The following is a 72,089-nucleotide window of genomic DNA, read 5'->3' as shown; positions in this document are numbered from 1 at the left end:
TTTTCTAAGGCCTTAAGGTTGTTTAGTTCACTAGACTTGAAGTGAACTAAATAAAAATCATTAGAAATCCCGTTGCGCGAATCGCCAGGACGGGCTTTCATTTTCATTTTGATTACTTGGAGTGGCACAACTCCAAGTAATTTTGCCAGTTCATCTTTGATCTGATCCAGGGATTCACCACTGGGCAGTCCTTTCATGACAACCTTGAACACACGTTCAGTTTTGGTGTCGTAAGTAAAAAAATTGTGCTTCTTCTCAGTAAGATACTTGAGAAGACATTTAAATCCGTCCAAGGTTTCAGCCAATACACGGCATTCACCCCGACGTCCAATTTGTAGTGAAAACTTAACTTTCACGAAATTTAAAAGTTCCATGCGAAGAGCATGGAAATCGGTAGTGGTTATCACAATAGGGGGAATCTTTTCCTTCTTGGCATTTAGCCGGGAAAGTTTACTAGAATTTTTCTTGGATGATGGATCATTCTCATCATCCGTGAGCAAATCAAATTGATTACTCAAATTAATTTCATCAGAAGGGGGGTCAAGAGTTTGCCCCTTTCTTTTGCGTTTAGGCGCCATGGCGGCAGTAAATTTTTATCCAAATCGACTTCCAAGCAGATTACTATAAGAATCTGAAGGATCGAAGAGGAATTTTCCAAATCGATATCCAAGAAGGATTACCTCGGGTAGGGTCCAAACAAGGATCGAAGAGGAATAAGAGTTGAACAAGGTAGAAAATTTTTTACAGGTTGAGCACTGAAAAGTGCTGTTTAAATTTGTTGTAGCTTTAGGTAGTAGTAACACTTCCTTCAGCAAAAAGTAAATAGATCCGCACGGCAAGAGAGCACGATGCGGATTAACAATTACATTGCATTTCGTAGCGCACTGTAAGGGTACCTGTTAAACAAATTCAAAGAGAGCGCCGTTTAAAAGCAATGTTAGTTGTTCAACGGAGTTCTACGGAAGTTTTTCCCTAGAAAATCGAGATAAATGTTCACTCATTAACTAAATAACGCCTTTTTGTAAATTTTTTGAGTCAAATTCGAGTCGGTTTTCACATAATCTCATTGACCGTGTACTAATGTACTCATAGACTTAAAAGACGTATTTTTTGCAAGCAGATTTTTAAGGAAAATTCTACTCACTTTCTACTATTTTGAGAGAAATCCTACTCAATTTTGAGCTGGTCTCATCAGCCGTGTACGGCGTCTAACGATGTGACAACCGTCACATCCCCAGACGATCTGAAGCAAAATTTACAGGTAACCTTTTTTTATAAGCTCGCAACCGGTCATCTCTCTCTGTTCTCTCGATAGTCATAGCAAGCAAGCACGTTATTGGTTGATTGCGGCCTAAAAGTTTGATCAATTTTCAATAGTTTACCATTGTTAAATTTCTATAATCTTTATACCAAACAAACCTTACATCAATTCTGAATCAAAGGGAGTAAAAAGAATTTAAATCCACCAATGAATGGCCAAGTAATAAGCGTTTAAAACCTAACACTATTTCGTTACACCATTTTTTGATTTGCACCCCAGTATAGTCTTCAAAGACGCAGAATTACAACATAAATTATTCTAAGGACCTTATTACATGATCAGTTCATGCAGTATTACATTGCAAATTCTGTATACTTTGTACTGCGTACTTACCTGATCGAATCAATATAGAAAAAATGTGAAATCTTAGACAAGTGTTTTCAACAAACATCATATGAACATCTCTATCTGCCAAACTGAGATGCAAATATTGTTCAAGTAGACTAAAAAAGAGCGACAGCGGGACCAAAGCAGACAGAACATTGCATGCACTCTGACCACGCTGTTCGTGTCCTTCATCTTCGGCCAAAGCTGCTGTAAAGAGTTTCTTCACATTTACGGCACATCACGTTCGAACAACTTTCTGCAGCGCTCGAGATTCGTTCTCTCGCAGCGATCGTTAGCAGTGCAATAAAATACTTACGACGGAAGGCAGAACCGTCTCCCGTCTCCGCTGGGAGCATACACCGGAAGGATGTGGGATAGTGTAACAATTGAAGAGTTAAACTACATACATACCTAAGCTACAAGGAGCCGAGGATACATGGGATGCAAAAATGTTCAGTTTAAAAGATAGACCATCCGGACGGAAGCAACGGACGATAATGGTTTCAAGCTTCAAAAGCCGCTTGAGTGAAAAAAAAAGTTGTACATATTTAGCTGGCTGTTGTTGTCCAGTAAAAAGGGAATTAAAATTTTATTTTTGTGAGCCAGCTAAATAATGTTGCTCGAAAGGTATAACTGTTTACTGCTTCGAATATGCGTATCTCTTGTTTTATGTAGCGTGTCATATTTCGTGGATCATAATTATGACATTATTAGACCGTACGACTTCACCCATCGTCGACGTTTATGATTTTGCTGCGTTTTATTGGCCATTTCAGCTTTTCATTGTTTGTCATATACGTAAGATGTATGTATGTTTTATGTGTTGCGTAGAAATGATTCCAGACAAGAATATATGTATGGTGCTCCGAATTTCGACGAAACTTTTCGTGTTTCGTGCCATGCGTGCTACTTTTCAAACGACACATCCTTGGAAGCATTGGCGTGAAAAGGTGCAGAATCATCAAATAATTGGGAAAATTATTTGTGCTCTGAACTACTGCTCGAAAATGTGTAGCGTAATGGATAGTTCGAACCCGTCTATATTGTTCGTGGAACGTGATTAAATTGAAATGCATGGCTGCCTGATTTGTGCAACAGATGCCGCTAGTAAACTAAACTAAAAATTTTTACTAAACGAAACTAAAAATGTTTACTAGTGCTATTCAGTCTAGTATTTTGTGTTAACAAGTTAATTTTGACAGGTATGCGACATTTTTCAGCTAGCAATAGGCATACAAAATAAAAGCCTGATATTCTTCCGAACACTTTTCAGCTAGTCAGTTAAGGCACGGTGGAGGAAGCGGGTTCCAGGCCTGTTTCGGTTTAGAATATCTTTTGTGTTGGAAAACATTATTCAAATTGTGCCCCGATTAGCGTCCCAAAACATGAATTAATTTAGTAAGAAACTGAGATAGTTACTCCCATACTTTGTTCGGAAAAGTTGTACTTTCAGATGTTAACTTTACAGTAAAAATATAAAAAGAGAATTTTGCAGCCAAAGTTGATGGCTTAGATATCCAAAACCTTATGTTTGAGAACATGGACTTAAACATGGACAGGGACCATACCCTTAGCAAAGAAACATGCCTTGCCACGTTCATTTAGCTTGAATTCATAATTCAGCATAAGTTTCCTTGACCGCAATATATTATAGAGTCTCAAAATTAATCATGTTACCATGCTTCTACTCTAATTTTTGTTCAGATATCACTACTGTTCTAAATGGTGACATCTATCAGAAATTACGCATACACTTAGTTCCATTAATTCTTAACAGACGACAGTGGGGTCGAAACAGTTTAGTTTAAATGATCTTTATTTTAGTTTAACTTGGACGATTACCATATAAATTTTTACTAAGTGATTTAATTGCTTTCTTCATCTTTAGGTATGGGCAAAATTCAAAATTTGTTTTACAGAATTAGTCCTAGACTTAGTACACGGTCGACCACCTTGGTGGGATTGGTTTGTTTTGTTTTTAGAATTTGAAGAGAAACTACTTAATACTACTATTTACAGCTTAAAACTAACCTACTCTACTATATACACTTAACCTACTATGTACAAATTGCTTATTAAAGCATGTTCAGAAAGATTGCATTTTTGAATAAATTTAGTTGTCATATCATCAATTTTGGAATCTACTTTGGGAATTTCTGCCTCTTGATGGAGGTCTGCTATTCTTGTGTCGAATGGACGATCTAGGATCATCCTCAACACTCTATTCTGTGCAACCTGGATTTTGTTCCTGTGGGTCTGAGCGCACGATTCCCACACCGGGGCGGCATAGAAGATCGCGGGGGCTATGATCTGTTTGTAAACAGCCAGTTTGTTTTGTCTTGAGAGGCGGGATCTGCGGCAAATGAGCGGATACAAACACCTAACCAAGGCGGAGCACTTAACTAGGGTTTTCTCTATGTGCGAGCGGAACAGGAGCTTCTCATCGAACAGCATCCCGAGATAAGTAACATCAGTGGACCACTCGACCCTTGTACCATCCATTATTACGGTACAGGAGGGAGACGGTTTAAGTTTTAATGATTGTCTGTGAAGGAACATGATCGCTTGGGTTTTCGAGGCGTTGATTTTGATTTTCCACGTGGTGGCATAATCAGTAAAGGTGTCAAGGCATCGTTGGAGCTTGTTCGTAATTTCACGAGGCATCCTACCCTTGACAGCTATCGCGGTGTCATCTGCAAACAGAAAGAACACGCAACCGTCTCCTAGAGGAGGGATGTCCGACGTGTAGATGCTGTAAAGCAGTGGTCCCAGCAGACTCCCTTGCGGAACACCTGCTGGGATCGGAAATTGTCCCGAAAGGGAACTATTCAACGACACCCTGAACGACCTTTGCTGGAGATAGTTACGGGTGATTTTCACAAGGTATGGTGGAAAGTTGGAGTTACAAAGCTTGTATATAAGTCCGTCGTGCCAGACATTGTCAAACGCCTTTTCGACGTCTAACAAGGCCATGGCTGTGGACTTGGATACAGCTTTGTTACTCCGGATGTTATTCATCACTAGCTGATGATTGGTGGAATGCCCCTTGCGGAACCCGAACTGTTCCGGAAGAAGAATGTCATGTTCCTCCACAAACTTGTTTAGTCGGCTGAGGATCAATTTTTCGAACAGCTTGCTCAGCGCTGAGAGCAGGCTAATCGGTCTGTAGCTTGACGGTAGTGAAGGGTCTTTCCCAGGTTTGCGGATCGGGATGATTTTTGCCACCTTCCAGATGCTTGGAAAGTAGTGCAGCTCCAAGCATCTGTTGAGGATGGCAGCCAGCAGCGAGTGCACCCTCGGGCTGAGATTTTTCAACGCTAGGTTGAATATTCCGTCAAACCCGGGAGCCTTCATGTTTTTACTATATTTCAGCGCTGAGCAAATTTGTTCCTCTATAATCCGTTCTTCTGGAGGTACGGCACAAGGGGAGGTATCTAACGTCTGGACGCACTGCACAACCTGGTTCTCGAGTGGACTTGGAATTGTAGAGCCAAGCAAATGCGACTGGGCAATGTGCTCCCCAATTGCATTGGCCTTCTCTTCGTTGGTGATAAGCCGTTCGTCATTGACTCTAAGTGGTGGAATGGGCTTGGGGTGAGACTTCAGCACCTTGGCAACCTTCCAGAATGGTCTGGAACGGTCGTCCAGGTTCTGAACGAGCCGCCCGAAACTCTCGTTCCGGATTGAGATCATTCTGGAAGCGATCTGCCGATTCAGATCGACCATTTCGCATTTACACTGCAGATCCCCAGTCCGCTAAAACTGGCGTCTACGAACATTTCTGAGCCGAATCAAGAGTTTGGTGTGGGAATCAATTGCTTGAAACTTACCCAGTGGGGTCGAAACATGTATGGTTCCTCAATATATGCAGTTAGATTAATATCTGAAGTCCCTCCTTTTATACATATTCTGCACAAAAAATACATTCTAAGCCCCGCCCCTGACAGGATTTTCCGCATTTTTTTTATGAATGAGGCGAAGCAGAAAGTATATTTTGGGCAGAATATGTAAAAAGGAGGGACTTCGGATGTTAATCTAAATGCATATATAGAGGTACCAGACATGTTTTGCAGTGTCGGTCACTCTATTTTGTTGTATGTGAGAGCGAAATCACAAATAGAGTATCATCAAAATACATGGCATGTAGAGAGATTCAGTTCGTGAGCAGCGTTGCCAGTATTATTTATCTGGATTTTCCAGATTTTCAGTCGTCTTGCCAGATTCACAGGAGCAACCCTACAAATTCGCAAATCGGTTTATTTTTGTATTTTTTAATTAGGTTGAACTTTTGTAGAAACGTTCCTTATGACCAACAGTGCCATTTTACATCTTCATATCACCATTTTGAATCCAGCCTTATTTTTGTAAAGGGCATATAGAAAAATATCAAACTTATCTTCAGAAAAATTTTACTCGAAAACTGTTTGCCCGATCGGTTTGGTGTCTTCGACAATATTGCAGATAATGGATGAGACTATTTGAAAAAAATGGGCACTCTAAAAAAATACCCAACTTTTTTCTTCATTTCAAATAAAATCCTGGAAACAATTTTTCTCAAAAAAGGATTTTTTGTTTTTTTTTTTCTATTTGTTGATGTGTTTTAGAGGACAAAATTGCCATCTATTGCACTATAGATCAAGATGGATAAATGATGGACAAAAAAGTTATAATTTAAAAAAAAACTCAAGTTATTGGGAAAATATCAAAACTTAGTCCAATTACTGTTTTGACTTTATATAATGAAAGTAAACTAAATTTACAATAAAAAAGAACCCAGGTAAAATTTTGCTAATTCGCACCGTTTTCAAGATGTAGTAGTTTGAAAATAGATATTTTTAAAATGTAAAATTTGCATTTGTAATGTATAATTTTCTGATCTTTCCGAAAAAAAAAATTTAGTCGGAACTTGAGAACCGCGAAATACATTAAAAAATGGCCAAAAACTACCAACATTTTTAAAATATCTACTTTCAACCGCTACATCTCGAAAACGGTGCAACTTAGCAAAATTTTACCCGAGTGCTCTTTTATTGTAAATTTATTGTTCTTTCATTATATAAAGTCGAAAAAATTAATTGAACTAAGTTTTGGATATTTTTCCAAAAACGAGATTTTTTTAATCATAACTTTTTTGTAAATCATTTCTCCTTCTTGACCTATAGTGCAAGATGGAATTTTTGTCCCCTAAAACATATCAACATTTTTGTTTAGAGTGCATATTTTTTTTCAAATAGTTTCATCTATTATCTGCAGTATTGCCCAAAACACCAAACCGATCAGGCAAACAGTTTTCGAGTAAAATTTTTCTGAAGATAAGCTTGATATTTTTCTATATGTCCTTTTTAAAAATAAGGCTGGATTCAAAATGGTGATATGAAGATGTAAAATGCCATTGTCGGTCTTAAGGAACGTTTCTACAAAATTTCAACCTAATCAAAAAATACAAAAATAAACCGATTTGCGAATTCGTAGCGAATTGCTCACAGACAGATCCAGGCATCAAAATTATCCGGATAGGCATGGATAATATAATTATCCGGATAGACCTATCCAGTGGATAGAAATAAACGGAGTCTATCCCTATCCACATTTCTTTCGCTCCGGATAATAGTTAAAATAATTTTAACTTGGATATTATCCATTATTTTTCCCTCCGGATAGTATCCGGTGTACTCCGAGCAGTTTATGTTTAGAATAGGGATGTTTGATATCAAATATGAACTCCTAAAAATGGTTATTTTTAGAACCGGGATGATGTCCAGAGGCCGGAAATCGATATCTGACGCCATTTTGAAATCCAATATGGCGGCTTCCGGTTTCAATAAAGTTTCATACTGTCAAATACCCATCAATATGGGTATTTTTGGAGTCGTGGTGATGTCCAGAGGCCGAAAATTTATATCCGACGACATTTTGAAATCCAATATGGCGGCTTCCGGTTTCATAGAAGGTGGAAAATACTGTCAAATACCCATCAATATGGATATTTTAGGATTAGAGGTGATGTCCAGAGACCGGAAATCGATATCTGACGCCATTTTGAAATCCAATATGGCGGCTTCCGGTTTCATAAAAGTGGGAAATACTGTCAAATACCCATCAATATGGGTATTTTTAATCGGGGTGATGTCCAGAGGCCGAAAATTTATATCCGACGCCATTTTGAAATCCAATATGGCGGCTTCCGGTTTGATAGAAGGTGGAAAATACTGTCAAATACCCATCAATATGGGTATTTTTGGAATCGTGGTGATGTCCAGAGGTCGAAAATTTATATCCGACGACATTTTGAAATCCAATATGGCGGCTTCCGGTTTGATAGAAGGTTGAAAATACTGTCAAATACCCATCAATATGGATATTTTAGGAGTAGAGGTGATGTCCAGAGGCCGGAAATCGATATCTGACGCCATTTTGAAATCCAATATGGCGGCTTCCGGTTTCATAAAAGTGGGAAATACTGTCAAATACCCATCAATATGGGTATTTTTGGAATCGTGGTGATGTTCAGAGGCCGAAAATTTATATCCGACGACATTTTGAAATCCAATATGGCGGCTTCCGGTTTGATAGAAGGTGGAAAATACTGTCAAATACCCATCAATATGGGTATTTTTGGAATCGTGGTGATGTCCAGAGGTCGAAAATTTATATCCGACGACATTTTGAAATCCAATATGGCGGCTTCCGGTTTGATAGAAGGTTGAAAATACTGTCAAATACCCATCAATATGGATATTTTAGGAGTAGGAGTGATGTCCAGAGGTTGGAAATCGATATCTGACGCCATTTTGAAATCCAAGATATCCCGGTTCCCATTTTTAGGAGTTCATATTTGATATCAAAAATCCCTATTCTAAACATAAACTGTTCGGAGTACTCCGGATACTATCCGGAGGGAAAAATAATGGATATTATCCCTATCCACTTTTTCTTTCCTCCGGATAATTTTAAAACTTTTCTATCCGGATAATTTTAACTTGGATATTATCCGTTTTAAAATTATCCGGATAGGGATAGGGATAATATCCAATGATAGATTGGATAATGGATAATGGATAGGGATAATTTTGATGCCTGGACAGATCACGTATAATTCCACATTTTTTAAATATGTTCCAGATTTTCCCAGATTTTTTAAAAATGTTGCTTTAAAAATATCACTGCAATTGATGGTCACTCTAATTAAAAAATAAAAAGCCAAACTTACTAATTTAATTATTAAAGGACATCAACGTTGGACATTATTGCAACATCATACATGGAATTGTTACAACATGTTTGCAATGGGTTGCAAAAACATGAAAATTGAGGCACTTTCTAAAGATTATTGGATGAAAAAAAATCTTCAAATTTAAAAAAAAAATCTGGCCAGGATTTTTGTTTTAATTTGGAGTTTTGTTTAGATTTCGCCTATAATTTTTTCAATCCTGGATTTATAAAAAAAAAACTGAATTTCAATATGGAGGATTTTTTTTTCTAATTTCGGGATTTAGAGAAATCTAAAACTGTTCAGGATTGAAAACAATAAATTGAGCTTTAGAAAATTAGCAAGGCTTTTGAATCTAGACAACCATCAGGGCTTTGAAGTATGTTCGTGAGATTTTTGAAGATAATTCATATGATTTTAAAGGAGAATTTTTACAGCGAAGTGTGAGGAGAATTCCTTGTGAAACCAAAGGAGAATTTCAAATTATTTCTGAATAGAGTTCCATCCATATTTGTGGGCTTCGCGATCTGGTGGCGTCACCCGCCGTTCAAGGGGTATTGCACGTGCCACGAAGTGAGGGTTCGATTCCCGCTCCAGCCGGTGTAATTTTTCGCAACCTGAAAATTTCCCTGCTGGTGTTGCGTGTTGTCAGTTACCTCTGGTTGAATACGGTGTCAATTGTCTATTTAAAACACGGATGATAATTCCGGAGAACTTTGAGATTTGTAAACAAACACGTCAATCGCCGATTTATAGCGAATATAAGCTCAATCTCGCGAACAAACTATACCAAATGATAGAGCAATAATCCATATTCTGGATTGTGCTTTAAGTTTTCGAGATTGTGCTTTTATTCGCGAGAAATTGGCGATTAACGAGTTTGTTTACAAAACGAATTACGTCCTAATCTCGAAGTTCTCTGGAATTGCATGAAGATTTTGTGAAGAAAGGAAATAGTTAGAATCAAGCTTGCAAATACTCATTACAGCTAAAATGCTATTTTTCGGATTTATGAAGCTATAAAATATTTAAATGGTAATTCTTATTGACAAGATGCAAGAAGAAAAGGTAAAGTATTTGTATGATACATAAAACATGTTAGTTTAGCTTTCAGAGGGTCACAATAGCGATTAGCTGTAACGATGAGCAACGTGATGAGCGAGCAATCAGAGATCATAAAATCGCTAGTTGTGACCTTCTGAAAGCAAAATTGATAAATTGTATATGTCATACACAAACTTTACCACCCATTCTTGCTTCTTACAAATACAAATTATCTTTATAGTATCTCATAGTTTCATAATTCCAAAAGTTAGCAGTTTAGCTGTAATGAGCAATTGCAAGCCTGGTTAGAAATTCTTAAGATCAAACTTAAGGAGTATATATTCAATGGAATTCTGTCCAATGTTGCTATGGAGATTCAGTTTTATCAAATTCTATGAATTCAAACCGGAGCAAATGCGAAAAGAACATCTGGAAATTTTTGGGAGACTTTCAAGGCCAGTTTGGCAAAGTACTTGAGTACTTAGGAAATACTGAAGAGGATTTCAAAACAATTCTGTACCAAGGAAATTATTAAGAATATTCTAAGGGAATTTCATAAAGAAAAGTTGAGGCAAAATTATGCCAATTCTTGGGAATCATAACCAGTTTGAGGGTATTGTGATTAATAAGAGATTACAAGAGATAATGCCAAGAACATATTATCAAAATTATTTTAGGGGAATCCAGAAAAGAAGTATGGTGGAATTCTAGGAAGACTCAAATGGAACTCTTAAAAAAGAACGAAGATATCCTATGAAGAGTTCCTAGTCAATTCAGACTAACAAAAAAATTAATGTCTGGGCTCAGAAAAAAATATAAATTCCAGAATTTAGAATCATTTCAAGATCCCGAGACATCATGTGACAACGATGGTGAGTTCACCAGGTTATATCTTCATTTTATTTCAGCAACCTTATCTTTCAGCAGACGCTCTGGACATCAATTTCAACATCTATAAAAAAAAAATCTACATTTTCCAGCAACACTGCTTGGGTGTATCCTATGGCTTACCTTCCCTACTAACATAATTCCTAAATTCCCGAGACATTTATGAGGGGTCGTAGAGTTCTCTGTATCTCTCTTATGTAAATGTTGGACTAACATACCTTTCCTATCCCTACCAGTTGTAAGGACGTGGCCAGGACAATCCTTAACAGTTGGAGCGGGATATGTCTTTATCTGGGAGATAGTAATTATTTCCTACCTACTATCGGTCCAGTAATAGATATCCGTCTTGCTCTTAATAGTTTTGAATTCGTACTACCTACGATATTGTGGAACTTGTTCGATGCTAATGGTAATGCTAATTTCAAGATCCCGAGACTTCAAAAATGACGTTTTCAGACTTTCATTTTAGTTATATAATAAAATTATTCTTTGGCATAAAATTATTCGTAGTGAAATTGCGAATATTGGAGCAACCCCTAGTTTATGTAAACTGTGTGTGATTAAAACGATGTTAGGCTTTGATTCCCACTTCATCCATGTGAATTTTACTTAAAAATATAATTGCTTCTTGGTCTACTGGGTGTTGTGTGTTGTATGATGTCAAGAATTAAATTTTAAGTCTGATCAACTTACTTACTTACTTAAGGGTCCTGTGCACCACCAGCGGTGCAAAGGGCCAACGTGAAAGACTTCCATCCTGGGCGGCTGCTCGCTTTTGCCTTGACCTGGGCCCAGGTCAGATTTCTATCGACTTGCTTAATTTCCTTATTGAGGCTCCGCCGCCATGAGCCCCTGGGTCTGCCTCTGCTGCGATGTCCTGCCGAATTCCAATCCAGCGCTTGCTTGCAGATTTCGTTTCCACCCCATCGAAGTGTGTGGCCGACCCACCTCCGCTTTCGCTCTCGAATTTCTGTTGCTATCGGCTTCTGATGACATCGACGATGGAGCTCGGTATTCGAGATCCAGTTGTGAGGCCACCAGGCACGAATTATATACCGCAGGCATCGGTTGATGAAGACCTGCAGCTTTTGAGTGTTCTCCGTTGATACACACCACGTCTCGCTGGCGTATAACGACACAGATTTCACGTTCGAGTTGAAAATTCGGATTTTGGCGCGTTGACTTATCTAGTTTGATTCAACAGCAAAAAAAAAAGGTTATCTTCCATTTAATTCCACTTAATTAATTTTGGTATCCATGACAGATACGTATTTCGACTACAATGTGCAGTCTTCATCAGTGTCATTCCCACTAAAGAACTTATCAAAATCTAACCCCCTTAAGTACTCATCCCCTAGGTATAAAAGTCAAGATCACAGGTATATAAATGAAACTACAATGTGTTGAATCGGAACCTACCTAACTAATTAAAACCAAAGATTTAAGTAAGCTAAAGGAGAAAAATCTATTCAACTCTCTAATAAGGAAAATCCCAAAGGCTTGGTAGCCATCATAATGAAGTAATGAAATTGGGTTGTTAGCGGAATGCTTTAATAAAACAGCAAAAAAAGGTTATCTTCCATTTAATTCCACTTAATTAATTGTTGAATAGATTTTTCTCCTTTAGCTTACTTAAATCTTTGGTTTTAATTAGTTAGGTAGGTTCCGATTCAACACATTGTAGTTTCATTTATATACCTGTGATCTTGACTTTTATACCTAGGGGATGAGTACTTAAGGGGGTTAGATTTTGATAAGTTCTTTAGTGGGAATGACACTGATGAAGACTGCACATTGTAGTCGAAATACGTATCTGTCATGGATACCAAAATTAATTAAGTGGAATTAAATGGAAGATAACCTTTTTTTTGCTGTTTTATTAAAGCATTCCGCTAACAACCCAATTTCATTACTTCATAGTTTGATTCTCCATACGTTTCGTAAACTCGCAAAGGCAGCCCTAGCCTTCTTGATTCGTGCACCTATGTCGCTCTTGGTCCCGCCGTCAGACGCTACCAAGATATTGGAAACTTTCGACCTTCTCCACTGCTTGCCCCGTGGATGCAAGAGTCGTTGAGATGCTTCATGGTGATAGGCTGCCAAAGCAGCCCACGGTTCGGTACACGGTCAATTGCACCTACCATGATCTCGTCGATTACGATGAGAAATAGTAGCGGTGATAGTATACATCCTTGTCTCACACCAGCAACTACCCGGATAGGGTCGGACAAGGCTCCGTTATGCAGAACTCTGCACGTGAAAGCCTCATACTGCGCTTCGATGAGGTTGACGATTTTATCCGGGACTCCCTTGCGTCTCAGGGCGCCCCACAGATTCTCGTGATTGAGACGGTCGAAAGCTTTTTCGTAGTCAATGAATACCAAATAAAGGGACTCTAGGAATTCATTGACCTGCTCCAGGATGATGCTGAGCGTGACAATATGGTCCACACAACATTTTCCGGCACGGAATCCTGCCTGCTGCCGTCGGAGAGTCGCGTTGAACTTCTCCTGTATCCGATTCAGGATAACTTTGCACAGAACTTTGAGAACAATACACAGTAACATGATGCCTCGCCAATTGTCGCACACAGTCAGATCCCCCTTCTTTGGGACCATCACTAAGATGCCCTGCATCCAGTCGGCCGGAAAAGTCGCGGTGTCCCAGATATTACAGAATAGTTGATGCAACATTTGTGCGGATAGCATGGGGTCAGCTTTGAGCATCTCTGCTGATATGCGATCGACCCCTGGAGCCTTGTTGGATTTCATGCTTCGGATAGCTGCTTCAATCTCCTGCAGTGATGGGACCTCGGAATTGACGCGAGTGATGCGCCGCACCCTAGGCGGATCATGCCGAGATGTTGATGGCTGGTTGGCCGTCAAAACTTGAAGAAGTTGTTCGAAGTGCTCAAACCAGCGTTTCAGCTGGTCAGTGGGGTCGGTAAGCAATTGTCCAGTCGTGTCCTTCACCGGTATCCTTGGGTTCATCCTTGCTCCACTCAGGCGTCGTGAGATATCGTAGAGGAGGCGTATATCGCCAGTGTTTGCGGCTTTCTCCCCTTCGTCGGCCAGGAAGTTCACGCTCGCTTGTCCCGTCTGCAAGAGCGCTTGACTTCCTTCTCTAGAGCCGAGTACCATTGACGGGCTTCGTTCTTGGCTCCTCTGGTTCTCACCCGCTCTATCGCGGCTTTTGCTTCTCTACGCTCCTTAATCTTCCGCCAGGTTTCATCTGTGATCCACTCTTTCCTCTGGGTGCGCAGCTAACCCAAGTTGTTCTCGCTTGTTTCTATAAAGGCATTCTTGATAGCCGTCCATTGTTCTTCTACGCTGCCACCTCCTGGAACGTCCGCAGCTCGAGTCTCAAGTTCTTCAACAAAAGACCTTTTTACCGCTGGATCTTCAAGTCGGCATGTGTTGAACCGCCGCCAGAGTCTCTCCTCCCGTCGCTGGATCCGCGCCATGCGTAGGCGGATTTCACCGATTAGAAGGTGATGGTCAGACGCGATGTCGGCGCTGCGTTTATTCCGGACATCAAGAAGGCTCCGTCTCCATTTTCGGCTGGTGCAGATGTGGTCGATCTGATTTTCGGTATGTCCATCACGGGAAACCCACGTGACTTTGTGCACTGGCCGATGGGGGAAGAGCGAGCCCCCGATCACCATGTCGTTATGGCCACAAAATTCTGCAAACAGCTCACCGTTCTCGCTCATTTCGCCGAGACCATGGCGTCCCATGACACGCTCATAGTCCGTGTTGTCGGAGCCGATCTTCGCATTGAAGTCGCCAGTGTAGATCTTGATGTCACCCTTTGGAACCTTATCCACGACGGCATTCAGTTGACTGTAAAAATTCTCCTTGTCCTGTAGCTCGGCAGCATCGGTTGGCGCATAACATTGGATTATGGTAAGGTTACGAACCCGTGTTCTAAATCTGGCAACGATTATCCTCTCATTAACAGGCTCCCACTTGATGAGCGCAGCACTTGCCTGGACGCTAAGTAGGAGACCAACTCCACGATGGCGGGGAGCGTTTTCACCTCGAATACCAGAGTATAGTAGTACCTGTCCCGACGGCAGTTTGTGTTCTCCAAAGTTTGGCCAACGAACTTCACTCAGTCCCAGGATTTCTAGCTTCATGCGTCGCGCCTCGTTGGCGAGTTGTGCCAGTTTACCCTGCTGGGCTAACGTCAATACATTCCATGATCCAATTCGAGTCCGTTGCTTTGCGCTAAAAGTCGTTGCCGTTATATCAGTTCGATGTCTTTCTCTGTTGGTTTCTGTAACAATTGTAAAGGTTTCAGAGACAGTAGGTGGTTGGCCTAAGGTCTCCTATCCGCCGTGATGGGGCTGCCATCTTAGGTGCAGCTTCCGGCGAAGAGCATTTCTTATTCAGCCGCTGGATGCCAGTCAGACGCTGTTTGAGCCGCACCTCCATGGTGAACAGACGCTCGGGTTGGCGAAGCATTTCCTCTATCACCGTGCTATGGTTACCGCGCCAATGTTCGCGTCGCACCTCCTCACTTTGCTATTGTCGGATTGACAACATTGCCCAGGCTACGCCAACCAGCTGTGTCCATGTTTCAGCTGGCAGTCTTTTGTGATCATATGACTCGTGGAGGCGTGAGGTAGGAACTTGTGAGGACCGTAGCTAGGTATATCGCTCCTTCCAGATTGTCACTCACCATTTTGTAGTCTGATCAACCTTAGGGTAATATTAGAATTATTTAGAACTAATAAAATCTTTAAGACATGATCTGGTACTGCATCAAATAGTAAGGACTAAATCGACTATTAGTTAAAAAAATCCATCCCATCAAAGTTGCTTGATTCTTTGCTTGTTCATTCTTTTTAAAAAAGTTACAGTTTAAAAATCAGTTAGAACATTTTTTTTCTGCTGTATTTTATCAACCATTTAACTCAATTTTGGAAATGCTGCGTAATGTATATTTAAATTTGTTGGGCACACTGTGTCAATACTTTTTTTTTATCTTTTCGGTGACAAGTTATTTGCTTTATATAATTTGTTTAAACATGAAATTCATAAACATTCTGGTACTTTGAATAAATTCCAGATGATCATAATGACCGATTATTACGAGCGATTGGCACTTTGCTTTCAATAGCATTAAGTTAAAAACAGGACATTTTGGAGAATTCCAGATTTCATATTTTAACTGGTCCAGATTTTTCCGAAAATGATCTGGCAATGCTGTTCGTGAGTGTGAATTTTCTCCCTCAAATTTAATTTTTTTAGCTCTCTGGAGATTGGTAGTAAAGCGGGTAAAACTGTATGGGTAAAAATAATTTCTATTTAATTGTAGCTTGTTCAACAATAATCTTCGGGAAATAAGTGAACGACAAAGTCCACGAATGATTTCTTTAGGCTATCGTTATCTTTTTTGACCTGAATATGCATGGAAAGCGAATTATTGCCACTTCTCTCAATTTCTATATGGAGAGTTTTATTACTTCCGGAACAGCGCCATCTCTGTGGAAAATGGCCTGTTTTTAAATATGTTGCAGACTGTATCATCTTAATCATGGTTGGTATAGTTAATCAAATGATCAGAATTCATGCATAATTTAAAGAGCTTAGAACATCTTTTATCCACGAAAGTGGAACCAAAATGATGAGGATAAACTCTATAAAATTTCGTAGATAATTGCTGCTCGTCGGTTTGTCGGGAAAGTTCTGGTTGATCTTGAAGATCCCATGATATGATCTCCATGAGATTTGCCAAACCTAGAACATCTTAATTACACGAAAATCCATCGTAAGAGATGCGCTTCGTCTCCATGAAGTTGTTTGGATATGTTTCGTTTCTAAGTACATTGTCTCAGTCGATGTTGATCTAATAGATCTTGTTCTAAGCTCCTGTAAGATTTGGAGGTCCTAAAACTTCTAATATGTATAGAAATTGTTCGTAACTGATGCGTATAGATTTCAGGAAACTGTTTGGACATGTTTAGTTGCTATTTACGTTGTCTTAGTCGTGATTGGTATCAGTAGATCATTTGATCTGAACTCCAGGACGATTTTAAGGACCTAGAACATCTTATATACATGGAAGGGGATCGTGAACTATGCACATATACTCCATAAATCTGCTTGGCTATATTTAGCTGCTAGGGACATTGACCCAGTTGTGGTCGAAGAATTCAATCGAACAATCTGAATTCCACGACGATTTGGAGAATATTGAATATCTTATATAGAGGCTGTAATGTCGGCCTAATTGCAATCGACTAAATTTTTAATAGCAACCAAAAATACCCATTAGGACCGTCCCAATGACGCGTTCATCTAGACATAATTGATAAATAGCAGATTTTTAGCGATGGGCCCAATCTTAGATCCATATGCCAACATTAGAGCCATTTCCCCTATGTGAATAAATCGTAAGTGCATAGACTCTATGAATCTGTCTGGACATGTTTCGTTGCTAATGGGGTTTGTCTCAGAGTTGGATGATTTAGTAAATCATTTGATCTGAACTTCAAAACGATTTAAATACATGGAAAAGGATTGCAAATTGGGTTATTTAGGGGTATTGAGGTAAATACATATTCGTTATCTGCATTAAAAATGAAATCAAAATCCAAAATTTCATCAATTTTGGTACACTGGAACTTTTTTAAGTAAGTACGATTACATTAGCAAAAATCACCATCTTAGAGCCCCTTGATGGGACTTTGTATGGGAGCGAGCTGTCAACGAATAGATTTAGTTTCAAGGATTAAACATTTGAATCTTGATTTAAAAATCGAGATGCATGTCTACGGGATCGATACAAATATCGTTGTGCTCAGAAAACGAAGCTCCATCAGATGATCTATAAAAATTGGCATATTTTTCGAAGTTAAACAACACAATTATACGTAGAGGCTTAATGAATATGCTTGGACATGTTTCGATGTTATTGACATTGTCTCAGTCGTAGTTGAGTTTGAAGATCGATTTATGTGAACTCCAGGACGATTTTGAGAACCTAGAACATCTGATATACATAGAAAGAGATCACAAATGATGGCGTATTGACTCAATGAATATACTTGGACATGTTTTGGCGCTAGAGATATTGATCTATTCTAAGGTTAATCTAATAGATCGAATGATCTAAGCTCCAGGACGATTTGAAGAACTAAGAAAACCTTATAAACAAAGGAATATGCTCGTGATTAATGCGCATAGGCTTCATGAATATGTTTGGATATGTTATGTTGCTAAGAAGATCAAGTAGATCATATGATCTGAACTCTTGACCGATTTAGAAGACTTAGAATATTTTATGGCCATGAGAATGGACTTAGAATTATAAATCTAGATTTTATGAACATGACAAAATTTCATACCATATACACCAAAGTCGGTAATGGTTATTTTTAACAAACTTTCAACAACTGAACTGTTCGGTAAAAATCAGGCATTTTAATCCATTAGTTTTAAAGCTTCAACAAAAGGAAAACTTCACCACAATGGCACGACTTGATTAGTTGAACAAGGCTGACAGTGTTTTAAAATTAAAATTTAGTGAAACAGCTTTTGAAATGAGGGTCAATGTTTTACCGAACGTTCAGCTGTTGTAAGTTCGGTAATGAATTACGGAAATCGGTAATAACTTCTAAGTGTGTAGGGAAAACCAGTGTCCTCGTGATTTTAGCAATATAACCAAGAATAAGCACTCCAGAATAGTTTGGATGGTCTAGGACATCAAAAGTGATTCCTATGTTTTGCCTTTTTTGTAAGATTTTCTATAAAAACCACCGAAAAAACTTCAACCCTTACTTAAAATAGGTTAAGAAAAAAGTCGTCCCGAAAGCGTATATGTTATTTCGTCTGGGAAGAATATTTTTAAAAAAATATTATAAAAACGATAATTCTTATTTATTGATACCAACGAACAATTTGTTAGAGTTGCATATACCTCATCAATTAACTGCTGATGGTTTTCGCTATCCAGGCTATTACGTAGCTGCTCCATTTTCACTGGTACACTTTTAAAAACTAATTGTAGCCTCACTGCGCAAAAATCACCTGTTCACAACTTCAAAGTGCGCCATTTTGAACTTAGGAAAAATTTATATCAAAACCATTTACATTCATTTCACTCATTCATTTACATTCATTTGCCTCTAACTTTTTTCATCAACAGCATTCCGCAAAATGTTGTTTAGAGCTTTAGTAGGTTTTGTTATTAACTACAAGTTTTGCTCATAACCAAAATCTGTATCTCTTATGCATCACTAATTATAGCGGGCAGAACTTGTTACTGTTTTTAAGAGAATGTAAAATACATTCACTGAAAAACAGTAGTGGCTTCTGTTCGCTCTGCTTCGTCATGCATAAAATATACGAATTTGAAATGTAAATAAAAGTTGTAGGTAATAGCAAAACCTACAAAAGTTCGATACATCATTTTGAGGAATTTTGTTGATGAAAAAACTTAGGGGCAAATGAATGTAAATGAATGCACGAAATGAATGCAAATGATTTCCATGCCTGGATTCTACTCATCGGAACAAAAACAGATTACTCATTTTTTAATAACTCCACACAGCATGCAAAAATGAGTGCGATCCACCCAGTCAATGAGAACCTTCAAAATAGCACAGGGGTATCAATTGTTGGCCCTCTGCGTTTAAATCACATAGGCCATGACTGGTACATGCCAAAACCGGAGCAAATTTCAATCATTATCTTAACTGATACATTTTCTCTGTACAAATTCATGCATCGGTAGCCACAGAAAGCTCTCAATTTAAAACTGTGAAAGTGTTGAAAATGCGTAAGAATGTCAATACCAAAAAGAAGAACAAGATGGTAAAATTTTCATTTCAGTTACTAACTGTTTTCCAACAAATCATTCCACCAAAGCAAGCTCAACAGCCAGGATGCCTATATTTAGGTGTAGCTAGAAAATGTCAATCGCTGTCTGATCCGATCCATGTCATAATTCGCTAATGAATTCACCCCCATTCTCTTGTCTCTATGTACTGTCAACGCCACTTTTCCACGGGTTTGGATCAAGAGTGTTATAAAAGCGTGAATAATTAACTTTTAACCTTCGTTTCGGAGCAAAGTTCATCGTGTGACTGGAATGAGTTAGCTCTGATTCGGATCCACTTTGGGCTCCTCTTCTTCCCTGCTATAATCTCGATCGAGTGAAGCACAATTCCACTTCCAAACTCATTCTGCTATTATGAGTGCATCAGTAGTTGAGAATCTTGTTAAATGTGTTTACCTTCAACATCAATGAATATTGATGAAATTTAAAAGCTTTTTGCATACCGAAGAAGAGTCACTTTGTTTGTCAGCTTGAGCATCTTTTGCATTAGAAGGTTATGCCTACAACAACAAAAGCATAATTAGGAAAAACAAGCATCCACTATCCTAAATCCGTCCACACACAAAGCAACAGGACAGGCAAGCCAACAGATTACATTACCCTTACCATGGAACCTTGACAAAGGCAAATGTCAATTTGTGCTCTTCATCCGGAAGTAGTATACCAGAGCAGAACCATTAAAACTTCTATCCATCGCTAGCAGGAATTATGTGCTTCTTCTGATTTCCCTGCATTCGAACAAAAAAGACCACCCGACCGGACCCGTCTTGCACAGCCCGTTGCATGCTTACATAATTCACTGCACCGATTAAGTGCCGATCATTCGTTGCTGCTGGCTGGTTGGTTGGTTGGCTTGGCTGTCTGTCTGGACGAACTTTTCACCGGTGCACTATGGGCCAGAATTTAAAATATCGCGACAAAATCAGAAAGGTTTATTCTAACCAATGGGATTTTTTAAACTACTTAGAGAGGGTCTAGTATAAGAAAGAAGCGGATTCAAACCAAACTGCCTTGGCAACCTATACCTGGGTTGTTTCTTGCAACACTGCTAATGCAATCAAGATAGGCGCTGCTCGATTGGCTCTGGCTTTGACAGTTAATTTGGCTCAACACCAGTTAGTCCGCTCCTCTCTTATACTAGACCCTCTCTAATACTACTCAATCAATCTTGATAGGTTATTTTGGTGCCATTTTTCAACTATTGGATCAGTTCGTGTCTACTTTCAAGCACAGTTAGATGTGCTTGAAAGTAGACACAAACTGATCAAATAGTTTGCCATTCAAAAAGTTTTGCTTACCAGTTTTGTAATGAATAAATATTCTTTGTTTAAACATATTCATGTTTTGAAAAATTGTAAATACCTACTATATATTGTCGAATTCAATATTTTCTTGTAAAAATTACTATTATTTTACATGTTCTTCGTAAAAGTAACGCTATTTCCAAGTATTTGACCTGAAACCAATCTATGGTGGTAGCCTGGACTTCAACCTTAAAATTGGTGCCAAAAGTTTTTGCAGATATCTGCAGATGAAGTAAGCAGAATAATTTTAATCAAGCATATATTTTAAAGGTTTTCAACATTCCTTAGCAAAAGTTCAGATTTTGATGCATTGGCATCATGAAAAAATAAAAGTTTGCATGGTTGTTAATGAAAGCATTAACCACAATTTTATAATTTTTTAACCAATCTTGATTTTGTTTTCCAACTTTGAAACGTTTTTTAGGTGTTTTCTGAAGAGTTGCTCATTTTTTTTAAGATAAACAAGTTTTCTGAAGACATAAAGTTTGAAAAATATCAGAGTAAAAAGCTAGATCGTGGGGCCATCTTTGCGGATGAGTTGCGAACTATTTGTTTAACCAATAAATAGTTTTCAGTTATAACGAGAAACTCCTTCGAGCCACTATGGCAGCTGGCGGACAAAAATATTTCCATTATTTTTATTTGCTATTTCTGGAATTTTCCTTGCTTGGTTTGATCAAAATACGTTGTTGATAAATATTTTTCAACATTTTACGACTTTTTGTTGTTTCAAATTTAATAATAATATTTTGAAAACGGTTACAGCACAGACAAGCAGACATAACACGTTGAATATTTCTCACTGTTAAAAATCGTCGCTAAAACATTACCGCCATCCATGCTTGGCATGCACAGTTGTACACACCAACTGCTCATTTGTTAATAACTTTTCACTCAGTTGTTGAAATTTGTTTTTCTTTAAAGTTATTGATAGATTAGAATCATAGCTTACTATAGATATGCAAAGAGTATGTAAGTCTTAACATGTTGATCTTGAATCAACACCAATGAATTTTTACACTTAAAGTCCGAGATGTGCGAGCATTTCTGACTTAATTTTTACAATGCAAAAACAAATACAGTTTATTACTAGAATTAGAAGCTACTTTTTTTTTACGTATCTATAAAAAGCTTAAACTCTATTCTATCGACTGCTTCAAATAGAACTATGTTTTGTCATTTGTGTGCTAAGTTATTAGCAAATGAGCAGTTCGTGACCAAAACTGTGTATGCCAAGCATGCCGCCATCTGTTGAGTACACTGTGGTGGGTAGTACGCTGAACAGATGGCGGTAGTGTGTAAACGTAAAACGCAATGGAATTGACTATGTGCGCCATAGGTGGTGGTACTACCAACTACGATTCTTTTAAATTGACCGTTAAATGCTTGTTCGATAAACAACTTGCGAGTGTTATGTCTGTTTGGCTGTGGTTACAGCTTCAAGCTTGATTTCAAAGTATAAAATCTTGATGATAATTCGAACGATAAAACATAGAAAATTATCAATTTTTTTTGTACAGGGTATACCGTAAAAAAATAAAAAACATACATTTTATCAGATTACGAATTTTTATTTTTGAAAATCTATTTATTTGTTTTAAAAAATCTTCTGTAAATAGGAAACAAAATGCGGCATAGTAAAATGATTACCATTAAATATTATTTTCAACGAATTTCTTGATCAATTCTGTTACAATTTCATCAAGAACAAAATCTTCTTCAATTTCATCGACAGTTTGCATATGTTCCTCCAATGCATTGTATCAATTATTGAACAGTTTACATAGTTTTCAAATATCATGAACAAGGAATCAAAAATATCTCCAAATGACAAAATCACAAGCAATCAACGAACCGAATGATAACGTTGTGTCAGAAGTGGAAAGCAGTAATGATATAATCTTCTTCCTTTTTTTCATGACAAGCAGCCCGTGCAACACAGCTCACTCGGGGCGGTAGAAGGAAACGAGCAAATTGTTGACAAGCTGCTTCACGAAGTAAAGCCGAAGATGATACACGTGTGTTAATGGGAATTTGTTTGTTATGTCTTATCTCAATTCAGATCAAGCTATGTCCTCATCCGTGTATATTGCAACAAAGCAGGCAAGCAATATCATTATCCTACTTTGACTATATGTTTTGTATTACTTTTGCAAAAAATATCTCAGAGACATAATTTGATCTATTGAACAATAAGAGATCTTCAGAATGATTTCTTATCAACCTGAAGTCTTTGGAAATGATCCAGAAACAATTTGGAGAACTTTGATCCACTGAAGATTCTAATCATCCTGCTATCTTTAGAGAATATCTAAGAAAAATGCATTAATTCATTGAACAGTTGGAGATCTCCAGAATAATACCAACAATCAATACGAAACTAACGATTTTAAATTGGCTCACCACTTTAGTAGCCTATTGGTCCCAAGCAAACGATTAACGTACCCTATTCTAGTTGAAATTCTATTACTACACTATGTTTGTTTTGATTCGCTATGAAAGTTTGACAGATAACATCAGGGGTGTGTGGATTCATGCAGAACATGCAGGGGTGAGTGAAATAGCTTGGGACTGCTTGGGACCGTTGTTCTGGTACTGAGTGAGCCAAAAATAATAATGATTTTCTTCGGGACCCAGTGGTCTTAGAGTTACCTCTATGATAATACCATAGAGGTAGCTCTAAGACCAGAAGGTCCCGAAGAAACGTGCTCAACTTTTTGGCTCAGCTTTGGTACTATCTTCGGTTCCAAGCTAATCGATGCACCCCTCAAAACATAGGAAAATCCATGAACTCTTCATTTTATCTGTCAAACATTTATAGCTAATCAAAACAAACATAGTGTAGTACTAGAATTTCGACTAGAATGAGGTACGCTTATAGATGTACTTGGGACCAATCGGCTAGTCAAGTAGTGAGCCAATTTAAAATCGTTAGTTTCTACCGGTTGTTAATACGCCGATGCACGTCGCCACCGCCGCCGCCGATCAAAGTCAACGGGATCACGCCACTACCATAGAGGTAACTCTAAGACTAGAAGGTCCCGAAATAACGTGCTCAACTTTTTGGCTCAGCTTTGGTACTCTCTTCGGTCCCAAGCTAATCGACTCACCCCTCGAAACATAGGAAAAACCAATAACCCCTCAGATTATCTGTCAAACTTTCATAGCGAATCAAAACAAACATTGTGTAGTAGTAGAATTTCGACTAGAATGGGGCACGTTAATCGTTTGCTTGGGACCAATAGGCTAGTCAAGTAGTGAGCCAATTTAAAATCGTTAGTTTCGTATTGATTGTTGCCACTACGCTGCCGCCGCCAAAGATGAATGGACCGGCGCACAGGTCTAGTTTGTGATCAAAATAGTTGAAATTTCTGTTTTTGTTTCTTAATATAAAGTTATTTTATACTTTTTTTTTAATATTTTGTTAAACAAATTACAACATCATTTTAATTTTCGAAAAGCTTATTGCATTACCTTTCTAGTTAATTTGTTCTTATTGTTTGTTCTAATTACGATGTTTAATTACCTTGCAGTTATTTTGGTAATAGAAGGCTAAAATTTATTCGAGTTGCAGCGTGTTTTAACTGTAAACAACGCACTCTTCTTACCCTTTTTTGATTTTGAAATCCAATATCTAAGAATCTACAACTAATAGAGGCTTGAAATTTTTAGTTTCTCTTAGTTGAAGTGTTTAATACACAGCAAAAAATTAATTTTGATATCACATCAAAGTGAATGCACTTCAATCGTGTCAAAAATATGGTGTAATATTACTTGCCAAAAAGGACAAAATTACTAGGGGTAGGTCACTCCGCACACCAATCTTGGGTCACCTTTTTTGTCAGTGTGCCGCAAGTATGCCGATTGTGCCGGTCATAGAGCAAGCTGCGATTGTTAGTAAAATACCCATCCCGGCAACCCGGTATTTCTGACACCTTGAATGTTTTAGTTTGAAATCGCAAGGATAAATCGGATGAAGGTCGACGAGGGAAGTGGCGGGTGTGCGAAATTTCGGTGATTTGTGATCCACAGGGTAATGAAAGTCCTGTGTTTTAGTGTTTTATAATGCCCTCAAAGGCAGACCAGAAACGTAGCCTTTCGGCCGAAAATAGTTGGAACCGGTGGGGAGCATTGTTGGAGACCGACAATAGAGGGTTATGAATAAACTTCTTTAGTTTGTTTAGTTAGAATTAAGGGTACTAATGAGGTCTGATTAACTGCCTCTTTCTCTTGAGCCCACTCTAGAACCTACATTTCGTATTTAGATCTATAAGAGAACTGCTGGTCTGAGTTCCTCTGATATATTCAATTAGAAGATGTTCCTGAACATACAGTCAAACAGCACGTAATGTTCTGAACAACTTGAATGACAGTTGTTCAGCAGTGCTCCCATTTTATTAACAACAATCTAATGCCTACGAGATACGAAGTATCGTAGTTGGTAGTACCACACCCTGTGGCGCGCATAGTCAATTCCCTTGCGTTTGACGTTTATGGGATGTTTACGTATGTGCGGATTTACTCGCGCTAGTGTACTCGCCAACTAGCACGAATTTCAGTTGCTCCTGAAATTTCATCCTGGTAGACGCTGATGCCCTGTTTACATTATGCTAGTGAGCTTTTTTGCTAGCAGGTAGCTCATTAGTGCTAGTGAAATAGCATAAGTGTAAACACCCTACACACACTATCGCCATCTGTTCAGCTTAGTTCCCACCACAGTGTACTCAACAGATGGCGGTAATGTTTTAGCGACGATGTTTTACAGTGAGAAATATTCATTGTGTTATGTCTGTTTGTCTGTGATAATACAGTACATGAACTGACATTACGCTGCTTTTACTGCATTTGTTTATTTTTGTGACCATAAAAATTACATGAGATTTTCGACATGATGGAAGTGCATCCTCTTGGATGTAATATTAAAATTTATTTTTTGCTGTGTATCCATAAAAAAATGCCAAAAACAGGATTGGTGCAAGTCGGTTTTTAGATTTTCGCGAGGGGCACGCAATAACCTTTAACTCCTACGCAAGCCTTTTTTAAGTACAATAATTACAGTTAACTACATGATTAATTACTTTAATTACGAGCGTCGGAATTTTTTTGATTTAATTACTTTTAAGTACAAATTTCAGCTTTAATTACAAGTCGCATAAATTAAGTACATTAACTCCATTAATGTACAACGAGAAATGTACTTAAATTTCCCTCAGCGTACCGTTAGACCCTTTCGTAATTGGCCCGTGAAACAAAAATTTCACAGGCCCTTTTGCTACGTTAAGGATAATGTCAGTTGGTGATTGGTGCCAATTCACATACAACGATCGGTTCGTGATTGGAAATGTAGTCGGATTTCAATACTGCCGAGGTGTTGGCAGGGCAATGAACTATATCCTGGATCACGCCCCTGTAAAAGCACCGGAGAATGCGATAATGAAAGGAATGTTTGTTTGTGCTACCTGGTTCAACCCAAGAAATAACGAATTTAATTTGGAGGATGCGAACGAAAACAGAATTACAATAGAAAATTATGTTAACCTTTACGTGCCTAACGTCTAAATTTGCATAAATTTCAAAATTCAATTAGCTATAAAAACATAATTTCTCAATATTTGTCTTTACAACAAATTGAATTTTGGCTTGAATCTATTGAAGTTGCTGAATACATCTGAAAATATTTTGATCAATTCATGGTTCCGGAGTTATTTCGGTTCCCGGTGGGGTCGCTTTTGGTCGGCATTCGGCTTTATTGTTCTGTAATAAGTATACACACGATGAACATCATGTTTTTTTTTTCTCTCAAACGATGTAATTGGACCAGTGGCAGCTATTTCGATGGTTTACAATCACATTGGGCATCCCGAAAATGTTCCGGTGCCCCGGGGAAGTGGCCAATTCTCAACATGAACCAAAACCCATCATGCGACATATCAAACTTCATGATTTTACAAATCTTGACCAGTAATGGCCTTATTGAGAGTTCATGGTCACACTAGCCCTACCAGACATGTTCCGGTGCCCCCGGGGAAGTGGCCAATTCTCAACAAGAACCAAAACCCATCATGCGACATATCAAACAACATGATTTAACAAATCTTGGCCAGTAATGGCCTTATTAAAAGTCCATGGTCACACTAGCCCTTCCGGGAATGTTCCGGTGCCCCCAGGGAAGTGGCCAATTCTCAACAAGAACGAAACCCATCGTGCGACATATCAAAATTCATGATTTTCTAAATTTTGGCTGGTAATGGCCTTAATGAGACTCGACGGCCAGACTAGCCCTCTCGGGCATGTTCCTGTGTCCCCGGGCAAGTGACCGATTCTCCACAAGAACCTAAACACGTCATGCGACATATCAAACTTTATTATTCTGCTGAAGTCGGCCAGTAATGGTTTTTTTTGAGAGCCCACGATCCCATTGGCCCTCCCTGGCATATTCCGGTGTTCCCGGGTATATTTTCAACTATCGACAAGAACCAAAATCCTCCGTGCGACATATCAAACTTCATGATTCTGCACGGCTAATAATGGTCTTAGACAGTCCACAGTCCCATTTAATTGTGCCCCCCCCCCCCCCCGGTTAAATATCCAACTCCCAATAAGAACCGGAACCCCTCGTGTGACATATCAAACTTCATTATTTTACGAAACTCCGTCGGTAATGACCATATTAAGAGTTCAAATTTGCTATCCCAGACAGCTGAACGGACACTGGAGCTGGTGAATACTTTGGACATTCACACGCTGCGCTACTTCCGGTAAAAAATCGCAGCTAGTATGCAATGTCTTCTCAGCACGGATAACTTGAGCGTGTCAAGTTGATTGGTAACGATCATTTCGTGTCCTGTGCACATGGGACTCATCGTTTCCTATCGGTTTGGAGTTCTGCCCATAGTATTGTTTAGTTGACCCATGGAAAGACGGACAATGGGGATGCGAATTTCATAAGTGCTATCGCGTGAATTCTGAATACGGATGTGATCATATGATGGCGATAATAAAAATAAAAGCACACAATTGGTTTGAATCATCTTAGTGTCTGCAACCAAAACCTGATTATATTTTTTTTTGTTAATGAACTCTGCCTTAAATCTGTTAATTATTATTAGTACAATAATATTAAGTTTGAAAAAGATATTGAAATAATCGAAGAATTCACGCGTAACATCAGAACATTAATGCAAATGCAAATACATCTTCCATTGAATCTGTTAATTCAGGCAGAATCTAATATCATCATCTGTCGAACTGTGCTGCGAGCATGGCCCAAAATTCTTTTGATCGGGAGGAAATTTGCTCGAGGAATTGCTTGAATTTAAGGAAATGTAAAATTTGAAGACTTGTCGTCACAACTAAGTGATTCCCATTTCATTTGTATGGAAATCACGGCCCTCATTATGAGTATCACTTCCTTTTCACTGTATATTGTCGCTAGAGTTGCAAACCGATATAACCCACTCGTGACAATCGATTTTATTCTAGTTCTGCATTAAAGCGCATTATTCAACGAATACAGTGCACTAGATACGACATTATGTTGAACGTACAAAACGAAAGTGAAATCGATTGTCGCGAGTGGATTATTTCAGTTTCCAACTCTAGCATGGTGCTCCAAGAAATTAAGTATAAGTATTCGCAGAATTGGTCATGTTTGTAGTCTAGTAAAACATTAATATGCGTATTTCAGGGTGTAAGAAGAGTTTTTGAATAAATAAATTCATTCGAGGTTTTCTTCATTTTTTTTTAATAGTTCAAGAATAAGGATTTGGGTACGTTTTTAATTACATTTGTGTAACTGTAATTACATTAATTACAGAAAATTAATTTTTAATTACATTAATTACGTAATCAAATTGAGGTACGTGTTTTAATTACAGTAATTACACTGGCACTGCTTTGATTACGCGAAATTAAATTTAATTACATGAAATACTTAATTTTCATTTTTAATTACTTAAGTACATAGTTAAACACCTTGTACTTTAAATCCAACGCAGTCAAAAAGGCTATTGCGTGCCCCTCGGATTTTCGTCCACCTGATATCCCAAGTTTCGGAAATGATTCGGTTAAACGATATTGGGATTGTCGCCTAAATTGCATTTATGGCCCACTGTGCATTGGTAGCGGAGGCTCCTGTTATAGGATTAAATAGTCGGATTATCAGTGTGGTCTGAAGCTTTCCGGGTTGAATTTGACCGTTTCCAACACAGTGGACGTGATTGTGTGGTTCCGGAGGAATGGGAAATGAGATGGATAGGAAAGCTTAATTCTATTATGGAAGCTATTAAAACAGATTCTGGCTCTGGTCTGACAGCTGTTCGCTCACTGATTTGGATTAGATGCTGTCAGTTTGGGTAGAGAGGAGGATAAATGGATTTGATTGTTACATAGAATAGTGCATATGGAAGGTAGACGAAGATGGAGTGATTATAAACACGTGTAGATAATGAGTCCCACCAGGTCAAATTTAATTAAAATCGGTTCATTGCTGAACTTTGTACTACCGGGAATTGCACAAGTACTTATGAAACTTCATTTTTTTTATTTCATTATGGCTCAAGCGGTTGTCTACACACCACTTGAGAAAAGAGGAAAGGGGAATTAGAGGGTGTCCACTGATTGTTTGCAACACTTTTCGCTCGAAGACATTGAATGCAGCGCCTAAAGACACCACTAATTTCGTCAGCAGAAAGAATCAATTTATTTAGAAGAGAAGATGCAAACTTTATTTTTCGCATAATGTTTTACTTTCTTTAATTTAAAATGCAATAGGGTGCGCCACCATTCTTTTAATCTTTGTATCAGACGTCATTTCAATCAGAATTAACGTTTTTTTACTACAATTTATTAAAAAATAAAAAACACGCCATTTAAAAAAAATGACATCATCCAAAATGGCCGAATATTTGCAAAAATGTGAATGATTGGCCATATTTCGATTACACCATAATATGAACGCATACTGCCGGTGGACGCATGATTGTCCAATGTTATATGGAGTTTCATATACACATGGGACAATTAAGCTTATAGTGGCAGTATAGCCAACAATCAATACGAAACTAACGATTTTAAATTGGCTCACCACTTTAGCAGCCTATTGGTCCCAAGCAAACGATTAACGTACCCTATTCTAGTCGAAATTCTAGTACTACGCAATGTTTGTTTTGATTCGCTATGAAAGTTTGACAGATAAAATGAGGGGTTATTGGTTTTTTCTATGTTTCGAGGGGTGAATCGATTAGCTTGAGACCGAAGAGAGTACCAGAGCTGAGCCAAAAAGTTGAGCACATTATTTCGGGACCTTCTAGTCTTAGAGTTACCTCTATGGTATAGCCATAACTGGTACATTAAAATGACAATGGTTCGTCAGCTATTTTATGTCATGTTCCTCTTAAGATGATTCCTTGAAGAGCCAAAGATGGGAGTCAGGATGGCTGATATGCCCTATCTAGTAATTAAATATATTGAGATTCACGGAAGTGGCCATCTTGAGTCAATATGCTGTTTCTATGCACCGCCAATGTAGAGTGCGCTAGGCGATTATGAGAGGAAACGTCAACCAAACCGTTTGTTTACATCAAAATTACAATTTTTACATCTCAAATTAACGCATATTGTTATGCGTATCTTGCATATTTCCATCGGGAGGGGTCTTATTTTTTTGTCATATATTTGAACGGATTTACAGCTCAAATAACACTACATTAGAAATCCGGAACATCATAACCGCTGGGGTAGTTTCATAAATCTTCACTTTTCTTAACAAAAATATGTTGAAGCACCAACCGGATCACTGCAAAATCGACACAGAAAACAAAATATTCCATGTGGATGATGATAACAACCACGTGCGATGGATAAAATAATCAGAAAAGGTAAAAACATTTTCCTCTTCCTATGCTTCACGGCGAAAATTTCAGCCATCATCACTCTTTTGATGGTTCTCTTATTTACCACCAGAGGCTGAAACGATCGCTTAGTTTCTATTGGATTCGCCTATCGAGCAGCGAGAACTGTCAAAATGTGACCCTAACGAATATGTTTATCGTTTGCCAGAATGTTTCAGTTGAAAAATATTGTAATCGCAGTGAAATAAATTCAAGGGAAGTTTAATTTTTTATTTCTGCTGCTGAGTACAGTAGGCATGTGAATTATAAGTAGAATACGTTTTCTGAGATGATTGAAGCACAATTGGCTACGTTATTAATTTTAACAGACGATTTTTTTTTCGAACAACCATTCAATTAGTCTACCACGTGGTGTTTATTTGCGACGATGAACGACATTAGAGCCATTTCGCCTAGATACCATCAAAAAATTATCATTGTAACGTACACTGTACAAACACCTAGAATCCACTAAGCAGTCGACGGTACTCCGCAAAACTTCATCCATTTTCTGTGATTTTCTGAAACCGGAAAAGAAACTCAAATTGTTACACTTTGTTGCACTTCTTCGATCCCAGTTAGGGCAAAACTTGGCAATGCACTTCATATTCAATAAATGTTATTCGAAATTTAAGGAAAATTACTTCACTGAGGATGTGTTCCATTTGGTAAATTTTCACTTAAATTTGACAGATGGAAAATTTTCAAATGAACCTGCTATTCCAGCAGACTTATTTCTGACAGACAAGGAATCAATTTTGACAGAAACCTTCTCGAAAATCGGCCGATCAACAACAGAGGGATATTCGAACATCTTAATTTATTTTCGAAGTGTCAAATTTAAGTTAAAATTTTCCAAATGGAACACAGCCTGAGAATACAAACAACGTAAACAAACAAACTCGTAGCGCAGACTTAATCGTTGTCACGCAAAAACCAGAAACATTTTGCTCCGCGGCAAGTATTGGCAACTTTTGTAAACTAAACAAATCACGTTTCCAAACCGTCTGATAATACTTCGGCGAATCTCTGTATTTACAATTACGAGCCATATCACTTCAAGTTTCTTGAAATGTTTCCAAAATATTGAGAGAAAGATGTTGAAAATTTATGTTTTCTCTATATTTCTATCTTAGTCACCCTGGTAATTCGTGTTACACCCGAAAAGAGGTGAAAGTAGACCACATTTGCAGCAACAAATTGTATGGCAAGGTAGGTCGAAAAATCTTTCCTTACCGAGTTATTGATCTATTGATTTTACATTGCCGAGCAACACTACCACTTTTTGCTTGGGCACTCCGAATATTACCAAAGCCCACCAGGGTGTATGCATTGCTTGGCTACTATGATCAATCTTTGTTTACTAACTACTTACCACAGGCTTTACTTTTGAATGGATTTAATCAGGTTCTAACTGTTTAGTGTCGTGCAATATTTTTGATTGCTTATGAATATCCGAGCAAAATGAGGCACTTTGAATCGGTAGAAAATTATTTGCTCAATAACTCGGCAAGGAATGATTTTTCGACCTACCTTGCCATACAATTTTTTGCTGCAAATGTGAGCTACTTTCACCTACTTTCGTGTGTAACACGAATTACCAGTCACCCTGTATATGAGGTTTATAATCAAAGCTGTAAGAGTGTAAAGTTAATGAAACGAAACTCTAGGAAAACCTAGGTAAAAACCGAGGGGTGTGACACATCTAAATCTCAATTCTAGATGCTCAAAAAATTTCACACTAACGAATGAATCTTCGAAAAATCATCTATTATTTTTCGCATTTACTTGCATCGCATATCATCTTTTGCATGGAATCTTCAGAATCGTCATTAATCTCGTCTTTCTATCTACTCAGATAATCACAGCAAAACAAAATCTTTCCTGCATCGCAGATAGAGCGCCCCTCTCGGGAAAAACCTGCGAAAATGTCTTACAACAGAGCAGCTACTGGATCAAGTGCATCCTATATTGAAAGTGACGCAAGAAAACAAACTTTTCCTACCACGGTAAACGAAAGCTGACTTCCTAACGAAGAAGAATTTCCCGCCAAAAAACTAAAACTTTCCAACCACAACACTGTGGTTACTTCCATACCACCAACTAAGAAGCAGCAGTGAGTGATGCAGTGAAGGGAATCCTACCAAAACGCAAGAACGATTTATTTGCAAACAGTGAGTGAAACATTGCTGGCAGACAACTGGAGGCAGCTCCAGACAGGCGCTCCTGAACAACGACGACGACGACGACAAGATGGATTACATAAAGGAATTGGATATTCGACTTGATAAGGAATACTACTACGCCGGAGAAGTACTCTCCGGCAAGGTGATGCTGCACACAACCGAGAATTTCAAACTTAAATGTAAGTAGTCGCGTGTGAAAGCAAAGCAACTGTCTGGTGGGTGATCATTATCAACTTTTTAGAATCTGTAGCACTTAAAAAGTTTTCAGCATTCGAATGGTGGCTAAGAGAGCTTGAAGGGGCAATTTACTTTGGTACGTTTTACAAAACAAGAAAAAAACCCAGTTTTGGTCGACGCATTATTTTAGAATGCAAAAAGCAAACCCACGCCGACGAATCGATCAAACTTTACCCTCTTCAAATTTCATGAAAATTTACATAATTGTTTGCGAGGGGTAATGCTGGAATTCGGCCATTTTGACAAGCGCTTTATTTTTTTTTAAATTTGTTGTTTAATATTTTTCAATAAATCATTGTACGAAAATGGATCATTTAATCGAAATAAAGGCCGATACAAAATTATAGGAAATTAGAGTGCCTTTTCAGATAAAAAAATACGTGCTGTAAAAAATTACAACATTTGGACAAGAAATGAAAAAAAAAACTGTTAAGACAATTTTAAAAGAGTACTTAAAAAAACTAAACTTATCTTTCTTTGAAAGCTTATCAAAAGTGATAACTTTTGGGATATTGGGATAAAATCGTTACGCATAAACTTTTAGTAAAATTACATTTTTTTCCTCGCTAAATTTATGTAAGGTTTGCACGGGAAACTGTGGACTAAGTTCTAAAATTTTACTAAAAGTTGATTTTCATAGTTGTTTGAAAATACTATCTAATATCCACATGAAGCTTTGGTGTGATAATTTATTAGCTAGAGAAAGTTCTGAACAGGGTAGGTTGATAGTTCCGCTAGAGTACGACAGTGTAAAAATTGAATAGAAGTGGAAAATGGTCGAAGGGCCATTAATGTGACAGTACTTGTCAAACACACACTCCTTTATCTAACTCATATATTAATGAATGAGGAGACTTGAAATAGTTGTTCAAATCTGCAGGCAAAAGAGTATATGAGTAAGTCAAACGCGCACTCTTTTGCCTGTAGATTTTAAGAAATACTTCAACTCTCCTCATCCATTAATGCATGAGTTGGGTAAAGAAGTGTGTGTTTGACTAGTACTGCCGTACTCTAGCGGAACTATCAACCTATCCTCTTCAGAACTTCCCCCTAGCCATTAAATTATCACACTAAAGCTTCATGTTGATATTAGATAGCATTTCTAACCAACTCTGGAAATCGTAAACTTCACGTATGAAGGAACAAAAAAACACTTTGAATGTAAAAGTTTATGTTCTACGATTTTGGTGACTAGCCTCTTTATTGGTCCAACATAAGAAAAGTTAGCATTTTATGTAAGCTTTCAAATAAACATAAGTTTAAAAATCTTAACAAGGTGCATTTTTTTCTATTAAATATTTTAACAGCTTTTCTTCATTTTTGACCAACATTTTTAGATTTTTTACAGTGTGATTTTTTTTTTTTTTGAAAAAGCAATCAAGTTTCCTGCAACATTGTCTCAGACATCATTTCAAAATCGAAATCAGAATATCGCATACGCCATTTTGAAAAATTAGGCGTGTATCAAAACGGCCGAATTCCAGCCCAAACTTGGTTTATTGCCTCTAGCGAATAATTATTCTCAGAATTCCCTGAACATTTGCACACTTATGCAAAGGTTGATTGGAATTCTGAGAGGTAAAATCTGAAATTCGGTTATATTTTCGCAATGTTGGATTGTGTGGATTAGCTCAGAAGGAATGCAATGACGACTGCTTTTTACAATCTGAAATGATACGTAGAAAAAAAAATCAAATTTGGACAACGTACAAAAGTAAATGGCACACGAGCCCATTCATATGCTCTCGTAAAAAGCTTTCTCCTACACTCCTGAATTTCTCCCGAAACGCAATTAACCTTTGATGTAAATGATAGGGCGTATACAAAACATTAATGTAAAGTTAAAGTTAAGGGTGTCAAGACCAAAAAATATGCTACGAGGTGAAAAGCAAATTTAATTGAATTGTATTGCTCGTCTGTTGTCACTAAATGTTGAGTGTTTTTCATAGTGTTCACACTAATCCAGTCAGTAAGGTTTTACGGGGTTTATGAACTGCGGAACTGTTCGGTAAAATTTTAAAAATCTGTGGAAAAAAAAAAAGAAGAAAATTATTCCGAACTGGTATAGACTTACTTCTGTTAACCCCATAGAAAATATAATTTGTCGATTTCATTAATTCCTTACGGATAACGATCATTTGAATTTTAACCGATTTTTTCAGCAATTCAAAACCCCAGTAAAAAGATACTGACTCCTGTAAAATAAATAATAAATAATAAATAGTTAAAATGATAGGAAATTAAATATAATCGATAAAGTCGGGATGAATACATAGACTGCAAAACACGAGCATCTCAGACACGGTGTTTCATCCCCTAACAAGAGATATGGCATTGAGCATTGTCTTCTTTACTCTATTCAAGCTGGCCAAAGCTTTCGGGAGACTAAAATTTCCGTACCACCTACTTTTAGCAGCCTGAATTTTGTTTATTATTCCATACACTTTCGTTTTTACCTTTCGATATTCCCGACTACTTAGCACCTAGCACCCACCTACACTACACCCTTCCCCATAACTTGACAGGTGTTGTGTATTAGGAAAAAAAACTTTCCAACCACACTATTTTCTCGTTCCAGCCATCCGCCTACTGCTTCGAGGCAAGGCTCATGTCGAGTGGAAGGTGTTCGTATCCGGAGACAAGAGAACGGTAATTATGTCACACACAGCTGTAGGTACATTAGGTAGTAGACAGCATCCATAGCACCACACTGGGCATAGCGATGATAGTCCTATCCAAACAAGAAACCAACTTTCACAACTTTTCACATTTCACCCTTCTTAATACACTGTGAAACTGAGTGGGATGGCCTTGTCTTGTTTCGGAATGCTAATAACTGGCAGCAATACAATGCATGCTAAATGGCCGAGTAGTGTCACAGACTGGCACACTCGTAAAGAGATGGGAAAAAGGGGTAAGGGAACATCCCCAAAGGAACCCTCATTAAGCACTATGATTTGCATGAGCTGAACATGGAATATTTATTTGAATGCACGAGAAATGTGTAATTTCATTCTTTTTTTTTGAATGGTGTAAAGCTCTGTATTTCATGGACATCCCCCATAGATCTGTTCTTTGAACATCGTGCCGACCATTATTCTTTCAAGGAAAAAAAAATGCACTTTAAACCGACATCCTTTCACAACAACCATTCAAATCTATTCATGTGCAATCACACCCACCCACTAACGGTTTTCTCAACAGAACCAACATCAGAATGAAACCGTTTTAACTGCCGGCAGACACTCTTTTTCATCTTTTCATGTGGCCTTTTCGGCTATTTGTTTGTTCCACTTTTAATTTTTGCTGCTGTTTTTTTTTTTTTTGCCAACGACTCCCTCCAATGCAATGCTAGGTGAAAGACGACCAGCTGTACATTGATGAGCGAGCTGTCATATGGGGCGAACGGACCTGCGAGGGACTAGACGTCACCGTACCGGTGCTGATTCGCGGTCAGCATCAGTTCCCCTTCCGCTTCAACATTCCGGAAACCAACTTGCCCTGCAGTTTCGAGTCACGTGCCTGTTACATTCGTTATTTTGTTAAGGTAAGGCATTTTATTCATTCCCGGACGTGGGAAAAAATATGTATTATGTATGCGGAGCGCGTGTATGGTATTCGGAATTCTCTGTTCCCGGACAATCTCCGCCCCACAAGATAGTGTAGTGAATCAGGTTTAAACATAAAAAAAATAACCCGAGAAAAAGGAACTATAGAGGTACAATGAAATGTATTGTAACCAAACAATAGAATTTATTGTATTAACAATAAATCGTACTATCCACAACGATTGTTTCCACAATAGAATCTATGGTAAATGGGGAAATCTACAATAGATCAAGGGGGATGTTATGAATCTTAACCTACAAAAAAATCACTTTTTCCCGAACAAACTTGAGCCATTTACCATTAATTTGATAGTTTTTCGATTGTTGAAAATTCATACTATAAATATGGGACGTATTATAGATCTATTGTAATAAAATAACAATTTTTACTTTACTTGTATGATGTACATACAATATTATCGTTTGTTGGCAATAGATAGTGTTGTGATTGTATTTTATTTTATGGTAATTATATTATTATTTTTTCCAGGAAGCTTCAAATATTTTGCCGTCATGATAGATTGGTAGAACGCTTGGTAGTTTGTAAACATACGAATTTCTGATTATAACATAAAGCTCGATTCAAAGTAAATCTGGACGCACGGTTTAATACACCACCGCGCCCCTGGTGGTTGGAACAAAAAACGTTTCATTGACGAAGAAATTGGTGAAAAGTTTTTCTCGATTGATCGACGCATCCCGAAATTACGGATCATGGAACTTGAGAAAAGAAAATTAATTGTGCACAAACATCTAGAGAACCCTTCGTGATCTGCCTCAAAAATAGCAAAAGTGTTAAAACTCCTAAAGTCAACGGTGAGTCTTGTAATCAAACGTTACAAGGATACTCTGAGTGTGGATAGAGCACAGCGCATCTATCATAAAAGTGGCACTAGGGACAAAGAGCTGAGGAGAAAGGTGTTGAGGTACGTGAAAAGCAACCCAGGTGTCTCCATACGTGATTTGGCAAAGAAATACAATTCCAACTTTTCCACCGTGCGTAACATCCTTTCAAGAGAAGGATATAACCCAAGTAACAATTTCCAGTTGAAGAAACGCTTTCGTTTTGATTTTGTTCAGCTGCATGTTGAATAATAATTGCACAATGTGTTCACCACAACTTTTATAAAACCCTTGTTTACACTGGTTTGGAGAACCTATACAACTGCAACACAAAGGTGTTGTCTAACGTATTCAGTAAAACGTTTACCCAAAATCAATTTCTTGTTGAAGAAACGCTTCCATTGTGATTTTATTCAACTGCATGCTGAATAATAACTGTACAATTTGTTTATTACAACTTCTGTAAAACTCTTGTTTACACTGGTTTGGAGAACCTGTTCAACTACAGCATTATATGTATACGCGGTATAGGAGTAGAAGCAACTTTTATACAACGTTTATAGATACATATTTAAACTCAAGCTTTATTATTTTGGTGAAAGCTCGTATACAACGTTTGTAGACACTTCTTGACAGCTGCTTTGAAATTTAGTAGAGAGTAAAGGTATCACTTGTGCTATTTTTAGCAACAAAATTGTGGTTGGTGGTTGGTCGAACGTAAACAATCATTTAAGAATGCTCCAAGCAGCTTTTGAAGCTTCTAACCAAAAAGGCAATACAACTACATTCTTGTTCAACTTTGGAAGTTATTATTCAACGTTTGATCAACTCAGGTGTTGTATAAGAGCTCCCAATGGTTTGTTTTGATGCGTTTATTCCACGTTCTATATAGCTCTTGTCAATCGGTTTAACTAAGGTGCTATAAAAGTTAACGTAGGTCTTATAAAGCATATAGTTAAACCGAACGTAAACAATCATTTAAGAGTGCTCCAAGCAGCTTTTTAAGCTTCTAACCAAAACAGCAATACAACTACATTCTTGTTCAACTCTGGAAGCTATTATTCAACGTTTGATCAACTCAGGTGTTGTATAAGAGCTCCCAATGGTTTGTTTTGATGCATTTATTCCACATCCTATATGGCTCCTGTCAAACAGTTTAACCGAACGTAAACAATCATTTAAGAGTGCTCCAAGCAGCTTTTGAAGCTTCTAACCAAAAAGGCAATACAACTACATTCTTGTACAACTCTGGAAGCTATTATTCAACGTTTGATCAACTCAGGTGTTTTATAAGAGCTCCCAATGGTTTGTTTTGATGCGTTTATTCCACGTTCTATATAGCTGTTGTCAATCGGTTTAACTAAGGTGCTATAAAAGTTATCGTAGGTCTTATAAAGCATATAGTTAAACCGAACGTAAACAATCATTTAAGAGTGCTCCAAGCAGCTTTTAAAACTTTTAATCAAATGGCAATACAACTACATTCTTGTTCAACTCTGGAAGCTATTATTCAACGTTTGATCAACTCAGGTGTTGTATAAGAGCTCCCAATGGTTTATTTTGATGCGTTTATTCGACGTTCTATATAGCTCTTGTTAATCGGTTTGTCTAAGGTGCTATAAAAGTTCTCGTAGGTCTTATAAAGCATATAGGTAAACCGAACGTAAACAATCATTTAAAGGTGCTCCAACAGCTTTTAAAACTTTTAATCAAATGGCAATACAACTACATTCTTGTTCAACTCTGGAAGCTATTATTCAACGTTTGATCAACTCAGGTGTTTTATAAGAGCTCTCAATTCTTTGATGGGAAGTCTTTTTGTGCCAGTAAACATCCGAAACGCTCCCTGAAATAAAATTTAGTGGCCAAAAAGCGAGCACGATTACTAAACGAACGAGTTTTGACGAAATTTGATGGCTGTATTTTAATGGATGACGAAACATATGTCAAAATGGATTATAAACAAATCCCGGACGAAAATTTTACCAAGCAACTGGTCGTGGGGATGTCCCTTCCAGGTATACAATTGTTTTTGCTGTTAGTTTGCTCGGAAACTAATGATTTGGCAAGGAATCAGCAGTTGTGGCCTTAAAACCAAGGTTTTCATCACATCTCACACAATGACGTCGAAGGTTTACATTAAAGAGTGTTTGAAAAAGCTGATTTTACTCTTCAATCGGCAACACAAGACCAACGTTATGTTTTGGCCTGATCTAGCCAGCTGCCACTACTCTTAGGAGGTACTAGAATGGTATGCTGCAAACAATGTTAATTTCGTCGCCAAAGAGATTAATCCTCCGAATTGCCCTGAGTTCAGACCGATCGAAAAATATTGGGAAATTGTCAAGCGAAAACTTCGAGGATGCGGTAAAGAAGTGACAAATGCACAACAAATACGTTTAAAGTGGAATAAGTTCACCGGTATAGTGTCACCAGCGACTGTGCAGATCATGATGGCATCGATCACAAGTAAAGTGCGACAGTTCGTTCGAAACGGTGAAATGTAATAACTTGTTACATATCGTTTGAAAGCTGAATAAATACCCTTTTGTTTGACGTTTTGATCAACCGTGAGTGTTGTTTAATTCTTGAGTTATGATCACTTGAATGCGTCCACATTTACTTTGAATCGGGCTTTAGGAGATCGAAGTAGGCTACACTAAAAACGGGAAATTTCTTTTAATTGACGTGCATTTGTGAACTTTATCGAAACGGATTGATATTTTTTATTATTATGGTTTAATTATAATTTTCGTCCTAAAAATCACGTAGGTTAGCAACACACAAAAATAAGTTGAAAGACCTTGAGCTTTCTAGATTTATCCAGGTTGAAATTGTATGCAGGCTGCTGATTTCACTCACCCATACAATTCGACTGTACATAGAAATTTGAAACATTAGTTTATTACTTTGACTATATGTTTTAGTATTACTTCTGCGTGAAGTCAACGATTTACATAGTTGAAGATGCTAATTTCAAATAACAGACTGTAGTGGTAATTTTTATACGATAGATGGAGTAGATGAAAGCATAGAGTTGATAGTTCCGTTAGAGTACGGCAGTGTGAAGATTGCATATAGATATTAGAATAGCGAGCTAGGACAACTTTTAAGGAAGGTACAAATCGGTTTTGTCATCTCTCTTTACCAAACTCCCCCTTTAGAGAGAGATGGTGAGGGGTGTCCCCCCCTCCGAAAGCCGACCGCTCAAGTACCAACGGTGTGTTTGGAACAGTTCTACCGATTTTTTACCGCACTTCAGTTGTTATTTGAAGGAAGGCATCAAGTCGTAGGTTTGGAAATTGCAACTATTGTTTACCCCTGCCACGATATGTGCTCCTGTCATCGTCAACTTGATGATCTTGAGGGGACACGGTTTTGTACCTTCCTTAAAAGTTGTCCTAGCTCGCTATTCTAATATCTATATGCAATCTTCACACTGCCGTACTCTAACGGAACTATCAACTCTATGCTTTCATCTACTCCATCTATCATATAAAAATTACCACTACAGTCTGTAATTTGAAATTAGCATCTTCAACTACATTAGTTTAGGTTAATACCGTTATATGAAAAAACGCAAACTCTACCGCACCAAGCGAGAACAACTCTTTTTTGGTTCCATTTTAGGTTCCCAAATGTCTCTATAAGTTATAACCGTTCAAATATTTATGGATTGCATTAAATGCCTAAAATCACTTTTTCTGCCAACACTGCCGGTGTACCAATGGAAGTCAGATTCCAAACTGAAAGAAATTTGGAGTTTCTTATCTTATGGATTTCGAATGTCAGATGAATTATTCAAATACAATAGATCTATGGGGCCTCCCTTAGCTCAGTCGGTAAAGACGCAGCTACAAAGCAAGACCATGCTGGAGGTGGCTGGGTTCGATTCCCGGTCCGGTCTAGGAATTTTCGGGTTGGAAAATTTCTCGACTTCCCTGGGCATAGAAGTATGATTGGACTTTGCCACACAATTATACCAATGCAAAAATGGTACAGGCATCGAAAGCTCTCAATTAATAACTGTGGAAGTGCATCTGATCTAGAACACTAAGTTGAGAGCACGCAATAATCTAATATGCGATATGCAATAAGCTTGAAATGCGAAGAAGAAGAAGAAGAAGAAGAAGAAGAAGAAGAAGAAGAAGAAGATCTATTTCATATGCATTGTTGGAGGGGGGGGGGAGCTTAATACACTCCCTCCATCCGCCCCCTCACTCATATCAATGGAAGTAAAGCACCGACAAACCGACATGAATCACAAAGTACCATCAAATTTCTGATCAAAGCACAAAACTGACATCTGTCGCCGTGTTCGCGAAAAATGTGTATCCTAACCACGAACACACATACAAAATGTATGAGTTGGTTCGTGTCTAATCTATTCCGGGCAAATTATTTTTATCTAGATAAGAAATGTCTATGGTTTTGACAGATGGGATGCTGCACATTTGAATCCGCCGTTATGGATTCTCGATCAGGAGTTAAGTTTAAGGTTCAAGTCGGTATTTCGGTGAGTAAAGTTTCCAACTGAAATAACTTGGGTGCTTCTGATTTTGTCAAGTTGGTATGTTCAGATGTATTCAAAAACATTTGCTTCATTTGATAGGCGCAGTTGGACATGTGGATGGGCTTACTGTATCCCCTCCAGGATCTTGAATGCACGGAGATGAAGCAGCCTCCGGCTGAATATCTCCTAAATAAGAATCTTGGATTTCAATATTCATGGTCCTGAAAAATGTTCAATACCTGAATTAACTTGACAAATTTTAGATAACTAGAAGATAGTTCTTCATAGGGTTTCTATGAAACATTCCCTAGAATTTCCTTAGAAATATCCCAAGAGCTACGTTCAGGATTTGCCTGAATAATCTTATGAATATTCCTGATATTCCCTCAACATTCCGAAAGGCAGTGCATAACTGTGAATCAGTGAAACTTCCTTCAGGAAACACTCACAATTCACTCTACAATAATCTTCGTATTCTCAATAGTTCTGTAGAGAATTCACTTAAATTTATATCCATAAATCTGCGGAATGAAATAATCGGCAAAATTATTTTGGGTTTCTACTCAGAATTGTCTTGTAATTGTAATCTGAATCGGAATTTTCTTCAGGATTATCCTGAAAATTTGCTTGGAGTTTATCTCAGCTTGACTGACAAAGGGGTGCGCCTTTCAATTAGAATCGATTCCTTGTGATGAAGGCAAGAATGACAACTGTATCAAAACCGAATACTTCATAATTTCTCCATAATGGTGGAGTAGTACGACATGCACTAAACTAATGACTCGGGATATAGGGGAAATGGCTATAATCTTGGCCTATGGATCTAGGATTGGGACCATCGCTAAAAATTTACTATTTATCAGAGTTGGTTGAAAAGGCTAACATGAAGCTTTAGTGTGATAATTTATTAGCTAATAATTATTAGAGAATGATCTTTAGGAGAGGGTAGGTGGATAGTTCCGTTAGAGTACGGCAGTATGAAAATTGAATAGAAGTTGAAAATGAGCGAAGGGCCATTAATGCGACAGTATAAAGACAAACGCACATCTTTTACCTAACCCGTACGATGTACCCGGAGACTTGAAGTATGTCTTCAAGTCTACAGGCAAAAGATGTGCGTAAAGCTTCATCTTAACATTTCCAACCAACTCTGAAAACCGCTAACTTCGCGTATGAAGTAACATAAAAACACGGCGGGAGTAGCCGTCAACAATGCTGATGATGGTACAGCACGCAACAACCACCCTACTGCTTTCTCTCTAAGATGACCAAGTTGGTCATGACGAGAGGAGCAACACAATAGTTGTGTAAAGAAGAATTATTGCATTATAATATAACACATCATCGACTGGAAATGCTCACGCAACGTGGGGCTTTAGGTAGTGATGAAACGTCGCAAGAACTATTCCACAGCCGCAGTCAGTAATGAGCAAAAGGAGGACGCACATCTTTTGCCTAATAGACTTGAAGACACCCTAATAAACAAATACCATAAACGAACTGTATCCCGGATGGGTAAACTATCCCACAAATGGTTTGGATGATACCCCGAACACGTCGTTAAGCTCTCTTTTATGGTTATTTTTATTAGGGCATACTTCAAGTCTCCGCGTACATCGTACGGGTTAGGCAAAAGATGTGCGTTTGTCTTTATACTGTCGCATTAATGGCCCTTCGCTCATTTTCAACTTCTATTCAATTTTCATACTACCGTATTCTAACGGAACTATCCACCTACCCTCTTCTAAAGATCATTCTCTAGCTAATAAATTATCACACTAAAGCTTCATGTTAGCATTTCCAACCAACTCTGAAAATCGCTAACTTCACGTATGAAGTAACATAAAAACACTTTGAATGTATACTATTTATCAATTTTATCTAGATGAACGTGTCATTGGGACGGTACTAATGGATATTTTTGGTCGCTATTGAAAATTTAGTCGATTGCTGAATTTATGTGTGGGCCCAAATTAGGGGCATTTAGGCCGACCTTACATCCATTTCCCCTACTACAATAGATCAAATTACTGGTCGTAGTGGTATGTCCCGAACAGACCAAAAAAAGAAAAGCACAACACACGCTGTATCTATCTTTCTTGATAGAATTTGTTCAAAACAGGAAAGATTACCATGTGTACTATTTGATTTGATAAAGAGACACAAAATATAAATAAGAAATACATCTCTAGGGGAGGTGATATAGGGAAGAGCGCTATTTCGTCGTAATCGCCCATTTCCGTTCTATCGAGCAGAAATCATCAATAATATCAATGATTTCACCATGCACAAAACATGAATACGTTTGATCCGATCCGTTAGTTCATAAGCCACAACATGAAGCCTATTGCAGCGCATTGTATGAATATTTACACTCATTGTTTTCAAAACAAAAGAAGCGCTCCTAGCGAATCCACTTATCGTACCATCGTCGTAGGACGAAGAAAATCTAATGGCGTGTCAATGCGTTAGACGAATTGAAACTCGTAGGACGAATTTAGAATGGAGAAGCAGTGTTAGATTTTTAATCATATCTCAACACTGATTGACTCTTTATCAAATCCAACGGTATGAAAAGGTGAAAATAAATTTTGAAATTATCTTTGATGAAAACATTCCATGTTTTGTTCAAACCCTTTCAAAAACGAGAGGTAAAGTGCGGGATGTGCTTAGTATGACGGAAATTAGATGAAAACCCCTACCAGGCATAGCTAAACGTTCCTATTATGATGTGTTCCAAGTATTCCCATATGCCTTGATTGGAACACTCCATAATTTGAACGTATAACCATGACTAGTACATCTACCCTACTTGTTGATTCCAAATCCGTCCTATGAGTTTCAATTTCGTACAGACGCTATTGGATTTATTTCGTCATTAACTTCTTCAAAACTTTGTATTGTATCGTACCAAAGTGAATCATAGCTGGCAAGTTATACAATTCAACATATTATCCCAATCGCCTGCACACCAATATCAATTCAAATGTCTTGATTGTCAAACGAAATTACCAAAATCAAAATCCCTCACAAAACACAAAAACGAATTTCCATAATTGTAAGTACGCATCACTCTAACGGAGAGGAGGTAAGTATTAGAAATCTGTGACAAGCAATGCAAAAGGTATAGGAAAGTCGTAACGAAGGATTTCTTCTTCAATTTCTTGTACATGCTCCCTTTGACATCTCACGCCAAACGTTAACGTATCGTATTCTGTGTTTATGTATTCACGGGGTTTTTCGCTTTAATCATAAAAGTTTCAAAGGTTTCCCCCATTGATCCTCGATGTTTTCCCAATTCTGTTAAATGATGAGCTCATTGAAAACAAAAACAGTCGAGTTTCACGAGTCACTTATTCGTCTTCTTAACAACATTATGCAGCCGCACACTCAGCACTTTTACGTGTTCCGATGTTTACCACAGGAAGTGAAAACCTACCAATGTGGAAGAGATCGTAACATACACCCATCGTTCCGACATGCAAAAGTAACCCTCCGGCTCAAATCATATAAAATATTCACACAATCAATTTCGGATTCGATTTGGTAAACTAAACGTGCTTTCCAGTTATGCAAAAAGATCCAGTGCTGGGCATTAGGTATGAGATTTTTGCTATTTTCCTTTCACTTTGATTGGCAAACTCAGACGTCATGCAATGAGGTTCGGGTGCGGAGATTGATCCGGAACAGGCGACACGATTAAGGATAAGGTTAGGCTGTTGGGGGGGATATCAAGTTATGTGATGTGTCTCGCTGATCATTTTGTTGTATTTTCGTTTATTCCACGCCCACATTGAAGGTTACCATCGACATTCCCTATGCCTCCCCGCCACAAGGAATCAAATATTTCACCGTTGTAGGACCACACATCGACTGTATGGACGAGCAATATCTGGTAGGTATTTGTGAACGGATGGGAACTGTTGCGGCCGAAGACGTCTATTATGGGGTGCGTTCGACGGTTGGTGACATCACACCGGAGATGGGATTATTTGAATGTGTCGTACATTTCACTCTTTCTTATTTCTATTCCCCATGCACCCCGGACAGAAGCCGATTACGGCTCAGGATAAGAAAGTTAGGTGTTGTCTGTGCTGTGCCAAAGGACCGGTAACGCTAAGGTATGTGGGTAAAAAACCTAGTGTGTTTTATGTTGTTAGAAACTTTGGAAAATGTAACCTGTAAGATGGTGAGCCGTTTCTGTTCACCACTATTTCTCGGCTGTCCTCCAACCAATTGAGCTGATTTGCTGTAGGTGACTATTACAGGAATGACCCGATTTAGTCAGCCCCCTTTTTGAAAATCTTTTCTAATGTTGTGCGAAACCCATGCGCTTTTTCCAGTGGCCTTAGTGCATCAAAGTATGCTTTAAATATCCATTTTGAAGATGAATGAGAAAGATTTGGAATTACGGTTATGTGAAATTATTGAAAGATAAAAGTATGATGCTCCGCGGGGCTACCAAAATCGGGTTATTACTAAATATGGTTGACTTGACACTAATCACATAAAACAAAACTATAAGGGACAGCCCTATGGGATTGTACGCAATGGGGACATAAGACTACGTGGTCTTATATAATAAATGTTATTTTTTAACTGCAGCAGGAGCTTGTGTTTTGTGTAGGAATAGGAATTTGAGCGGGGTTCTCTCTGTTTAAACTCTTTAGTATGACGCGCTTGGCATAGATGACGCACAGCGACTCACGAAGAGCTACTGATTCCCATCAATGGCGGTGCGGCTTCTTCTTCCTTCTATGGATGCTCATGTGGGATGTAGCTCGCTGCTTGCAGGCAGATTTTCGTTGTGTACTAGAGAACAATGTTCTACGTCACGTACCGAAAGCACTGCTGCTGCTGCTGCTGATGCCGACGACCGGAGATCACCACACACGATAAATGGAACTAGCGGTTGAGGTCAGCCTTGATTGCTAGCTGCTTGCGGGGAGCCTTTCATTGTGTAACCGGAGAACACCACCACTCACCACGCGGTGATTGAATAAACACCGTTTGGTGAGACCGGATGCAATTGAACTTTGAAATCTGTGTTAGGGAAATCGCTTTTCGCAGGCAATCGGTGATAATTTTAACTATCATAGCAATAGTTGCATATTCGTACATTTTTCAATAGTGGCATTTTTAAAAATGATAAAGTCTTAAATTTGCGTAGGAATATTTATGATCGATTGGTGCTAAAATTATTGAAATTAGTCCAGGGGCAGCTGAGTTATTAACGATCAAAATCTTTCATAATGTTGTTACATGTTTCATTTTCGGTTTTCACAAAGTGTACCCCCATATAAAAATCAAAGACGTAGTCCTACGTCAAAATCAGCTTAATTAGCTGGAGGGATTCCTGTATATGGAAATATCTGTAGGTCAACAAAAGAACGTTCGTTGTTTGAAAGATGGTTGTTTTATATTTTATGAAAATTAATCAATCCATCGATCGTTAACAAAGATGATCATGAATGAGCTTGAGTTTGATTTACTGCTAGCATGAGTTGCTTTACCAAACAACAATGCACGGATAAGCAAGCAAATGGTCCAAGTTCGAATTAAAAAGGTAAAGGGTGTCCACGATGAAATTGCCACACACAAAATTGATTCGCAAAATTCGAGTTTTCATCCGATTGCCATCAAATTTTCAGGGATTGAGAAATAACTATTAAACTTCATTTTACCATTTTACTCGTATTTTATGTACAGTCCATACGCAAATGCCCGCACCTTGGCCTTAACCCCGGCCATAAGATTCTGCACAACCTGTGAATCAACCGTTTTTTGCATGTAAACCCATACTTTCTTCAGTTCCTCGACTGTCTTCACTACCTTAGGTCGTTTAAGAAGGTGCTGCTTCATAATCGCCCAGTACTTCTCGATGGGGCGGAGCTCCGGAGTGTTGGGAGGGTTGGAACATTTTCGGCACGAAATTGACCTTATTGTCCGCATACCACTTCAGCACGTCCTTGGAGTAGTGGCATGAGGCCAAATCCGGCCAGAAGATTGTTGGGACGTTGTGGGCCTTCAGGAGAGGAAGCAGCCACGAAAGGTGCACTCCGCTTCCCGCACGTGCAGATGGCTTGCCAAACCAGGAATTTCTTCGCAAATTTGGACATCTTCTGAGTGCGGACATGCTCCGGAACGCTGAACTTATCCTTGGCCGTGAAAAACAGGTTGCCGGGGATCTGTTTGAAGTCGGCCTTCACATATGTTTCGTCGTCCATGATGCAGCATTCAACTTTCGTCAGCATGTTGAGGTACAACTTCCTGGCACGGGTTTTGGCGGACTTGTTCTGCTTCTCATCGCGATTAGGGGCCTTTTGTACTTTGAACGTTCGAAGCCCAGCCTTAGTTTTGGCCTTCTGGACAAAACTTCGGCTTAGGTGCAGCTTCTTAGCCACATCCCTAACGGAGGCGTTCGGATTTGCACTATGAACTAAATCCACCCAAATTTTCATTAAATTCTACCCAACGGTTAAAAAGTTAGAGCAATTTCATAGTGTGGCAATTTCATCGTGGACACCCTTTATTCTTCTCACTATGAAGAAACAGTTCTATCGATGTTTATCCACCCAATTCGTCCTTTGATGTAATCATCTAGTCGATGGTTTTCAGTTGCAACTCTGTGATACCTACCTATTGTCGAAGACAACAAATCAAGAAGACTGGCAACTCTTCCATTTTCGCATACGAACGCTATGAGACAGGTACAATCGCGTCATCTGTCGCTCAAAAGTAAATGCTTCGAACGAATTTGATAGCAAAGATTACATCCTTAGAAGAAGGGTTTGTGTATTTGCTCATTTTTCTATGCGTTGCTTCCACATTCACTCAAGCGCAGCGCTATTGTATCTGTCGCTTGGATTCTGGCAAAGTTGCCAATCTTCTTTATATGATGTCTTCGCTATTGTACACTCTCTCTCGCCATAGCCAACGTAGTTATCTAAGAGAGATCAGGTAGGGATGCCCAACAAACATTTTCGGCTATGTAAGCTTACTTTTTGCAGTTTCGTGTTGTAAAGCAGCTGCATAAAAGCTGTAGATTCATCTACAAGCAACATATGTCAAAGTAGTATAAGTAGCGCCTATTCAGAATTTATACAACTATTATTCAGCTTGTCAGTCAAATTGAATACCAGCAACTAATAAACGTTTACACTACTGCTATAGACATGTTTCTCAATATACAGCTTATAGCTGCAATTCAAAGCTGTTAAAATCGATTGTATAATCGATTTTTGGAAGCATTTATGAAACCAACGGGATTTGAACTTCTGGTGTGTACTTTTGCAGCGTTTTTATAAATTTTACACTGCGTCTTCCATACATGTATAAATAGAATGGTCGAGCAAGTGTTGCACAGCGATATCGCTGTAGAACAACATGTAGATATTTCAGCTAGATCGATCAGTTTAAAGCAGCGGTTCTCAAACTTGTGTCGATTGCAACCCACTTTGAAAAAACATTATTAGCTTGCGACTCACCAATACTGAATACAGATGTTGTAAGGCCAAAATTGGCTTGTCTACGCCAAAAAAGTGCATTCAAACATTGTGATTGCGTTGCGTTGCGTTGCGTGTGTAACGGATTAATTCGTAGATCAGGATTGGGTGATCTTGGATCGATCTTTGGAAGATCGATCTTTTTCATCCCGATTTCCGATTTTTTGAATCGATTCTTTGTCCACGAAAAAAATCGAAATAATCGATCTCTTCTTTCAATCTTCAAAATAAATTGTTGTTAAATTTTGTAATTGTTTTGACACCGAAAAAACGATTTACTCTCACTCCGGACTGCATGGTAAATTTAACGAACATAACGTTAACATCAGCATCTCTCCCTATAATGACGTCACTATTTGCGTTTCCGATATTTACGAATACAGCAACATTTGAAGATTTTCGCTACCTCCCTCCTGTGCTCATTGCTCCTTACCGTCACGACAACATTCAATTTAATAGTATAAAAGAAAGAATTTCTTGAGGTACCAACGTAAACAAGTGTATAGTCCATTCTATATGCAAGACTATTGATGGTCCAAAATTGAGGATAACAATAACAACATTTTTGGCTAGAGCGAATGTGAGGATTGCAAACTAAGCACTTGAAACATCAGAAAGGTCAATTAAAATTAAAACCATAAAATCGATTTACCAAATATCGATTATTTGGTAAATACCGATTTAATCAGTGGATCGATTCTAGAGCCAAATATAAGATCGATCCATCAAGATCGATCTTTCTGTGAAGATAATTCTATCGTAGATTGAATACTGGCAACTGTCATGTATCAACTATAACATTCTTATTCTGATTGCTTAAGGAAAACTATTTGGGAGTGAATAGTTCTCCGATCGAAGTTCAGAACAGGAAAAGCATGACAATCCTCGCGTCACTTTTCAAAAGGTTCTAAGTAACAAATGTAAACAAATTGAGTAAAGCGATACAAACTATTGCTCTTCTATCATTGTATGTGTTATAAAAACACTCATCCAAATTTACTTTCATTGATTTAAGATAATCATAGGTCAAAAATTGTCCAATGTACAGTTTGAAATTATGCGTACATGATTGTTACTTTGGTCATTTGGACTGCCTAACATGATTGGTGCTCATTTTCTAAAGGCGGGGCCAATCTAAAGTTAGGTACTGTACTCTGAAATCTGTGAAAGGGAATCTAGTATCATGAAGAACAATACCTCCAATGTAAAACTCATTGATTATGTCATTGAGAAAAATTGTCCAATGTAACATGTCCGATGTACAACTTGACTAGTCAAAATGTCCTATGAGTGTTTTTTTTTCTATAATGTAGCATGAAATTCAAAGTAAAATTGTTATTTTACCACCGACAAACCGACAAGAATGCCCATAGCAAAAACAATAAAATTTCTGACCAAAGCACACTACTGACATCTGGCTCCGTGTTCCCGGGAAATATTTAGCTAAGCCAAGCAAAAGTTATGAATTGGTTCGTGTCTGATCATTTCTGGACAAATAATGTTTATCTAGATTAAAAATTCTATGGTTTTGACAGTTCAGATCACTGCACATTTAAATCGACCGTTTACGATTTTCGGGCATAAGTCAGAATTAAGTGTCATGTCGGTTTGTCGGTGATTTTACCGTTTCTACTGAATTATCCACTTCACACTACACACTTCATGTTATTATTCACTGACTACATTAAAAATAGTATTGCAAAATGTATTGTTTCTAAACAGTTAAAATAATAATCTGTCGAACTTTAACTTCAAATTTTCTCAAAATGGTGGATATGTTACATTGGTCTATTTGAAAAGTGACGCGAGAATTGCCATTGATAGCCACGCCCATCTTCTCCATTACGGGGAAAGGAAGGATATGGTTGATGTAACATCTACTTAACGGGAGGCCAGTGACTCACCGTCGCCCCATAGATGCAACGGAGTTGGATAGTTTGGTACGAGATGGGTCAGGATTGGCTTAAGTAGGCAATGCGACCATAGTAACCCACGATCTTCTATTCAGTAAGCAAAAGCGGCAGCCGCCAAGCTAGCCGAGCTCCTAAATTTAAATTCCAATCCTGTTTAAAGTAAAATTAAACAAACAAAAAGGAACCGTCTCACCCGAATGATACAATTTACTGCAGCCATGTGTGATAAAAACACTGATGCACTTTGGGGAGCCACTTCTGCGGACGGTCGATATTCGTGGAGATTAATACGAGCTTCTGATTTAACCCAGGATATTCTGCTCAATAAGCAAAAATGTTTACCACTAGGCAAATGAGCTCCTTTTATTACAGCACACCAATGATCGATTTGTTGTTATTCCAATATATTCACATTAACAAATAAAGCGATTCACGAGGGGCTTGAGATTAAACTAATGATGTTCTACTCAGTAAGCAAGAATGGTCGCTCTAAGGTCACCAAGCCCCTCATATATAAGATACGATCGCGTTGTTATTGCAACCATTCAAAACCGACTCCGACGGTGACGTTGATGATGCTGTTAAGTGTCCTTACGTAAGACGTGAACAGAATACATAAAACATTGACATTTTGTTTTTTTGCCTACCGTGCCTCTTACCTTACTTCACAAAATAAACTACGACTGACGCGATGATTTTACCAGCGTACAAATATTGCATATCTTTTAAGCTATCTCGACCGAACTCTATTTAAAAAAAACTGTTTTCTCCTTCATATTTTAAACTACCGCATCAAAACCACCAAACCACACTATCAAACACGACCCGCCGTGACTACCGTCAGTCTTCATCCACGGCTCTCATGATCGCGTTAAGGACACCTCTAACAACACATCAAAACTAATTGGTAGTGCCGATCGCGATCGCGACTTTCATTTTCTGAACGAATCATGCTTCAACATGTTGAAAAAATCATAATGCATTATTCGTAGACACCTAACCGTAAAAACCGAGGAACTTGCCTCAGGCGCTCGAGGTCATCCCTCTGGCAAACGATGAAAATAAATCTCGATTACTCCCCCGAAGGGACGCATCCGCTCCCGCAAACAATGCATCCGACCCCAATCCAGCGCAACCGGCATCCCGCCCACGAAATTTTCCTCTACCCGATCAGATTGTTTTTACCTCATGCGTGAATTTTTTTTTTTTTTTCATCTAGTTCGTTTATTTGGAAGGCTCAATCGCGTTAGCTTTACGGAGCCGATAATTCATTGTTCACTGTGTGTAACAAGATTCACTTAATTCTATGTCTAGTAGGAGTTGGGCCGATTACTCGCGGCTTACTCGAGGTTAGAAGGGTACATTTTCGAAGGATAGGATCAGGGGAGGAGCTTGGGGTAGGGTTTCGTTGTCTCATCAGAGCGTTGTCGCCAGTATGAACGGTAGTGCTGTTCTAGCTTCGTCCGGAGTTCGACCGGCTATGGTGGGTGACCAGTGGGCGACGATGAGACTCATCGAGACGGGGGACAAGACAAACAAAAACTAATAAAGAGAGACAAAAGACAAAAGGAATTAAATTCTTATACTAGACATTTGAAGAAAGACATAAACGGACTGCATATAGCAGAGATCACGGGTTGCCAACACGTCTCTGATAGGAACATAGGGTTGTCTTCCTTGGGCCTCGAGGGTATTCAAAAGTCGCTCTCTGGCGGCGTCATTATCCGTACATTGCCAAACTGCGTGTTCGATGTCATCGTAACCGTTTCCACACCGACAGATGTTGCTGTCCACGAGGTTTATTCTATTGAGATGAGCATCTAGCGAGTAGTGGTTGGACATAAGTCTACTCATCACGCGAATGAAGTCACGACTTAAGCCCAAGCCTTTAAACCACGCTCTCGAAGAAACATTAGGAATAATTGAATGTAACCACCGTCCAAGATTTCCAGTGTCCCAATCGGTTTGCCAACTCGAAAAGGTACTCTGACGCACTAAATGGTAAAATTCATCGTGTGAAATTTGCCTGTCATACAATTCGCCTTCCTGCGCGCCCACCTTTGCGAGAGAGTCCGCCTTCTCATTGCCTGGGATTGAGCAATGTGAGGGGACCCATACAAAGGTAATCATATATGATCTTTCGACCAGTACACTCATCTGCTCCCTTACCTTTGAAAGGAAATAAGATGAGTGCCTACTTGGTTTCATCGACCGAATAGCCTCAATGGAACTGAGACTATCCGAGAAGATGAAGTAATGGTCTGCGGGCATGTTGGAAATCATCCCCAATGCGAAGTTGATTGCTGCCAGCTCAGCAACAAAAACGGAACAAGGTTCCTGAAGTTTGCGGAAGGCGCTAGAGTTTTCATTGAAGACACCGAAGCCAGTGGATCCATTGAGACGGGACCCGTCTGTAAAATATCTTTTCATGCAATTGACTTGTTGGTACTTTTCAGTAAAAATACGCGGAATAATAATAGGTCGAAGTTGATCGGGAATCCCATGAGTTGCTTGTTTCATGGTCAGATCATATTCAATTGAGGAACTGCGATTGGTGAAGTGAACACGGTCTGGAGTATAACAAGGAAGACACATATCTGATGATATGTAGTGGTGGTAGATTCTCATAAATCGAGATTGTGTGTTCAGCCCAAGAATTTCTTCAAAATTAGCAATTATAAGTGTGTTCGTCACTCCGCATTTGATTAGTATTCTGAGAGAGAGCTCCCAGAAACGGTTCTGGAGGGGTGTTACTCCTGCCAGAACCTCGAGACTCATGTTATGCGTTGAGTGCATACAGCCTAGAGCAATACGCAGACAACGATATTGAATTCGTTCCAATTTTATTAGGTGACTTTTTCTTGCCGAGAGAAAGCAGAAAGAGCCGTACTCTAGAACAGAGAGAATAGTTGTTTTATAAAGCGTTATGAGGTCTCCCGGATGAGCACCCCACCATGTGCCGCAAATTGAACGGAGAAAGTTGATCCTCTGCTGACATTTTTGCTTCAAATACGTAATATGGGCATTCCAAGTGCACTTTGAATCAAACCAGACCCCAAGGTACTTGAAAGACAATGATTGGGTAATGTTTCTGCCCAAAAGATTAAGCTGCATTTGGGCTGGGTACCGCTTTCAAGTAAACACTACCAGTTCAGTTTTCTGCGGCGAGAATTCGATCCCTAGATTCATAGCCCAAGAAGACAAGTTATCTAAGGAATTTTGCAATGGTCCTTGCAAGTCCACGGCATGTGGACCTCTTACGGAAACCACACCGTCATCTGCAAGTTGTCTTAGCGTGCATTGTTCTGCCAAACAGTTGTCGATATCTTTGACGTAAAAGTTATAAAGAAGAGGGCTGAGACATGAGCCTTGGGGCAGGCCCATGTAGCTAATTCTGGAAGTTGTCAGTTGTCCAAGGGAAAAGTTCATTTGCTTTTCTGACAACAAATTGTACAAGAAATTATTTAAAATTCCAGAAAGTCCACATCTGTGCAGATTGTCTGACAGAATTTCAATGGAAACTGAATCAAAAGCCCCCTTAATGTCCAAGAATACTGAAGCCAATTGCTCCTTGTGTGCAAAGGCCAGTTGAATATCTGTGGAAAGCAGCGCTAGACAATCGTTTGTTCCTTTGCTCTTGCGGAACCCAAACTGTGTATTTGATAGCAAGTTATTTGATTCGACCCAGTGATCGAGTCTCCGAAGGATCATTTTCTCCAACAATTTCCTAATGCACGAAAGCATAGCAATCGGACGGTATGAGTTATGGTCAGACGCTGATTTGCCAGGTTTTTTAATGGCTATTACTTTGACCTGTCTCCATTCAGGCGGTACAATGTTGTTTTCTAGCAAGGAATTGAATAAATCTAGCAAGCGTCTTTTAGCGATATCTGGGAGATTTTTCAGAAGATTGAATTTAATCATATCGCTTCCCGGTGAGGAGTTGTTCGATGAAAGAAGAGCCATAGAGAAATCCAGCATTGAGAATGGTCTATCCAGAGAGCCGCCGCTAGGAGACGCTTCTCGAAGAATATTTTGTGCTGGAACTGAGTCCGGACAGACCTTTTTAGCGAAATCGAATATCCATCGGTTGGAGTATTCTTCACTCTCATTGAAAGATGAGCGGTTACGCATGTTGCGAGCCACCCTCCACAAGGTGTTCATTGAGGTTTCTCGTGAGAGTCCCTCGACGAAATTGCGCCAATAACCGCGTTTTTTTGCTTTGATTAATTGTTTCAGCTTTGTCTCAAGCTTTGAATATTCCTCGAAGTAAGTGGAGGTTTTGTGTCTACGAAAAGCTTTGAAAGCATCAGATTTTTCTACATACAATTTTGTGCATTCTTCGTCCCAACCAGGTGTGGCTGGTCTCCTTTTAAAGGGTGCACTTAGAACTTTTCTTTTTTGTGCTTCCAGTGAGCTTTTGTAAATCAAATCGGCTAGGAATCGATATTCTTCCAATGGTGGAAGCGCATCTATTGATTCGACACCGATTGTCACCGCCGTTGCATATTTCTGCCAGTCGATGTTCCTTGTAAGATCAAATGGAACCCGAGATGGTTCTGCAGAGTGAGGGCCACACTTTATTGAAATGATGATTGGCAAATGATCGCTACCATGGGGATCATTGATAACCTTCCACTGACAATCCAATGATAGCGATCATGCGTGAATTTGACGATTACAAAGCTGAGGGGGATTCTTAATGAATGTCAATTACTAATAAAAATCTGATTTCTGAAGAAACAAAATAAGTCAAGAGCCAATCTGCGTAGAAGATTGCGATAGTGGAACCTATCTTTTCTCCCTAAAAATGAATTACGTTTCAACATGAATGCACCCGAAAAATCATCACATCACATCAACAAACTCACCAAATCAATCCATGATAGATGTCAAATACACAATGAATTCAAACTGCACCGCATTTGAATTCTTTTGGTTCAGAAATGGATAAAATAAAAACCATCAATTCTAACCAAGCCTGTCATAGTGGTTAGTCATGGTTACTCCATGAGTAACTACACACTTAGAAATACCTAATCTTACACGTGACGGAATCCATCTTTGACATAAAGGATGAGACGTAAACAAACATATCATGTAAAATTAAGTGCTCCGAGACTGAAAAGTTCGAAAGTACGTTTGATTGACCTGAATTTCACGTCTATTATGACCAAGGAATCAAAAATATCTTCAAATGACAAAATGACAAGTGATCAACGAACCGAATAATAACGCTATGTCAGAAGTACAAAGTAATAATGATATAATCTTCTTCCTTCTTTTTCATGACAAGCAGCGCGTGTGACTCAACGCACTCGGGGCGGTAGAAGGAAGCGAGCAAATTGTTAGCAAGCTGCTTCACGAAGTAAAGCCGAACATGATACACGTGTGTTAATAGAATTTTTTTTGTTATGTCTTTTCTCGATTCGTATCAAGCTATGTCCTCATCCGTGTATATTGCAACAAAGCAGGCAAGCAATATATCATTATCCTTCTACCACTCGGATCGAGCTATGCTACGTGAAAACACACATAGATTTTTTCCATCGCACTTTTCACGTAAGAGTTACGTGATTCATACATGAAAGCACTCATTTCAGTGAGCGAGATGGTTACTGAATTATCACGTAGAAGCTACGTTATTCTGTCGATGGAATATATAATCGTTTCCAACGTGTGAATTATTTTGAGTGTATGTTACAGAGCGAGTTTGTCATGGTAGTCGTAGCAACCGTTTTGTCTGTATCGTTGGTTGCTTTATGTGTTTGGATTCGCTGATTATGACTCAATTTTATGTCAAAATTGACGCTCGTATATGTCAGTCTCAAAGCACCTAAATTTACATCAACACGTTTAATCAAAAGAAAAAAGAAATTTGGATCTACATGCGTTCCTCTCGAACATTGGCGTAAATAAAGGAAAGCCGGGAGGGGCTGGCCTCCTCCAGACCTAGAGCTAGCATACCTCGGAGCAATCTATGTTTGCATTGAATGAAGGGTTTGCGATAATTTTCCGGTTTAGCTAGAATAAACTCTTCTGGGACTTTGATTTTCTTGATTGCCTTTTAATCTTTTATTCACTTTGTTGCTACACACACGCAAACGTCTCACAGAAAGGTTGAATCTCTTCGAAGATGTCTCAATTTTGAAAACATTTCCAATTCTGTGAAGCAGTGTTTCAGATCTTTAGAATATTACTGAATAAACCTTACTACAAAGTTTCTTGAATTAAATTCCATGAACTCAAATAAAGCTCCCTGAACTTATTCCCAATTCATTTAACTAATCCCTTAGCATATATGAAGATCACTAAATATATGGAAAGATTTGCGAATTGCTGGAAAGTTGCGTCCACTTCTACGAAGTTTTCAGAACTTATAGCTTACACAAAGTACAACTAAATGTTTACCAAGATGGCTGAACTTGTAAATATTTCCTATGTCTCAGTTACTGTTCCCAGAAATTTAACCAAGATCACAGAACATTATTTGGAATTTCTGCAATATTCCCATCTACTTTTTTACTTTTAAATTACGGTTAGTGACTTATAGTTAGATTTTTATTGTTTATGAGAAGTTAGAAAATACTGAGAAGTAGCACATATCATCGGTAAGAGACGTGTGTGTGTGTGCGTGAAAATTTACGAAAAAATCTAAGGGCACCGGCGGGATTCGAACCAACAATTTCAATTCAGTACACGGGTGCCAATTATAAAACGGTGGACCTATGGTCTACGAATGTATTTGGCTAATGACATTTGTGAGGCCGGCAGTTCTCCGCTATATTCTATTCTATTCTATTCTATTGGACAACCCTACTCGACGTTTGTTCACGTCGACTGATACTGAGCGGTTGCGGTACAAGCACATATCGTCGATAATAGACGATTGTTGTGTATTAGAGAACGCTTGCGCAAAAAGACTAGGAAGGGGAACGGATTCGAAACTCAAATGTCATTAGCCAAATACATCGTTAGGTACACCATAGGTCCACCGTTGTATAATTGGCAATGCACCTGTGTACTGAATGGGAATTGTGGGTTCTAATCCCATCGATGCCCTTACATTTTTTTTTTCGAAAATTTCCTCACACACACGTCTCTTACCGATGATATGTGCTTACTTCTCAGTATCTTCTAACTTTCTCATAAACAATTCCCATCTACAAAACTCCCTGAATTCCACGAAATTCTCGAAAATCTAGCCGAATAGCCGAATAGCCGAATAATCTAGCTATAAAGTTCCCTTAATTTCTACATAATTCCTTGCTAAGAAGTTTTGCGAAGCTTCTTGATTTTCTGTTTAATTCGCTCAACTTGTACAAAGATCGCTGAACTACTATAAATTCGCTACCCTTCTATGAAGCTTTCCGAACTTTTCGAGAATTTTAATAAATTGATGCAATTCCCTAAACTATTCTAATTGTTTTAACTGAGTTATAATAGAGTTTCGTGCAATAAAACAAAGTTTAATTAACTTCATTGATGTTTCCCAAACTGGTACATGTTCTCGACTTTTACTGGCACTCTATTGCATCAGAACCCTGGTTTTAACCTTCTCTTGTTTCTAATTCAAGTTTCCGGAAAAATCTAATCATCCAAAAGAAGAGGTTTCTTGTTTCTAATCTAATCCCTAGAAAAATCAAAAACCAGTCTCAGAACCATTCACAAGAAGAGTTCATGGTGGTAGAACTTACACCGTCGATTGGTAGGGTATACGTCCCTAACCTCGGTCTAATATGCAGCCATCGATTACGTTTTTAATCATAACTCATCAATGAATTTACCTGCAAACGATATTCTACTGCTAAATGGTATGCTTAGATATGCTTATCATGTCGTTTGCTATCAGAAACCACGAAAAGTTGAAAAACTTACTTTTTTTAAGACAATAACTCACGAGGGAAATGTATGTAATATGGGTCTATTGTCCCCAAATTGGGTCTATTTATGGATGCAACTTCGTCCTATCTTGTTTGATCCTCAAAAAAACGCTCTTGGTAACGTTTTCTGATGTATTTTTTTTTTATCACTATCACTGTTAACTTAATGCTCTTCATTCCTCAAAACATTTCTTAGAGAAAATTTTACGAAAACTACATTAAATCACTCAATTTAAAAATTAAAAATTAAAAATTTCGCTTATCGTCTTTTGACCGCAGAATATCTAAATCAGAACATTGTGATGTTCATTATACAGGTTTGGCAGAAAAAATCTCCCTTCCTGTTCGTTCCTTATCATCCAAATGCAAAACAACATTGTTGACGTTACTCTTATTGCTATATGCTGTCAAATGAATTTCATGGGCCATAGTTAGGAACATAGAAAAGAAATGTGTCCCTAAAGTTGGGTCCATGTTTTACTTGTGAAAACGTTGTTAAACAATTAAAATAAACATAAAATATTCAAACAGCAACTGTAAGTTTTACGTCTAGTGTGTATTATCAGGTAATTCCAATCAATAAATGCCATAATCAGGCCATTTGATGATCGTCAGTCAACCTTCCCATCTTAACCTTATAAGTCATGGCGGCTAAAAACTCCGAACATTGTGATATTCTCAACCAGTTTTATTACTTACGAGAGCTGAAAATGTATTGAAATGTTGTGATATAAATTGATTTGTGTGTGGTACACATTTATCAACCATCAGTGATCAATATTTTCCTTATTTTTTGTGTAATATTCCTTAATTAATTATTTATTTGCGTGATAGGCCGAATGAAAGGACTAGACCCACATTACATACCGTAACCCTATATGATATTTTACCATTCGAGTCATGAATCATTCGTTTTTCGAACCACACAGAGGAATTTCTCACAACCCAAAGAAGGAAATCTAATTAAACCGTTCGGTGAAACGCTTTCGTAGCCATTAAGCTATTCCAATTATTTTAAATCCTTCATCGAGTTCTGACCAATCAATTTCCATTGCAACAGTCTTAGGAAGCAGTCCACTGAATAGAAATGAAAAATTAGTGACGTCCTCAGAGCTCAGTACAAAACTCACGGTGAGCAAATATCGACGAGTGATGAACATGCACACGTGCTCAAGGGAGTCGGTTTCGTGGGAAATTTCAATAAAATCATCAAATAACAAGTTCCACAGCATGGGCGGATGTAGTCCCGCGAAATAAAAAGTTGTCTTCTGTGGTATTTTGCTAAAGCCAACAGCTATTTAAATGCCCCGTTTGTTGGAAACATGCAAAAGGAATGGCTGCAAACAGAAAATCATGAATATTCATATCACATCCCACGAAGGGATTCTACCGCGTTTTGGTGCGGAGTTGGTGTTGGTGAATGGCAGTAAGCATTTTGGACGATAAAATGAATCAATTATGAATCGAACCGGAAAATCGTGCGAATATATGTTATGATCACTAAATCGTTCGACTAATTAATTGTTGGCCTTTCTACCCTTGCAGCTGTTCCCTCGACCGGACTGCGTTCTGTTGTGGCGAAACGCTCAAGCTCAAATCCGTCGTCGACAACCAGGGTGAGGAGAGCGTAAAGTTAAAAGTTCGACTGCTCCAGCTTTGCGAGTTTTTCGTCGAACGAGGCGTGCTCGGCGTGACGAAGGAGGTCCAACACTTGGTACTCGAGTACAAGGGGGAACTAGTTGCTTCCCGAGATCATCAGGATACCTGTGCCAGCCTGCGGATACCGACGGTGCCTACGACACTGGTGGGTGTCTGCCGGTTGGTACAGATCTACTACACACTGACGGTGAGTGTGGGGTGGTATGTAGCATGTAGCATGTATCTGTCGTACGGAAAACATACCAACGATGTATGACTCTCTGAACACACGGGTATTAAATGTAATTGTATGACTACATGAGGCGTAACTGACATTATGTCGGCAAATGAAGCGTCTTGACGTGGGATGTAGCCACACATGAGCCAACCGTAAATTGTAACGTATTGTTGACTTTTCATTTCTATGCGTTGAAATTCAAACCGTGGTATCTGGGGTACAGATATTTTCGTTACAGCTGAAAACTGGAAAAACCCACTAACGAAAACAGATATTACTCTCGTTCTATACTGTCTATAATCCCATACCAGTCCCGTATGGAAAAAAGTAGGCATTGAGAAAATGACAGTTAAAGTTACGAAGTTCAATTTCCATGTAAATATTTGGAAATCATAATAAATTAATTGATAAATTTTTCAACTTAAAATCAGTTGCAATGATGCTTGCATGTTATGTTATATCAGTGAAAAATATGGAAATACGAAAAGCAGACTTTAGACTTTAACTTTATCTTATGGGTGATTGAATTTGAGGATGCTGACTTGATGTTGTTTTCACATTTTTCATGATCAAAGTCCGTAGTTTTATGACATAATATGAAAGTAGATGCCACTTGATAGTTGATAGCGCTGTTATCTTAAAATTTACGAAAATCCATATGGGACTGATATGCGATTATAGGCAGTATACGTTATACATAGTGTCGGAAGTAACCGCGCATTATAGCGGATCATTGTGCGATTTCCGTTAGTAGATTTTTCCAGTTTTCAGCTGTAACGACAATTTGACACTGTACAATCGTGGTAGCATCTATTGGATTTTTATGTTTTTCAGTAAAGTTCACCCAAAACAGAAGTTTCATGGGCCATCTGCCCATAATCGCAAGTCAGTCCCATCTGTAAAAAACTGGAAATGAGAAAACGGCGTTCAAAGATTTATCAAGTTTTCTGATTTGACACCTATTTTGGAGGGATAATTTTAAAAATAAACGTACAATGTGATAGAATGCATCTATGTTTACCCAAAAATATTGGAAAAATATCGTGAATTTTTTATTTTATGGCCAAAATCTGAGTGGGACTGACTTGCGATTACATTTAACGAGAATGAGAAAAATAACCGCAAGTCAGTCACAATTCCATGCCGATGCTGCATTAGTTTAGCACAGTATTGAACAGTAGAAAGATACTATGGTCCCATAGAACGTTATTGAATGTTTTTGGATTTGTTCCGCTGGTTCCAGAGCAATGGCCGGAACTTATTCCGGTGAGTATGGGTCTTCATCAGACCAGAGCCAAACGTGCCAAACCCACCATGCGATAAATCAATTCACATGAGAATTCAAAAATAAGATCAATAAGAGTCATGATGAGTGACCAGCACCATGTTGGCCACACCCGGACATGTTCCGGGTATACCCGGGGAAGTAGTAAATCCTTTTTAATTAAAATCCATCAAGCGATACATCAAATCACATGATAATTCATAGCCATATCCATTGGCGGTCAAACTGAGTATCGTAAGAACTATATTGGCCACATCCGGACATGTTCCAGATACCCTAGGGGAAGTGGACAAAAGCTGTATTGAGACAAATCTCATGATGCGATGTGTTGTCTAACATTTCTGATATATTTTTTCTAATGGGACTGACTTGCGGTTACTTTTCGCTGTGGGGCAATTTGACTTGGTATTGTTTTTCAGTTTTCTTGAGCAAACCACATTTTTTCAATAGCACATCTCAAAAAACATAGAATGATAAACTGAATAATGATGCTAACTCAAAATTGATAAAAATGCAGATGGGACTGACTTGCGATTACCGGCAGCATATTTCTTATATATATTGTAGTCTTAAATTGGAAAGTCAAACGACTAAACCTGTAGAGGAATGGTGGAAAATGTTGGTGATGCCATACGACAACCGCCACCTTGAATGGGTTAATCAGCCACAAACGAAAATCCTTAACCAAGCGAGACCACAGACGAAAACGCAAGATACATATTTCATCACCTCAAGCATCCCAACCGTAACCACCAGACCACAATTGAATGTGCAGCATTCCAAACACAAACACTAAAAAGTCGCCTTGCTGTTTGCTAAATCTGTCTTCCTTTCTTTCCCCACACATTTAGGCATGCTTGGAATTTGAGAAATCGGGCGATGATTTGCACATCAATTTCCCCATCACCATTGGAACGGTCCCATTCCGAATACCGAACAGCAATCTGCAACCGCACATAGGATACGGTAAGGAGATGCATTTTTCATGCAAGCGTCAGCCGGTGTGTAATGGTAGTTTATGTCTCGGTTAAAACATCTATTTATTTTAGACCATTTTCATTTTGTTTAGTTAAAGTCCGGGAGTAGTCCGGGAATGAGATTTGAACTCGTCACGTTGGCGTGAGAGGTATGGATGCTGACCACTACGCCGGGCCCGGCCCTAAGTACCATTGTCAATATCAGGGGAAACATAACATGAGTTATACCCTTAACTCGAAACGTAAACAATGACTTTGAACGTCGATTTCTCTTGAATGTGTGGTCATCACCCATGGAATCTGACTAAGCTCATAGAACAAACATTTCTCTGTCAGATGATTTAGTTAGTTTGAGTGGGTGTGTTGCTATACGTAAGAAACCGACGATCCAAGTCACTGTTTACTTTTCGAGTTAGACCCTTCTGAATTATTTCCCCTTATATGTTACTTTACTACCGTAGAACCACGTTAATTTGAATAGCTAAAATCGCAATTAAACAGCGCTGATTTAAAATATGTTTAAGTGGTACAGTCGAATTTCGCTTGTCTTTAAGTGGGCTACGTTTTAGCTGGGCTCCCGTATGTTGGGCAGAAACCCACCTAAATCGAAGTCAAACGTTATTTCTGCCAGTGCTGATTCCATTTCGAGGGGCTCATGGATGAACTATTTGGAAAGTTGCTAAAATATTTTCATGATAATAAACAATCTGATTGTATCCTTCAACCAATTTTCAGCTTGACAGCTCAGTCCAATTAACGATAACCTTTCACATAGTGGGCTATGGGTTTAGCCTAACGAACGAAAGTTGACTGTAATCCTACACGCCAGTTAGCCCCTCTGTAGGTACCAGAGTTAAACAAATTCTAGATGAACGCTTTTTAATTGTGATATTCAATTGAAACTAACGGGGTTCTACGGTATTTTATACGAAGTAAAAACAAGAATTATTTTTTATTCAGGCTTGAAATAATACTAACCGTCCTAAAATGCGCTTACCCAGAATACTTCAATGTCTTGAATAGGTTTGTTATTTTAAGAACTTTGTGAGCATTGAGCCATAACATTTTACGACCAATAAACGCAAACCCGCTATGCACGACCTTCGAACGTTCCGTTAGTCCAACCACCTACGCATATCGGTTTCTTGCAAACCACCAACTCGTAAAAGTAAAAATATTGCAAGGACTACGATGAACAATATACCAATGAACAAATTGAAATCTAAATTTGATGTTGTGATTTTGCTGATAATGATAGCTCAGGTTGCTGTCATTTTGGTCGTTTTAACGGCTAAAATATCATAATTGAGAGCAAACAAATCTTCCTGTGACATCACATTGAAAACTATTTCTGCTATCAGTGAGAGTAAACTGAAAACTAAATATGATATCAATTTTTCCTGTTGATAACAAAACAAGTATTCAATTTGATGTTATGCTAAGGCAATGAAAACAAACCCGCAACAACAAATGTACAGCAGGGCTGGTAGCAAGTCACTTTTTAGTGACTTGGTCACTATTTTTACGCCAGTCACTAAAAAGTCACTTTTTTTAAGGCCAAGTCACTAAAGTCACTTTTCTTGTAATAAGTCTCTATTTCAAACTTTTTTAAACGTGAATTTATTTCAAGATTGATCATTCTTCTGGATAAGCCTACATTTTGTTCTATTTTTGAACAATTCGAAGTTGACGAACTGGTAAAGAGTGTTTTTTTAACGTTTAATCGTTCTTCTCTATTGTCCACTCATTTGGCTAAATAAAGTTCCCTGGGTTTTACAGGTTTTTCCATAACTTTTGCGGATAATTTCCAGAATGATATTTATGAAATCGTTAGAAATATATTTTTAACGCAAATGTGTTTAAGACATGAAAATCAGTTTAAAAACCTATAAGCGTGAGTTTAGACAAATTCAGGATAGTTCCATGAGGTGCTGAAATAATATCGAGAATCCATAACATGTTTAGAAAGATTCAGTACAGAGACTTTAAGAAAATTTATGAAAACTTCAGAAAAATTTCAGGAACTTCACGGAAATCCAGAGAATTCCAGGGAAGTTTAAAGGTGTTTACGAGAATTTAATTTATTTTAAAGCAGAACCGAGATCTTCATTAGGGTTGAGAGTTTTAGGGAAGCTCCGAAAACATCAAGACAGATCAGAGAATTAAAGGGCAGTTCGAAAAATTTCAAGGAAATTGCAGAAACCGGAATTTTTGGAAACTTCGGTTTGTTCAGAGAAAATTTCTGGAACGCTATAAAAATTATATGGACATCCGGAAAATGTAAGAGTATTTCAAGGGTGTTATATCATGGAAATTCCAAGATCTAAAGAAAATTCGAAAATTTAGCTAAGTTGATTAGAGAACATCAACGAAATTCCATTAATTAAAAAAAGGCGAGAACTTTTAGCAAGCTCCGATATTTTCAAGAAATTCCAGAGATCTTCTAAGAAAATTATATATTTTTAGATTGTTTCATTATATTCAGGGAAGTTTCGAGTACGTCGAGGACGATCAGATAACATCAGAAAACTCACATTAACTTAAGGAAATTTGCAGCGACTTACAAGGAGTTCCTTAGAATTGTGGGATATTCCGAATCTACTATTGATCCGAAAAATTTAGAAGCTTCAAGAAATTATAAATATATATATGTATCAGAAAATTTACCGGAACTTTTGATCAATTTAGAGAAATCCAGCAAGCATAGAACACTTCTTGCAGGGAAGAACTTAAAGACAATTGAATCAATTCCAGTAAAATTATGGGTTCTCCTAAAACATAATGAGACAGGGTAGTCAATATTCTGGGCAGTTTTAAAAACATCAGGAAACTCTAGACTATTGAAGAAGTTATGAATTAGTTTCGATACTTTGAACTTCAGACAAATCTTGAGAATTTCAGTGAAAATTATAGAAATGTATTCATTATTTCGCTGCGGAAGCCTTGAGAGGTTTCTGAAACTTCAGAATAACTTCGAATACTTCACAGAAGTACAGAGGTCTTCAGAAACATTTCGAGATCTTCATAAAAGTCTATAGATTTTAAGGGAAGATCCGAGAATTTCAGGAACTATTATGGACATTTCGGGAGCATCTCAAATAAGTTTAGTAAAGCTCCAAAAACAACGGGAATTACAGGGGAGTTCAGTTCCGTTAGTTTCACTAAATTAGCGGCAAATTTCAAGAAGTTCCCAGATTTTCGAGAACTTTAAAGAAGTTAAGAAAACTATTGAGGTTTTCACATTGGTCCAGAAGTTCACGCAAGCTTAAACATTTTTAGAACAGTTCAATTAAATTCATGGTAGTACAACAAGCTTCATGAGAACTGCAAACACTTTAGAGAAGTTCGAGAACTTCGAGAAAGATATTGAACTTACTAATAAAGCTCTAAACACACACAAAACTTCAAGAAAGAACAGACATCTTCAGAGCAGAGATGTTCCAGAGCAGGAAAATTGTTTACAAATTAAAAAAAAAAAAGTTTCGAGAAATTCAGTGAATTTTTAACACTTTAGAGAAGATTCATGTTCGATAGGAAAATTGTGGAAACTTTGGGAAGTCCGAAAAAGTTTATAGAAGTTAAAAAAAAATGATGAGAAGTATTGCGAGCACCAGGTTAGTTTCTCAAGCTAAAAAGAACTTCAAGGCAGTTTAATTAAATTCAAGAATATTTTGGGAACTTTCAGTCCATTCCATATTCAACGGAGATTTCTAATGAAAATTCGCTTGGAGTTTACTATCTTAGGCTCAGGCTTCACATGAAGTCTGAAATTCCTCAGAAGTACCATGAAAGCAGATTGCAGTTGATGTTTTTCTCATATTTTTTCCCAGAACTCCCGTGGAATGAGGTCTTTAGAGATTATAATGAAATTTCATGAGCCTTAACACTGTGCAGGGAATTTGACTCCAGATTCTTTAAAAATTTTTGAAGTATTATAACTTTTCACTTCAGAATTTATAAAATTGGTGGGAAATATGCATATTCTAGAACCAAAAAAAAAAATCATTTGAAGCCTCTGAATTTTAAAAATGTATTTTTTACTGAAAATCAATCCATTCTGGATCTATAAAGTTCAATGCGTGAAAGAAAATAACTAGGAATATTAAATGTTTTCATTTAAAATTCCCTGATACTTCTAGGCATTTTCAGGAAAAATAAAATTCCTTGCGAATTCCCGGTTTTTTAAGTTTTTCCAGGTAGTATAAGCTTGGAGGTTTAGTCATAAACTTTCCATTGAATCTTTCGGAAATTTGTTAATTGCGTAAACTGAAATCAAATTATGATTTCAGTTTGATGTTGATATCAAAACTTGTTTTCAATTTGCTGTCATTTTGATGGTGGACTTTGCTTGGGCTTTGCTCGGGAGACCAGCATCAAAATAACAGCAAATTGAAATCAAGTTTTGATATCAACATCAAACTGAAATCACAATTTGATTTCAGTTTACGAAAATAACAAATTTGATACCAAATTTTGTTTTTATTTTGCTGTACATTTGCTCTTCAAAAATATGTTGTTGCGGGTTTGTTTTCATTGCCTTAGCATAACAACAAATTGAATACTTGTTTTGTTATCAACAGGAAAAAATGATATCAAATTGAGTTTTAAGTTTGCTCTCACTGATAGCAAAATTAGTTTTCAATGTGATGTCACAGGAAGATTTTTTTGTTCTCAATTTTGATATTTTAACCGTTAAAACGACCAAAATGACTGCAACCTGAGCAATCATTATCAGCAAAATCACAACATCAAATTAAGATTTTAATTTGATCTCAGACTTTGCTCAGGTACTTAGTTATATATGAAGAAAGTTGTAAAAGGAAGGCTTGCCTAGTAGGATAATTCAGGCATAACATTTGATAACGGCACAAAAGCATTTGTAAACAAACTTTCTAAGGCCCTTTACACGCGAACCAAAGTACGCCCACGCAAATAATTCTATGTGTTCCTAGAACCAGGCATGGAAAATCATTTGCATTCATTTCGTTTGCCCCTAATTTTTTCATCAACAGAATTCCGCAAAATGATGTATGGAACTTTTGTAGGTTTTGTTATTAGTTACAACTTTTGTAACCATTTCAAATCCGTATCTCTTATGTATGACGAACCAGAGCGAACAGAAGCTAATATAGTTTTACAGTGATTGTATTTTACTTTCACTGAAAAACAGTAACAAGTTCTGCCCGCTCTTATTCATGATGCATTTGAGTTATGGGCAAAAGTTGTAGCTAATAACAAAACCTACTAAAGCTCTATACATCATTTTGCGGAATGCTGTTGATGAAAAAAGTTAGAGGCAAATGAATGTAAATGATTGCATTAAATGAATGTAAATGATTTTCCATGCCTGCCTAGCACTCCTGAACTCATGTCTTACTATTTCCTTAACCATTTATGTGCTTTATTTAAAATTATATAGCTAACTTTAACAAATTCATCACCTTGATTCACACAGCAAAACTGTGGTAAACTTAGATGAAACATGTATGTAACATTTCATCAAACTTTGATTTCATTAGGTTTCGTAGGAGGAAAAACATGACCACGTAAATTTGGAATTAAGTGCTTACATTTTGAAGTCCACAGAGAAGCAGCAAAATTTGGAACAAGAGTCAGAAGTACCATTTGAAAAATATTCAGTGTTTTGAGCTGACTTTGCATCGTTCCGTTCGCAAGAATTTTGTAAGCAGAACCATAATTGATATCGAGTGCTTATCGATACCTGCAATATCTATGATATCCCTATGTTTCTCAATTCCGTCAATTGAAAATTTCCTCAAAAATCCCAACACAAAGAACTACTCCAATTACTTTTTTATCAAAAACATGGTAAGGTTGATCCTTGTTGATTGAAAAGACAAAAGAGGAGCCACACCCAATCTTAACAAACTTTTTTTTCGACCACTATGGCTAAGGTCTCAGGCTGGGACTCCTAGTTAGCTGTATCAAAGTTAATATTTCAACATACCACGGATAAAATGATAGTTTTACACCTATTCTACGTAATCCTCAACTCTTCGATTTGATCCCAAGATTCCCCCCCCCCCCTTGATCAATTACATTATATTCAATAAACATAATTTCCGTCATGAATCCAATGCAAACCAATAAGATGCAATATTGCTAAATAACAACGCTCATGATTGGCTTCTAAGCGACTATAAAATACTAGCTAAAAAATCCTTTGAAAGTCTCCTGTCGAGCTAGTCGAAAAAAGAATGCCCACACGTCAAACACCGTCAAGCATTTAAATAGCGGACGAACACCATTTCATAGAGTTCTCTACCACTGTTAGTATTAGTGAGCAGTTTCACTAATACATGCATTTTACTGGTTGAAAATAAAAAACAAACCGCTGTCAAGTCGAACACTTTGACAGCTGATTTCGTGGTTGAAAATAATAAACAAATCGATTTTACACGGCTACACTAGCTAGGTTGTATTAGTGAGATCTTGTGTCGAGAAGTCAATTACGCATTACCGTGACCATTGACAATTCGCAGGGGTCAGATTTTTGCATTAAGTTCCACATATGTTATGTGCTATCTGTCCCAAGTACACTGAAGTCTTTTTTACGCCGTATTTTACACGATTTTTCGCGATTTACAAGGTACGTTTTTAACGATTTCTCGACAACGATACAACCTATCGACTTAATTCCAATCACATTATCCGTTTCAAGCTATAGGTAATCTAATGGCATACTTTTAAAATAAAATCACAGTGCTTGGTGTAAATAGTCATATACAAACTTTACGTCCTCTACTTGCATCTTACATATAAAAATTATTATTATAATATCTCATAGTTTCATAGTTTCATAATTTCGATAAGTAGTTTTTTAACTGTCATGAGTATGTTCAGGCCTGATCACTGCACAAAGTTCTTCTCCAGCGTTAGGTCAACGAGTTGCGTGACACCCTCAATAAGACTGATTTTCTCCCATTGGAAGCAGTTACTCAGGAAAGTATCTATATAATTTGGGAAACGTGGAGGCTCAATCGTTTCCGAAAAGTTTCCCTTCTCCCGGATGATGCGACGAAGTTTGTGTGCGCTTGCTTGGAATGTTTGGAAAAGTTAACCCTTTCGCCGAATGAAATCGCTGCTATGATAAGGAGGTTTATGATTTATTAGCATTACAGTTTTATGAAGGGATAGAGTGCTGCATTAAATTCATTTTAAAAACCAGACACGTTTTGACTTTCTCGCCAGACTTTAAAAGGTTTTAAAAACAGCAAAATGCTGAACTACTTACCAAGAATGTTGTACACTATTGAATGCTGTATTGAAACTAAAAATATTAGTTATTTTCATTATAAAACCACGATAAATCAGAGTGAAAGCCAAAAGGCTGTTGAATTGCTACTTGGGTATAATACCAAAAAACACCAACTTCAACTTGAAATCATACTTTATTTATGACATTATTTTTTTTGTTTTTAAGAGTTGAACATTTCGCAACTAAAAATTTATAAATTCCCTTTCTCTTCTTTTAGAGCCCGCAATTGATCACGTGGAAGGTGGTATTTATATCGGGCCGGAATTCCTGCTGGGGGAAGTGTACGACGGATGTAATGTCAGCGACAACGAATACCGTGACCTGGCACCCCTCTATCGTCCGGTGTATCTCACGGTGGTTCGTAGCTCCCAGCAAATAGCGGCCCGGGCTGCCGGCCGAGCCAATCGCAAAAAGTCCTCCTGCGAGGTGGAAATCGCTGAAATACACCGGAAATGAATTGACTCACAGCTGAGGTAACAGAGGTAAACATAGGCATACAATACCTACATGCTTGTAGGAACGCACTACACACAGTCTCCATCATCATCATCATCATCATCATCATCGTCACCATCGTGGTCGACCGAACTAACGTACCAAACAACCACCCCCACCTACCCAGTCAACACCGAAACGCCATCCGTCTCCATCGGCAGCGAGTAACGGCGTGTAAACATTAAACGAGCATAGGTAGGACGAGCAATAAATGTATTGGACGGGTTCAAGAGCAGCCGGGCTTAAAGCGTAGTTGTCACGTTCATATTTTCTACCTGTTGCCACATTACTTACAGCCTGAAGAAACCGTTCTATTGGACAGAGCTTTAAACCACGGGCCAACACTCATCCTCCTCTGCGGTATAAGCGATAGAATAGGTATCTACTTTCAAACCGCCGACCGGCACTGCTTGAATTGCCGAAAAATAATCCGCTTTCGTTGATCAACAATGCCGTTTTATAAAGATCAAACATCAAACCAAATCCAGCAACAACAAAAACAACGCATACACAATGTACCTTCCGAAGAGTGTAAGTTATTAGAAGCCGCAATAATCTTGTTACATCCTACGTGTGTCTTTGGAAACCTAAAAACCTCCAGTTGGAAACGAAAAGTGATGGCCACAAAACAACTATATAAACACTTCCCAAGACAGAT

General features: G+C 38.1%; 1 protein-coding gene across 1 annotated transcript; it reads left to right on the top strand.

Annotated features, from left to right (window-relative positions):
- Positions 1 to 32,738: 32,738 nt before the first annotated feature.
- Positions 32,739 to 71,662, top strand: LOC135701965 (arrestin domain-containing protein 3-like). Its single transcript, XM_065222911.1, has 8 exons — positions 32,739 to 33,196; positions 35,833 to 35,903; positions 36,610 to 36,801; positions 46,018 to 46,113; positions 46,269 to 46,339; positions 61,065 to 61,365; positions 63,532 to 63,646; positions 71,154 to 71,662. The coding sequence occupies exons 1-8, from the start codon at positions 33,085 to 33,087 to the stop codon at positions 71,390 to 71,392; spliced, it is 1,197 nt and encodes a 398-aa protein (XP_065078983.1). The 5' UTR covers positions 32,739 to 33,084; the 3' UTR covers positions 71,393 to 71,662.
- The last annotated feature ends 427 nt before the right edge of the window (positions 71,663 to 72,089 follow it).

Source organism: Ochlerotatus camptorhynchus, unplaced genomic scaffold (assembly GCF_037179485.1).
Source record: "Ochlerotatus camptorhynchus isolate MF236.1 unplaced genomic scaffold, CSIRO-AGI_Acam_v1.1 ptg000015l, whole genome shotgun sequence".
Taxonomy (NCBI): Eukaryota; Metazoa; Arthropoda; class Insecta; order Diptera; family Culicidae; genus Ochlerotatus; species Ochlerotatus camptorhynchus.
Note: the sequence above shows the minus strand (reverse complement) of the source record. Positions and strands in the feature narration are given on the sequence as shown.

Bases quoted from the DNA above. Each gene is read 5' to 3' on its own strand.
- LOC135701965 (XM_065222911.1), top strand. From the start codon at position 33,085: ATGGATTACATAAAGGAATTGGATATTCGACTTGATAAGGAATACTAC. The intron at 33,197-35,832 runs GTAAGTAGTCGC...TTCTCGTTCCAG, and splicing joins CGAGAATTTCAAACTTAAAT to CCATCCGCCTACTGCTTCGA. The intron at 35,904-36,609 runs GTAATTATGTCA...ATGCAATGCTAG, and splicing joins TATCCGGAGACAAGAGAACG to GTGAAAGACGACCAGCTGTA.